Below are 72,089 nucleotides of genomic sequence, written 5' to 3'. Positions count from 1 at the left end.
CTGTTGATTTTTTTGCTCTTTTTCTACCCACATTGACTAGGCTTTAAAAATGTTTTTTCTCCTTAAAACTTGGGCTTTAACCATAAAACTTCTTAGCAACCAACCTCTGCTCCTTTATCTCGCAAAAGTGACATGTTTCTTCACATATTTGACTCATATTTATTATATACATAATTGGTCTAAATGTAATGATATTAAGGGTTAAAACTACAGTTTTGGGCTCTTATCAAAGCACCCCAAACAGCATTTTGCTTGCCCCAAGCAAATATGAGAAACTAAAATAAGTGACCAAAAATGAAGTTCTAACTAATCTCATTTCGCTGAGTGCAATTGCATTGATCATATGCAATAAGGTCTTAAACCCACTAGGAATTCCCTAGTGGACGAGTTATTGCCTCGTGAGAGTTCACTACAAAAAAAAAAGACTTAACGAGTCACTTTTAAAGTGTCTTAAAAAGTGATTTGTGTCACTTTTTTTATTAAGATAAAAGCGTCTTATCTGCCGGCGTCACTAAAAGTTCGCAAAAACGTCTCAAGAAATGTATTTGTTGTGTCAGTTTCTGTTTACAAAGTGACACAAAAAGTTGGTTAGTTGTGTCACTTTATATCAAAGAGCACCACTGAAATGGCTTTAAAGTGTCACAAGAAGAGAACTTTGTTGTGTCGCTTTTTAGTAGCAATGATTTAATAGGTGTTTTCGGGCCAAAAAGTGACACAATCTAGTCATTAGTTGTGACAATTTTCATAGTAGCGAGATAACATCAATTTTTTTTTAAACTAAAATTGTAATATATTTATTATTACTATTTATTAATAACCTGCTGCAATATGGATCAATATGGATCACTTGCAAACATAGTGAGCATAATCTACATAATATTATCACTAAATCTGCCTTACAAAAAATGCAAAACAATATTAGGTAGCAACAATAAAAAAAGTCTTTTCATTAATTGGAAATTCATCACCATTCACATCAAGCAATGCACTTTTGCTCGTTGACTGAAACAAACCATCTATACATATCATAGTCAATTTAAATTCATCCATAAACCTAGACACTGGTAACCTTCGTAACCAAAGTGTCACAACATAATCCGAAACCTTGACAAAGGCATCTAAAAAAAGACAAGTTACACCCAAAACAATTTCTGAAAATCAATAACAAACCAAAATCATCTTAACCTAAAGTAGATTCACCTAACAAAAGGCATTCCATCTCCGTTCAAGTTCTTCATACACCTACAAAATAATAACAATATGACTATGTATCAATAATATCAATAACCAATATTACTGGAAAAAAAAGTGCAACCATTAATCATCTTAGTACATAACCAAAACATGCGACATCTCAGGCACAAAAGCAAATTCCTAAACCAGAGAAGTGAAAACTTAAAATCTTAGTACTCTCGGAGGGGGAGTTTACCCAAATTAACACGAATTGTCTTTCTTGATATCTAGTTCTTTCACATGACAAAAGAAATAATAAAGTACCTGAGGCACAACTTATACAGTCCAAAATAACTGAATGCCCATAGTCTTATGCACTCTGCCTTCTTCAGCTTTGTCAGCTCTTGCCTAATTGCACCAGTCCTCTTGCCTAATTGCATGAGTCCTCTGCACATGAAAGACGAACTCATTAGCTAATGAAAGCTTCAGGAGAATACAATGTTGTATAATGTACTTCATTCCAATTACAGAAGTGTCACGCCCCAATTTTATAATGACTGAATATCAAAGACACGTGGCCTCTACAGTCATTTCAAAACTCAGGACGTGATACGGACCAACCAAGCAAAACCCAAACTATACAAAGACAGAAAATCCTACAAAAAATTTTGACAGGGCCTTCACTGTATTTTCAACATTTCATAAATTTGAATCCTGTCATAACCTGAAAATCATAATAATATAAATATCATTGCTTAACCCAGCTACTTAATCGTCTCGACGAATGCCAGAATAGTTAAGTAACCCTTACGCCTCGAGACAATTTAGTTCCTTCCCTCGGAAGGCATTAGTTTCTCTAGTACATCTAAAATCTACTAAAAATGTTGTATAATTTACATCAGGACTGCTAGTTCCTCTATACAGTGTGAGGCGTCCTTTTAGCAAAATTAACCAACAAATCAAATAAATTTACCTTGTGCAAAATTGTTATATGATAATCCACCCCTATAAGAAGGTTAGTATGTTTACCATCCTGCAAAGAATGTTTTAAGCAAGTAAAACTAGCTAGCATACATAATAATTCAAACTTACCTACATAGTCTAAAATCATTATAATATAACACACAAATATCCCTAGCCACGACCACAATAGTCACCTTTACACATTGACGACCACAATAGTCACCTTTACACATTGTTGTGACTGACACATATATCCATCTGTCTCCTCGCATAACCAATCTCTGCTCTCAGTAACAAGCAGTTGGGATATCGACTCAGGCCAACAGAACGCTGAGAAAGCTAGATTTATGCGTTTGCGTGCTGTATATCATATATCTCGCCACTCTTGAGGTCGAGGATTAAAACAGCGCCACTCTTTGGGCTAACATGGGCTATACTTATCCACCTCAATGATCAGCCAAGGAATTTTTCTAACACACTAAACTTAACAAGGAATTTTATCCAACATTTTCATTAATGCCAAACCCAAAATAAATATAAAATAACAAAACCAGGAGTGATGGAGGACAGCCGTGGAGGACTAGGGACAACACACAACATGTAAATTTATCTTATAAGGTATATAAAAGTTCACGAAAGAAAAGTCCACAATTTATAACATACCATTAAGCAATCTACCAATAATTAAAATTCTCAATGAACCAAATAATCATATCACAACAAAACAAAATGAAGCCAATATATATACCGATACCATTTCAAGCCTTTTCAGGGTATACTTACAATACCCATTTACCAATAAACAATCCAAGTTTCATCCATTTCAATTTTTATATCCTCTTCGGAACCCCTGAGTTCCCGTGGTAACACCACCAGCAAATAAATATTAAATTTGCACAAAATCCGAACATGATCATCAGCACATATAAATATATTACTACATGACCACCGTTTAGTTTAAACAGTTCAAAAGAATACAACAATAATATTTAACCCCTACATACATTAAGACGAGTAGTTCCTTATACTTTCTGGGACTCAGGCGATAGTTTCTCGTTTAAGTAGAGGCATATAGTTTCTTAACTCACATGTAAGACACAAATTTATACACATATATGACAACCATCACACATATATCAGTGTACAAACTAAAAATATAATATATATACTATAATGGTTGCACCTTCAACTAAGGTTGCCTATGTATCCAATCTTTCAAGATTATGATCAAGTTACGTAGCAGCTCTTACTATTAATTAGGGTGTTTCTATAGGAATGGAAAGTGTGTATAGTTGCTCCTCCATCAAAGAATGAACTTTGCACGCTTCCTTATCGTCACGTGTTCCCAAAGGAATATACCTAATGTCGAGTTCAGTAACGGAACGAAACGATGGCCGAACTTCTCACTGTCTCTGCCAAACTTTAAATATCTCTTCCAACTAAATGATCTTATTTCACAATTTCTTCCATAATATCATAAACTTCTACAACTAAAGAAAGTAAATGTGTATATCACCCAAAAAAAATCATTCATAATGAAACTCACATCAAAAGTTATCCACAAACAAAGTTTAGTTCATAAGAATAAGCAATTAAAATTACAAAATAAGTGTAGAAATAAATTTTCAACCTCAGCACAATGGCAATTGTTCTTGATAAAACTTAGATGTTAAAGAATTTTGCTCTGCCTAAACGCCTTAACTGGTTGAGATTTTCACTTTGTTCAATTGACCACAAGAGTGTTCACTTTCTCCCAATAAGTGAACACTTCATCATAACAGAAAACCAACATCACTAATAGTACCTCAACAACATATATTCCATCAAAATCTAACCATCCATCAATCTGAAAAAACAAGCTTAAACTAACAAAAAAATATAAGAAAATAGTAAAACAAAAGAAACCCATACGAATAGCAGCTCATTATTGCCTCAACCCTGAAACTTTTAGGTGGAGCACGAACTCTAGTAGCAACAGCAGCATTAAAAGCATCATCCATTGAAGAACACTAAGAAGTCTCTGAAGCAGCTCTATGATGACTTCCTCCAACCTGAACTCAAATCTTTTTAAGAGCTTCTCCATAGTTTCCACTTCTTATTCTTATTACCACTAACCTTCTCCTACCTAAAACACAATACCCAAACCTCAAAACTTAGTAAACAATAAAAAACAAGAAGAAATAAACCAAAAATTGAGTTTTTTTAAGCTTACTTGATCATATTGTTCTGGTTTTTTCATGCCAACTGCTGATTTTAGCCATTTCCCTGAAACACCCATTGTTAAAAATCAGATCTTTGAGCTGATTCGAGCTTCAAAACCCCAAAATACTCTCTTTCTTGGCCTACAAATAGTTTGAGAGAGAGTGTGTGTGTGCTGGAGAGATTGAGAGAGCATGGACTCTTTGAGAACTGTTTGTGCCCTAAGATTTTTGGGTTTCGATTTTTTCTTTTTTCTGGGGGCGCCAGACTCAAATTTTTTTCACTTCCAATTCGCGAGGCTTTTCTGGTGTCGGTTTTTTCCCAGTATACCGAAGGAAGAAGAATGATAAAAATTTCGTGTCACTTTTCATTTAGTGGAAAACCATACTCAACATTTAGGTCTCAATTAATTTATAACTGGCACATAAAGTTGCTATGCTAGTGTCAATTAAAGAATAACAGGACACATAAACTGATTTTATTGTATCACTTTTTAGAAAAGTGACACAGCATACCTCCTCCACTTCTAAAGTGACACATTAGGCCATATTGTGTCACTTTATCTAAAAAGCGACACAAAGTCTCAAATAAAAAGAGAGACTAAAAGTCTTTTTTTTTGTAGTAGTTTTCCAGCGAAAATACTCACAAACTTCATCTATACTACAACGACTAAGAAATAAAATTATTGTTTCCTACTTTATTCTCAGATATCTATACATCTCACTAACAATGAATACAAAATAATCAAGTCGAAATCTAAGCTAATACGTGCATAATAATCAATCATCTATGAATAAACATATATATAATGAACTATGCTATAAAATGCAATAACAGATCCGTTTCTGAAATCTTGGAATAGCGTCCTTAAGTAGATCCTCACATATATGTCAAGACAAAAACCACTATGATTTTTCCACTCAAGTTTCGCTCACTCTAGTGCGTAGTGGGTACACTTTACCTTACAATCTCAATGACACACAAAGAAGCTAAAGTCGATCAAACACATCTGCCACTTACTATCACACTAACATATTTCTAATTGAACTAGAGGTCTTTATTAGGTGTTGAGGGGATTAGGTGATGCTTTAAGAATGAAGAAAATTGATTTTCAAAAAGAACCAGTCTAAGATAATAGAGTCTTCATATTATATAACTAGAGAAAACCTTGTTCTTACTTTGCTTATACACTTTGTTTCTACACTTTATTTCCATCCTTAGCCATTTTTCTTTTCTTTTGGCTTTTGACTCCTTTGATTATGTTTTTGGAGTTCAAACTTTTACTTTATTTTATTTTTCTTTTCTTTGGATGGAAACTTTATTTTCTTATTTGAAGCGACTAACAAATTCTTGGTTTCGAAGGTCTTTCTCTTTCCTATTCTTCATTTCATCTCTATTCTCAGACTCATTCAAAAATGGTTAGGCTGATTTTTATTTTTATGTTGTTTTGTAAAAAGGTAAATGATTTGCGGTTTATGAAAGGCTAAAGAAAGGCTCAGAGGGGCGACTAGCAGAAATAATTTCATAAGGTTTGAATTTCTGGCTATATCGATCCAAAAATGGCCTAAATTCTCGCTTAGGATATGGTATAGTGATCAAACAAGTGGACGTGTGATTTCTCTATTCGGAATTTACTTCTCTCTTGTGTCATTTCTCAAATATTTCACTCATATAAGGCTTTAGGCTATATTCTCACAGGATTTGTAGAATAAGTACTCTAGCCTAAATTTCAGAAACTTACTGCCAAACAATCATAGATACTCATGCAATATATTTATAGAAAGATGTAATGATTATTACCTACATATTAACCTAAATTTCTAAAAACTATTCTAATATAAGAGCTAACGTGAAATATCTAGACTATTATCATCATAGAGAAAGAAACAATACAAATATTCCTAAGTGTATAGCATAAACTTTTTATTTATATTTATGAATTTTTTTAATTTTTTACTATAAAACAAGTACGTATTATACATGTATTAATCCTAATAGGTGCCTTAATTTACACGTGCTTCTATGTCACCCCCAAACAAGAACATGCTTTGTCCTCAAAGTATAAAAATAAGAAGGGTAAGAAATACCATGGAAATGCGTGAAAATTGAAGAACACCTACAAAACAAATTTAGAACATAGTAATATAGATAAATAAAAACAGATGCAACTCTATATGAGTTCCACCCATTATGGGGATAACAAGAATTAAATTGCTTGGGACATAAGCAAACACGAACAAAAATTAAAACTTACCTCATATCCAGCATTTAATTGTTTTCCTCCTCCTCAATAAAGAATTGAGATTCCTTTGCATCCTGCCATGCCATAATAATTTGCCAGTCCTCATGCCATTTATCATCTACAATTGCTAATCTGTTAAGCGCCACTTGGTCGGATGGGGTGTAAGGGGCAACCCAATTAGGTTGTAGTCTCCAGCCCGGCCAAGTCATTGCACGAAAAGAGTGAATAATGCAGTTAGTGGGTCTCATAATGTCAACCCCAACCTAATCCGTGAAACGGGCACAAAATGCAGGAAAGAAACATAGCATGATACGACAAACTAAGACAGGCGTAAGAAGATACTTATGCCTCATACTATATGCTCGGGATAAACTAGACACTAAGGTCTGGGGAAGGTCATAGAGCATACGACCCTCAGCTATAGCAAGGAAAACGTCACAAGTGGCGTCATTCGCAGAAGAAAAATGCCATTTCCCTAATATGTTTAGGATGATAAAAAAAATCACCATGCCCACGTTTAGGGACAAGCTACCAACGGCTATGTTATATTGCCCTTGGTTCTCTACATGGAAAATTCCTGCCCCATAGGTCTCATGTAAAAACTCATAGTTGTAGGCAGAAATTATCAACCAAATAGCCCCATGAGTCTTCAATTTCAGCAGGCATGGAAAACCCGATAGCAAACGCCAATAAGAACTTGGTTATATCTATTGTTTCATCCTCAATGGTGACGGAGAACACTTGTTCTCCATCCATGCGATAGAAAAACTTACAATGGTCATAGAAATACGAAGTAAGCGTAGGAGAATAAAGTTTATCAAGGCTTACCATTAGAGGCTGCCATCCCGCCTTTACAATCAAGTTGTGGAACCAAGACCCATAGGTGTCGCTCGCGAACAAATCTTCGAATGACATCTCCGGTATGATCTGAGGAGACTTCATATCATACAACACACTCTATTACTGCTGGAAACAACCTCGGAAGAACCTACAAAACATCAGAACTGGAAGTGGCTATGGAGGTGAAGGGCGCGGGCGTGGTCGCACTTTACTTTTCATGTGGGAGGGCACGGGCGTGCTCTTGCGTTGCTCGATGTCCAGTGATTTTAGGGCGCGCGCGCTTTGAGTATAGGCAAAACAGAGGGCGCGCGCCTCGGATATGATGAGTGCTATGAAGTGAAAATTTAAAGGCAAAGTGAGAGATGCAAAGTGAGAGGTGTGATGTGAAATTAAGAGTGCACCAAGGATTTATAGAGAACTAGTTTCTAAGTTCCACAAGCTTCCCAACTAGTTAAGGCAACATGATGGAAAAAGATATTTCTAAAACCAAAATAGAACTAGACAAGAGGCATGCTCCAAAACCAAACCAATAGCTTTTTGGCTGGAATTAAAATAGAAATCATCTAGTTATGACTCCTTGAGGTTGCACCAAACAACACTTGCTAATACTAGCGACACCAATTTAGCAACATTCTCACATAATCAATCATTATCAAGTAGACAATAATAATTTGACAAAAAAAATACGTGGATACGATTATAGGCATTTCTAAATAAATAATTCCACCCCCAAACAAGTTGAAAGGGTGGGATTCACGATACAAAACATAGCATATGCTGGAAACTAAAACAACTTCATTTTTTTAAAAAAAAAACAATTACATAATTCAAATATTAACTATTTAACTAAATAATTCGGAATCAAAATCTATGAAAAACAAGAAAACAAGTCTTAACACAACAATAAAACAAAATAAACTAGCCACGTTACAAGAATAGAAAGAATACAAAGTTCAAGAATGGAAAGACCAAATACCCCACCCCCAAACAAAATTTTGAAACCAGGGTTTAAATTTTTTTTTTTAAACGTGGGTCTTTTAAAGTCAGATTCCCAAGACTTAATGTGGGGTCGTTTTAAATCAGATTCCCCTAGAATGTGCACACCCCCAAACAAGTAAGAAACTGGGGTAGCACAAAATGGATGATGCGTGGTCAACTATAAACTAATAGTCGAAAGAGTTGGGGGTCTAGCCATAAAAACACAATACTAAATGCACCCCCAAACATAATGAAGTTGTATAATTGGAAACAATCATGTAGAAGAATGAAAGAAAACTTATACAACCCATCAAAAAATATACGCAAACCATCATGTTGTAGCTGTTTTAAAGAGTTAGAATGACCCAAAAGATGAATTAGTCATATTTTAGGTGAGAAAGGAATGAAGTATAGATCCTGATGTCTTTCATGAGGCTCAGATGAGGAAAAATAAGACAAACTAGGTTTCTCACTACACTCGGTTAAAGCTTGGCTCTCAACTACAAGAATGGTGTACTCATGGGATTGTGTGTTAGGCAAACACTCTTCATCGTGAGGGTTGAAAAAATTATAGAGGGTCTCTGAGGCAATTAGCTCAAGTGCAAATTCAAGGCTCCTTTGAAATGGTGGGTGAATGGATGATTTAGTTGTGGTAAATGGTTGAATTTTAGGAGGTGGTAACTCAGGTGGATGGTGGTCGATTGGTGGTTCATCAGTTGGTAGATCCTCACATACACTTGAGAACTCTACATCTGGCTCGGCTGAATCCACAAAATTGTGGTTCATTGCTTTATCTTTAAGAAATTCATCTATTTCTTCCATTGTTATTTCCTCAGCTGCCAAACTAAATTTAGATTCACATTGCGCTAAAGAAGTTACATCGTTTAAATCTTGCACATTACTTTGTTCATGCCTTAGATTAGAATTGTTAATCTCTATTTCCTCACCCTCTTCCTCTAAAACACTATAAGTATCCTCAATTGCATCATTCGAATGTGTCAAGGAATCATCTAGCCGAGTGTGGTTAGCAAACACAAAGGCCTGGACATGCTCAATAGGAGGGTCCATATTAAGAGAATGCCAATAGTTATCAAATTCTTCCTCTGTCACATCTTTATAAATATCTTCTAATGTGTCATCATTATATTCATCTTCAGATGGATCAGTGGGAGGTTCCTCGGAGGCATCTCCCAAATTTGAGTGGTCATCCAAAACAAATCCTAAAGAGTCGTCTTCAAGAATTTCCTTATCAAGGTAGGGTGTGGAGTCAACATAATGGTTAATAGGAGGGTCATGGGCAGGTAATGTTTCCTGACATTCAGGGTAGGTCTTAACTAGGTTGAATGGTGTGGTTATGGGAATAGATTGTTCTACTTGTTGGTCGATCTCTAGCAAGGTTGAAGTTTTGTGTTAGGTAAGGGGATCATGGAAATCATCTTTAGGTTATGGCTAGGTCTTGAAGTATTATTGGGTTAGGTGATAAAACACTCTTTATACAATGTTTATTTGTTTTCTTGATTAATTATTTTCTTAAGTCCGAGGTCCACAGTCCAAAGTCCGAAGTCCAAAGACCCAAGTCCAAAGTCCAAAGTCCAACGTCCGTATAGTCGTACGTTTTAGTCAAGTTACCTTACTCACGTGGGTTTGGTAGGATAGGTCGAGTAAGGGATCGTCCAAACCTTAGGGCTCGGAAAAGGTTCACAACTGGAATTACAACTTTTGGTGAGTAGGATTTTAGGTTTTTTAGTTGGTTTTAATTAAATTAACGGTAATGCAAATAATGTAAATTACTACGGTGATTATATGTAGGTAAACAAAAATAGAGAAACAGGGAGAGAGTTAAACATACTCATGCAAGAATCATTTTTTAATAGTTTATATTACCACATCACTACATCTCTAATTTGTCTCGTGTTCGGAGACGACGTCGAGTATTGATCCCTAGCGCATGCCCACATCTCTGAGCCGCATCATACTAGCATAAGGAGTTGAACTGATATTTCATCTCTAGAATATCATTTCAGCTCCTGGCTCGATTCCACATCAGCTGGACAAATTGGAGAGTCATGTCGACACCATAGAAGTCGCCAAGAAGACATTTTAGGTCGCTACTTGAGACTAATCTGGAGCATCAGCACTCCAAATTTGTACAGTCTCAGTCATTTTGGGACCGGATGTATAATCTATGCCTAATTCCTAAGTCGCGATTCTATAATATTAACGAGTCAATCTGGATTAACGAGCAACATAACCCTCCCCCTGAGGGGGGGGGGATTAGCTCATGGTCATTGAAGGAATAATAAAACTTGCTATAGACATTAAGTAAATAAATGCAGGACAAGAATTATACTAGAAAAGAAATGACTGTTATTAAGGGTAAAATGACTTACAGTATTTAAGCTGCTGGAATGAAAATGACGGAATGTAAGTGCTTAATTAAAACTAACTATTGCTAAGCAGAAGCTAGAGCATAAAATGTTAAAGGAAAATATATGAAGGCTACCCCCTCATATATATAGGCTGGAGACTGGAGAAGGATTTAATTGAGTTTTGGCCGTTTCTCCATTTGAGACATTCAAAACTTTGATATTCAAAGTTTTGTTTGCATAAGACTTCCTTTAAACCAAAGTTTTGTTTACGAAACAAAACTTCATTTAATGTTTCGTCCTTTTGTGCTTTGTATTTGTCCCTTTGCTCAATTTCATTTCCATCTTTGAACAGGTATGTGTCTTCTCTCATTGCAAGGTGGCATAATTTTGTGACCATCTCTTGCCACCCTATCTATGCTTTTTTTTTTTTTGACTTCGTCATGCCTTTTGGCCCCACCGAGTGGGTCCACTTAGTATGTCCAGTGGCGGCATCGATTTTGGCGTTTTTACAACTTCCTGCCTTTGCGTAGAGTTTGTCGCCCTGGTCGCTCTGGCAGCTCACTAGCCAACGTCGGCACCCAGATTTATTAGATTTGAGCTTCGGAAGTTTGCTGCTTCTTTATATGTGGACTCGTTCTGCACTGGTTTTGTTCTTTTGGAAACTTCGGCTCTAGTCAGGCTCTGTTGGGCTTCACTGGGGTTGAGTAGGAAACTTCAAATATTCTAGTATTCCCATACTTCGATGCATGTTTTATCATTATATTCATTTTAAATGCGGAAACCTGCAAAAGTACCAAAATATAATTATTACATGATTATTAAACATATAATCAACCAAAATGTTATGTCTCTCGGAGTTTAATATTACAGTTTTGGGTGCTTATCACACCACCCCCAAATAGCATTTTGCTTGTCCTCAAGCAAAGAAGAGACATCAAAATGATAAGTGGTCAAAAATGTGTTGTCCTAAGCTAAATCTCATTTCGCAGAGTGCGGTTGCATTGACCGTATGCAACAAGGCCTTGAACCACTAGGAATTCCCTAGTGGATGAAGTTATAACCTTGTGAGAGAGTTTCCGCAGAAGATACTCACAAACTTCATTTATACTACAACGACTTCAAGAACAAAGGCTTGTTTCCTTAATTAATCTCGTGTATCTAGACATCTCACTAGCAGGGGAAACAAGGATTTTATTCTTTCAAAATTCAAGTTAATATACATACAATAATCGAAACATCTACGTATGAGCATGCATGCAAAGTGATCTAATAATGAAATGTCTACGAAAGGGGCCGTTTCGGATCCCTTGATAGCGTCCTTAAGTAGGTTCTCACAGGTATGTGTCGAAACCCAATTTCTCTTTATTTTTCCACTCAAGTTATGCTATCTCCAAAGCAGCGGTGGGCACACGTTTCCTCACATACTCAATGACAAATGAGGAGGAGCGAGGTCGAGAAGTCACAACTACTACTTATTATCACACTATCTTATTCCTAATTGAGCTAGAAGTCTTTATTAGGTGTTATGGGGCTTAGGTGGTAGTGTAGAAGAAAATGGAATGGAAAATTCAAAAATGATAAGTATGAGAGAATAAGGTCTTCGAGATATTTATACTAGAGAATCCTTATTTTCTTTCCTGCTTCTAACATGGGTTTCCATACTTGGAATTTTCAAGCTTTTGTATTCCCTTTTGATTTTTTTTTTTTTGGGAATTCAAACCTTGATATTTCTTTTGATTTGGAACATATTTCTATTTTCTTCTTTTTCTTTTCTTCTAAAACAGGTAACTGATTTTGATTTGTGACAAGTTTTTTCTCTTTATTTTTCTGCACTTCATCCTATTTCTCATACTCATCATCTAGGTAGGCTTATTTATTTGTGGTTAATAGATGGGTAATGATTTTTTTGGTGAAGTAGAAAGGATTAATGAAAGGTTCAGTGGAGCGATTAGCGGTAATTTTTTTTACAAGTGTGAATTTTTGGTTTATATCGATCCAAAGAAGGCCTAAATTCTCGCCTAGGATTTGGGTAGTGATCAAGTAAGTAGACATGTGAACTTCACATTTCGGAAGAACTACTCCTCTGTGTCATTACTCATATATCACACATTTTGAGGCTTTTGGTTAGATTCTTACAGGATATGGAAACTAAGTTGTCTAACCGTGGGTCCCAGAAATTTACTGCTGTGTACATTTAATGATAGTCAGTGCATGAATGCTCATGAAAAGATGTAAAAACTATTGCATACGTATTAAATTAAGTTTCTAAGAACAAGTCCTAATTCTGATGCTAGGGTGAGATTTCTAAATATTTTTCATCATAGAAAGGGAAACGAGAATTTGTCACTAAATACGTATATTTAGACATTAAGTATATACAACTATGCATGCCTAATTTTTGCAAAAGGTTCTCACCACCCCTAAACAGTCGGACACTGTGTCCTCAAAGTGTTAAGAGGAATAAAGAGTATACCTGAGAGGCTTTGAGCAAAAATATAGCTGACATCTTCCACAGAATTTTATTGTAACACACTATATATTATACATCATAAAAGTAGAAACACACTGTTAGAGTAGCACACTATTAGGTTATTTATTTATTTCACATCAAAACGTAAAACAAATATGTACATGCATCAACTCACATTGCCCCAACCTTGAACTGGGGGATAGTCCATCCTTGCCTCGTCCCCTCAGAGAAATGTCATTCCCTTGCATCCCACCAATCTATCATAGCTTTCCGGACTTCACTCCATTTCCTCTTTTTGCATTGTCTAGATGAGCTATCATTTTATCATCATCGAGGAAAGAAACTAACTTTCTTTAGATACCTTGCGGTAGCCGCCATGTCCTAAATCGCAAAGAACGAATTATCTTGTTTGTTGGACACATAGAGTCGACCTTTACCCATTCTGAAAGGTGGCCGCAAACTATGGGAAGTACGTCCTCACTATCCCGCATCTTTATGAATGGCGGGGTGATATAGTCTTTGCCGAAAAAGACCGAGCCTTCTTAAGATTCTCAATTACTTGGTCTGTAATGTCAAAGGCGGTATGTTGTTGGACCAATGCATGGAATGTCTTACACGCTGACTTTGATGCAGTGGAAAAATGCCAATCCCCCATGATGTTCAGAAGAATAAATAACATGGCAGTTTCAACATTCATGGTCATATTGGCTAGTGGAATAGTGAAGTCTGGCCATCGGCCAGCTTCGGCACGTTCTCTGACGTGGGCAATGCCATCGCCATACTGGGCAGCAAAATCTTCCCTAGAATAGTCATTAAAGTCATTCTCTATCATGTATTGAATGGGGAGGTCTGGCTGAAGAGGAGGAAGGTCTAGGGCCATAGCACAGTTGGCTCGTAAAAAGAGTGTCGGGTGTACCAATACGGAGTGTAAAGCCATTCAAAGGGAAACCCTGGACAGCTGGTAGATCTTCCATCTGATCATAAAAATAAGTTGCCAAACCTAGGGAGTATGTCTGCTCCGGGGGTAGAATAAGAGAGTTCCAACCAACTTGAGTGATGTAGTCTCTGAAAAGATGTCCATATGTCGGAGACTTTAGCAACGAATGGAAAGATTGTTCTGGAATCATCTTTGGAGCTTCCATTGTGAAAAAAAATGTGACCTGTTTAGACAAGGATAAACAAATATTAGAGTATGATGAGAATAATTAAGGAAAAACAAATTACCATAGGAAAATTAAAAACTAAAAGGAAAATGACAAATAATATAAAATTGCAAAATTTAAATGGTTTCATTGGCCCAAGTAACAGCGAGGATCCTTTTGTGGGAGGGATCCATTTATAAGATTTTCTATGTCGTCAATCCGTGCAACAGCCCGTTGCAACATTTAAACTTCGTTTTGTAAATCTCGGGGGTTCTCCATTATGAGAATGTGATTTGCCAAGAACCGGGTGTGGGCCGCGGCAAGAATTGTGCTTGTTCCTCTTCGTTTATTGTCCGCAGGTCCTGAAATTCAAGAAGAATGTTGATGATAATGTTCTGACGTTTGAATAATGTCATCAGTTCTTTTTGCATTAAACGAAGCCCTTCCATGGGATTAAATACGTTGCATAATGCATTTTCAGTGAAGATGTTGTCAGTGGAACAATCTTCGTCGGTTTTTGCACCGACATGGTTCTTTGCAACGTCGGGGTTCCAGAATCCGTTCCTACATACTAAGTGAATGGTATGAGGAGAAGAGGTGTATGAGGAGAAGTACTAGAAAAACCCCAACGTATCATGATAAATGTCACAATGGTTGGTAAAGGAGCTGCCATTTTCCTGGCACGTGCGATCGCGTTCCAGAGAAATTTAATAATGCAAAAATCATTGCAGTTACTCTGTAAGACCCAGAGTAGATGGAGGAGGGGTTTGGTTATTTCGGAAGTCTTAGACGTGCCGAGCACATTATGAGCTACCCATTGGAACACAGATAATTAGTCCTTTTGCAAAGATCGTTGATAAACAATACGGTTTTTCCGGTTGTATTCGCCGTGAAGGATAGTTGCAAACATCAGATGCCTGATATTGTCGAAAGGTGAATCCTGAAGGTGTACTCCTTGGTTTGTAATAGGAATTTGAAGTACCTCAGAGATGATTTCCATAGTCAATTCACGCTCAGCTCGCATCCGTTAGCACGGACAAAAAATTGCCAGTTTTGGAAATAACCGCTTTTATAGAACAACAAGACCAATTCTCTGGAATAAAAAACTTGCTTATGATGTAAAAGAGGGTGCCATCCTCGAAGTGATATTTCTACGTCAAAAAAGGGATGAAAAAGACCATTTTGGAAATTTTCCATAAAATTTTGCTCGGGCACGAAACTTCGAGTGAGGGCCATTAATGATGGAGTGGTGAAGAAAAATATTTTTGGAAAAAGGAAAGTTAGATTTTTGAGGTGCCTATCCTTGTTATAAATAGGCACCAATCCGAAATTGTAAAAGATACGGATCGAGGTGTCACAGGGTAGTTAGACCACGTGTATCTTCTAAGATATGTGCAAAACTGGATGTAGTGTGGATGAGAAGAATGGGGCATGTTACAAGGAGTGCCTTTTTTTTTTTTTTTATAGCGTAAGTAGAAGGACAAGGAAAATGTAGATATACTATCACAATAAGATGTAAGAACGTACAACGGTATGGAAACACAACATAATGATACGGAAAATGAAATAAAAACCTAAATATTAGATAGAACTATATGCCACATTAACAACATTACTATAATAAAACAAACAAGCATGAAGACTTGATTAGCATATTCAATTTGCCGCTGCTCAAATTTTTCTAGTGCATTCATGAAGCTTGAAATTTGGAGCGGACTAAAAATGATTTTTTAGAATAAGAAGTGTAGAGGGAAAAATATGAAATGAGTGAATGTGGAGGAAGTATTGAACTTATTTATAGAAAAACTTTGCCATTTTCTGACCGTTTTTTGTGCATTTTCATGACCGTTTTCTGACCGTTTTTTATGCGTTTTCTTGACCGTTTAATAAAATGTTAGTTTACGGTAAATTTTGCTATTAAGTGTGACATCTAAAATATATATCTATATAAATTATTATTACTAATATTATTATATATGTTCCTACCTATATAATATTAGACATAACTAATATATCTAGGTAAAAAATTTTAGGAAATAACCTACTATTAAGTTGGAAATACAAACACATAAATCAAATATCTGACATAAATATTATACAAGACTGAAAAAATAAACTAGCTACTGATGATCCTCAGGGGCTGCAGCAGAATCCTCGGGGGCTGCAGAAGAAGAACCAGGAGTCCTGCGACGTCGTGCAGTACGAGCTCCCGTGGATGCTAACTGCTCCTGGATATCACCAAGAGTATCTATCACCGAGCCTGAAATCGATCTTTGGATCGCCATGACCATTCACTGAACCGGTTCCGGCGAAAAGCATATTGTCCCCGAAATGCAGTCATAGAAGCTCTCATTTCCTGCTGGAATTAAGCCCATCTTTGTTTGTCATCGACTCGTGGCGAAAGTGGTCATATCTTTCCTTAACTTCGCCCAAGGTACGCCTCATCGATACCGGGCGAAAGTGTACATGTCTCTCGACCAACCGCTCACAAAGACGTAAGGCCTCTATGGGGTAGGTGATCTTACTCATGGCAGTCTCATCAAAGTAGGGTGGGTGAGAGGAGCCTACGCTAGCGTGCTTGGCAGCCCTAGGTGCTGTGGGTTCCCAAGGGTCCTGTATGCATTTCTTGAAGACAAGCATATTCTCATATTGTGGTATAGGGAGTAGCAGGGTGGCGGACAGAAAACCCAAGGTAATCATAACTTGTGTTACCAGAACAGCAAGAGGGGCTGATCTAAGAGTGGCATGTGTAATAATATCAAAAAGAAAGGTAACGATGCAGATGTTACCCTTTCGCTCCTAGACGATCCAGAGAAGGTGGAGGAAGGTCTTGTTGCTGTCTGAGGGCTTCAAGGTGCCAATGATGTTCAGTCCCAGCCATTGAGTCACAACCAACTGGTTCCGTCGCACCGAACGCTGATACGCACATTTTCCATTTATGTTGTACTCTCCCTCGATTAGCATGTCGAGCATTAGGTTGTAAGTCCGTGGGTACACTGACTGCTGCTGAGTCAGCACGTGGTCGACCAGAGGAATGCCCGTGATCCCGGAGAGCAAAACAGGTGTGACTTCGTGGCACACACCCTCGACGATAACCCAAAAATGGTCGCCATTAAAGCTCCCATTGTCGTAGAATTTCATCACCAAATCCTTGGAATAAAGCCCTCCATTAGCATATAACAAGTACTCCCATCCTCTAGAGTGAATTTCATTATCAAAGAATGGAGCAAACATCCCATTTTCAAACAAATTTCCAAAATTTTTCTCCACACAAATACGCCTGTTACTGGCCATCACTGGTCTTAGGGAGAGGATGTATATTGATTAATGATGAGGGGGAGAAATAGGACTTGCTGACGGAAGGGAATTGTGGTTGGAGTTGTAAGAGTCGCGCGCGAGACCTGGATATAGTGTGGGCCTGTCTCGTGCGAGACTAAAGCGAGAGGGGGCAAGATCCGGTTTTTTGGGAAGAAGAAGGATGTAAGGGTGACGCGTGTTTTCGGGTTTTTTGTGTTTAAATGGACCGAGAATTCGATATTTTGGTTGGGCCAAAAATTTTCCCAAGCCCAAATCAAGCCTAAAGCCCGATTTAAACCTAAAAAATCTAAATGCTTACCCACGACTCGTTTGGACTTTGAATTGGACAAATGAGAAATCGAAATGATCGGCATGAAAAATGCTATCCAATTGTATGAGTCATTCTTGAAGGTCAAAAGAGTTTTTGAAAAGAAGGAGAGTGTTTTATTTATAAACAATATTTATATACAAGGGAGATATACGTGAAAAACACTAGATGTCCAGAAGAGTCACCATCTTAAATCATAGACAACTATCATGTCGGCTCTGGAGCAAACCCAATCCAGCCAGACTGTGGCTTTACCTCTATGTATTATGGGGTTAGGGGCAGGACGGTACCATCTTAGACCGTGCGCGCTACGGTCTAATAAAATTGCCCTTATTACATACGACTATCCTCAAACCGCCCCAAGGGAACTCAAAGTAACCAATTCTAGGGTTGGTCTGGTGGAATCCATTGCCCGTTTGTGTTCCAAGTATGCAACATCTGAGGTTGGACACGAATCTCATGTGCAAAACTTAATGCAAAGGGAAAAGGCAACAATATAAACATATCTACAAGGTGAGTCTTTTAACGTCAGATCCTCAAGACGAGTCGAGTCTTTTAATGTCAGATTCTCAAGACGAATCGGATCTTTTAATGTCAGATTCTCAAGACGAATCCCAACCTGTGGGAGAAACGGCGCGGCGACGAAGATTATCCTCCTGCGGTGGTGTCGGACAAAAAGTATACCTTAAACTGGCTAGTATCAGATAGGAAGTCAAGACCTAGACAGAAGGGTGTTTGACAATCCATACAGTAGCCCATCCTTCGCGCACGTCGTTTACGAGCAAAAGTACTACGACCATTCCTTTATTCGTGATGAGTGAGACTTACACCAAATGATTAGCTGCAGTTCGCGAGGTAGAGAGTAGAAAAGGGAAGAGAAGGAAGGAGGTGAAATTTTAAGTACCCATCGTTTACCGAAAGGCACATTTGCTCGTGTTGCAGAAGACATTTATACTCAGTTCTGAAATAGAGTTTTCCTGGACTAAAGTTCCGGCGCTTGCAACCACACACTTCAAAGAGAACTGGGGAGATCAAAAGATAAAATATGGCCGGGCTCCCAAAATGGCGCACCCTCTATAGAAACAAGATTGAGTACGCCAAACGAAATATCTAGTCTGTGTAGACCGGATCCTGAAGAAGAGTCTGTTCAACATCTGGTGAGCGTAATTCGTGGTAATGTTTTAGGCGTTGTCCATTAACTTGAAATTCGCTGTTATCTTGTAGATTAAGCAAAGATATTGCCTCATAATGTTTCACAGCTGACACAATGAAAGGACCAGACCATTGCGTTTTCAATTTACCAGGAAAAATGTGTAATCTAGAGTTGTACAGTAAAACTTTTTGGTCAATTTTAAAATCCTTACACAAAATGTGCTTGTCGTGCACTCTTTTCATGTTAGCTTTGTAGGATTTCGAGAGATCATAAGCATCACTCCGAATCTCCTCAAGCTCATTTAGTTGCAGTTTTTGCTTCTCGCCTGCCTCGATGATATTGTAATTGAGGCTTTTGATGGCCCAAAGGGCACGATGCTCAAGTTCAACTAGCAGATGACAAGGTTTTCCAAAAACAATGCGGTAAGGAGACATCCCTATAGGTGTCTTTAAATGTTTGACTCGGTATGCCCACAAGGCATTCGATAAAAGCGGAGAGACCGATCCTTTTCGTCTTTGGGTTAACAGTTTTCTCTATAATAGACTTTATCTCTCAGTTGGAGACTTCCACTTGGCCACTCGTTTGTGGGTGATATGGAGTAGCAACCTTGTGAGTAACTCCATATTTCTTCATTAAAAACAAAAAAAATTTATTACAAAAATGTGTACCCCCATCACTGATGATAGCTTTGGGGACACCAAAACGAGAGAAAATGTATTCTTTAACAAATTTCACGACAGTCTTATGGTCATTTGAGCGACATGCGAGTGCCTTAATCCATTTGGACAAATAGTCTACAACGACTAAAATGTATAGAAAACCTTGAGAAATAGGGAAAGGTCCCATAAAATCAATGCCCCAAACATCAAAAGTTTTCACAATCAAGATAGGATTTAGGGGCATCATATTTCGTTTGGTAATTCGACCTAGGTGTTGACAACGAATGCAAGCTAAGCAATGTTTGTGTGCATCGCAAAAAAGGGTAGGCCAGTAAAAACCACATTGTAATACCTTGGCCGCAGTTTTCTTTCCACTGAAATGACCTCCACAAAATTGTTCATGGCAAAAGGATAATAATCGGTGTGCTCCCAAATCGAGGGAATGCAAACCGCGAATGAGTTGGTCGAACAATACTTAAAGAGGTAGGGGTCATCCCAAAAATAATATTTTACAGTGGATAAGAACTTTTTATGATCAGGACGTGACCAAAAGGAAGGAACTTCCTCAGTAACTAGGTAGTTAACGATATCCACATACCATGGAGATGAGAAAATAGAGTACAAATATTCGTCTGGGAAGGAATCACAGTTGGCTTCATAATCACTATCAATGTCACCAACCAGCCTTGATAAATGGTCGGCCACTACATTTTCGGTTCCTTTCTTGTCTTTGATTTCCAAGGTGAATTCTTGCAAGAGAAGGATCCAGCGGAACAATCGTTGTTTTGCGTCCTTTTTCGCGAGTAAGTACCTAAGTGCGGCATGGTCAGTATATACGATAGTGGATGTTCCAACTAGGTAAGGGTGAAACTTATCCAAGGCATAGACAACGAGCTAGGAACTCTTTCTCAGTTGTGGTGTAATTACGTTGGGCGTCATTAAGAGTTTTACTAGCGTAGTAAATGACAATGGGTTTGCCATCACGTCGTTGGCCTAGTACGACGCCAATAGCAAAGTCGCTAGCGTCACACATTAGTTCGAATGGTTGAGACTAATCAGGGGGTTGAATGATAAGAGCGATGAGTCGAGGCGGTTTTAGAGTATCAAAAGCTTGTTTGCAATTGAAATTGAAGTCGAATCTTGCATCCTTAAAAGCGGGAGATTGGTTAAAGGTCGAGCAACTTTAGAAAAATCTGAATGAATCTCCAAAACCCAAAGTGGCCTAAAAGGCACGGATATCACGAACTGTGCGTGGGAAAGGTAGCGAAGAAATTTTAACAATTTTAGCTTTATCAACCTCTATCCCGTCTTTTCAAAACAATATGACCTAGAACAAGTCCTTTGGTAACCATGAAATGACACTTCTCCCAATTGAGTACTAGATTTTTCTTCGCAACGCGCTTAATACTTTAGAAAGGTTGGATAGGCAGTCGTCAAAGGAATTCCCCGATGGAAAAATCGTCCATGAAGACTTTACGTATAACGTTCCACCATATCACTGAAAAATGTGAAGCATGCATGCGCGTTGGAAGGTGCACCGGCATTACAAAGACCAAAAGGCATTCGTCTATATGCAAAGGTTCCAAAGGGACATGTGAAAGTTGTCTTTTCTTGATCGGCGGGATCAATGACAATTTGGAAGTATCTGGAATAGCCATCAAGAAAATAGTAGTAAGCATGACCGGCTAAACATTCTAGCATCTGGTCAATGAATGGGAGAGGGAAGTGATCTTTACGTGTTCTGGCATTAAGTTTACGATAGTCAATGCAAATTCTCTATTTTAATGGAATGCAAGTGGAGATGCACTCACAATTTTCATTTTGTACAACTTGAATGCCGGACTTTTTGGGAACAATGTGGACAGGACTAACCCAATCACTATCAGAGATAGGGTATATGATACCTGCATCAAGTAAATGTAAAACTTCCTCTCTCACCACCTCCTTCATGGCGGGATTAAGGCAGCGTTGTGGTTCTCGCGATGTCTTTGTGCCGTCATCGAGATGTATGCGATGCGTGCATATGCTAGGGTCTATTCCCTTGATATCATCTAAGGACCATCCGATAACGGAACGGTGTTCACGAATGACATAAATCAAACGTGCCTCTTCGTCGGTAGTCAAGTGAGCAAAAATTATTATAGGGTGACTACCATCGAGATCGAGATGCACGTACTTCAAATCAGAGGGTAGAGGTTTTAAATCCGGAGTTGGAGGATTGGGGATCAAGGATTCGTGAGGGATCATCTCTTCAATGGAAAAGAGCGAATCCGGTTCTTCTGAATCAGTTTGCAACGCAGTAGTAGGATCGAATAGTGGTACCGACTCTAATAATGTGTTGACATCCTTTATGTACAAGTCATCATCAAACTCAGGATTATCAAAAGAAAGAAATTGGTGTATCTCGTCTGGGGGAAAAGAGTTTGTGAAATATTCATGTTCTAGATTATCAACCAAACTAATCTCGCCCTCCATTATAGGATCGGGAAATTGTTTCATTAATTTGAATACTTTGAGTTCGACAGAAAGGTTCCCGAAAGACAATGTCATTGAACCGTCCCGACAATTGATGAGAGCATTAGCAGTTGCAAGAAAAGGACGTCCCAAGATGATAGGAATAGAGTCACAGGCCACTTCAGTATCTAAAATTACAAAATCAACTGGGTAGTAAAAATCTTAGACCTTGAATATGACGTTCTCTACTATGCCCTTTGCGTACTTGATGGAGCGATCCGCGAGTTGCAGAGTCATATTGGTAGGTTTTAATTCATGAAGACCTAACTGCTTAAATAAGTTGTAGGGAAGTAGGTTAACACTGGCACCTAGGTCTAAAAGTACGGTAGCGGTATACTTGTCGCCCAACGTGCATGGTATAGTTGGTCAACCTGGGTCCTTGTACTTTACCACACCATTGGTAGTGGTAATCGAGGGAAACTGCTTAGTGAGGAATGCTTGTTGAGGAACATTTGTACGTCATTTGGTGGTGCACATGTCCTTCAAAAACTTGGCATGCTTGGGTAAATGCTTAAGTGCATCTAGGAAAGGTAAGTTTATGGTCAAATTTTTGAAGGTTTCACGGATCTCATTGAAATTTTCGTCACGTTTGTTCTTTACCAAATGGGCAGGGAATGGAGCTTTTGGGCGGAATCACGCATAAGGATCAGTGGCATCTTTTCCTAGGGACGTGGGTGTAGAATTGGAAGGTACAACTTCGTCCGTTATAGGTTGCGAAGTAGGAGTTGGAAGGACGTCAGCCGTGGTTTCCGTCGATTCCTCGTCTGGCATACGTATTTTATTGTCGATGGTTTGGCCAGAACAAAGAGTGGTAATGGCATTTACCTCACCCTGGCTTGGATTACTAGATCCTGGTGCATTGTTGAGTTCAAAGGCAGTGTTTGTAGGCTTAGGGTTTGGAATCGCTTGGCGGGGAACACGCCGCTTTTAACTTTTATCCCGAAGCTAACAACCGTGAGAGAGGCTTAGATAGAAGCTAGGATTTGATTATGTTGATTCATGTATGTTAGAAAAGTTTCAGCTGTTTTATCGGCTGTGGATTGTACCAGCGGAACAGCAGGAACTAGTTCACGGTTATTATTTACGGGTTGATTTTGGTAGCCATATCCTTGATTAGCAGGAACAAGGTTGCCGTTGTTTTGGTACCCTATATTTGCATTGTTGGGAAAATTACTTTGCCCTTGCTGGAATTGCAGAGGATTTCCTTGACGATAGGAATTGTAGTTCGCGGGTGGTCGTACAGGAATGTTGTTGACACCCGGAGGAGCTTGTTGTTGAGCAGGGGGTGCCCAACCTAAATTCGGATGTTGTCGCCAAGGTGCATTAAGGATGTTGAAAGCACAAGCCTCTTCAGAAGGTTGGGGAGGGCACTCGTATACCAAAGGACAATAAGAATCGGCATGCTCCGGACTTAAGCAAAGAGGACATGGGGAAGCGTTGGCAGCCATGACCTGTTTGGGTTTTTGATCATTTACTTGTACCGAAAGAGCATCGACCTTTTTGTTTAGGGACTCGATCAGAGTTTTTAATTCCGGATCGGGTTTGACCTCAAACATAGACGTAACTTTGGTAGGAGTGTCTTTAGAAGATCTAGAAGAATCAGTGTTTCCCCAATAGGTGCTTCGTGAAATTTGTTTCTCAAGAAACGTGTATGCTTCAGTAGCGCCCTTGTCCATGAAACAACGTCCGTTCATGATATCTAAGGTTTCCTTTTGATGGTCAGAGAGACCATTGAAGAATGAACGGACTAATACAGCAGTGTCGAGTTAATGATGGGGACATTCGAAGCAGATCAGTAAATCTGCTCCATTCTTCCGAAAAGGATTCTTGGGGGTGCTGGCGAAAGAATTGAATCTTTTGAAGCACTTCTATAGGTTTCTTCTAAGTATAAAACTTTATCATGAATGCTTGTACGAGTTTGGCCCATGTGTCAATGGATTGCGGCGCTTCGCCTGTGAGCCAAACTGAAGCTTTATCAGCTAAGGTGAAGGGAAACAACCTAAGAAAGACTTGTTCATTGGTAACAGTTGGATGGCGAAAAGTGGTGATTACTTGTTGCATCCGACGAAGGTGATTGTACGGTTTTTCATGGTCTAGACCATGGTAAACAGGTAACAAACCGAAAATGTTTGGCGGAATTCTAAAATCACCTACAATAGCATCGAGTTTAATGCAAGAAGTAGGTCCTTCTTGTAAGGCAGTATAGAAATCCGAAAGGGGTTTCTCGATTGTGGGATTTTCCTTGGCCATAATTACGGGAGATGACGGCAACGGAGATGTTTGACGAGGTTGGTTTACGGATGAGGAACTATGTCTAGGAGATAGCATAAGCAGATGTTTATTGTATTTTCGATGACGATATGTAAGTTCTAATTCCTTATGTTTACCAGACCGTAGTCTCATACAAATATAAATTTTAATTTAAGGCTCATAAGGAACGAATTATGACTGGAGGTTTTAGAATTAAGGAAAGAGAGAGGTGAAGCACGTCTTCCTGAGCTGTTGCTAACTTGAGCAGGTAAGCTAGGATAACGTGTGAATATTCCAGCAGCCAGGTCACCTGAGAGAATTGAGGGAGGTTGTTCGTGCTAGCACATTCCTTAATTAGGCAACCTCAATTTTTTTCAAGTTTCCTAGGCACTGATGGAATAGGATGATGATTTATGATGGTGTATTATGAGGGGTGTTATTAAGATGATTTAGATGAATTTTTTTATTACTATGATTTTTTTTATTTTTTTTTTTTTTTTAGTTTACGTAATTAATGTATTATGGAGACGTGATTACGAAATATGCAATTAAAAACGATAGATGCCAAAATAGAAACTAACTAACATATACTAGTTTACGCAGAAAGTCTACACATGCAAATCTATATTACTTATACGTGCAACTATATGTAAGTTATATGTGAGCTAGGGGAATGTCGAGAACGAACTCATACAAATGAATACCGCGTACGTGAATTGATGTAACATACACATACAAAAATATTCTAAGCAGGTGGTTTGAAACTACACATACATCCAAATATATTCGAATCATATTGATCGTGTTAACGTGAATATATAATGACGAACCACATTTATATGCAAAGAGTTTTTATGCCACACACAAACATGCAAAGTAAAACAGATTATAGCAACAACAAAATAATATCCTCGACAAAGTTTGAGGAGTTTAAGGATTTGAAACTTGGTGTCCCGCGATTCCTCGTATACGGTCGAACTAACTCCCGAGCTTGTGAACTTACTTGCTAAATTGGACAAGAGAGTCCAAAAAAGTACTGAAAAGGAAAGTGGCCTATACATGAAAACCGGAGTGTTGATACTCCAGGTTAGTCTCTCGCGCTACTAATTTAGTCTCGTCCGAGACTCTTTTTGTCGATTCAAGATTTTCAAGTTCCTACGGAATACTTAAAACTGGTGCTAATAAAAATAAACAAAACTTGGTTCACGATATTTGTTAGCAGAAAAAAGTTAAGGCAAACGATTCACGTAACACGTTAGTATCGTAAAAGAAATGGAAATTTAAAAAATGAAGAGGTAGGGAAGGGGGTTTTACGTGATGTGTTCCAGTTATTACGTTAAGTCCAGAGTCCTTCGGCGTGCAGCGGTGCCATTTGATAAAATGCTATTTATACAACATTTATTTGTTTTCTTGATTAATTATTTTCTTAAGTCCAAGGTCCACAGTCCAAAGTCCGAAGTCCAAAGACCCAAGTCCAAAGTCCAAAGTCCAACGTCCGTATAGTCGTACGTTTTAGTCAAGTTACCTTACTCACATGGGTTTGGTAGGATAGGTCGAGTAAGGGATCGTCCAAACCTTAGGGCTCGGAAAAGGTTCACAACTGGAATTACAACTTTTGGTGAGTAGGATTTTAGGTTTTTTAGTTGGTTTTAATTAAATTAACGGTAATGCAAATAATGTAAATTACTACGGTGATTATATGTAGGTAAACAAAAATAGAGAAACAGGGAGAGAGTTAAACATACTCATGCAAGAATCATTTTTTAATAGTTTATATTACCACATCACTACATCTCTAATTTGTCTCGTGTTCGGAGACGACGTCAAGTATTGATCCCTAGCGCATGTCCACATCTCTGAGCCGCATCATACTAGCATAAGGAGTTGAACTGATATTTCATCTCTAGAATATCATTTCAGCTCCTAGCTCGATTCCACATCAGCTGGACAAATTGGAGAGCTGTCTGACACCATAGAGTCGCGCGCAAGACATTTTGGGTCGCGCCCGAGACTAATCTGGAGCATCAGCACTCCAAATTTGTACAGTCTCAGTCATTTTGGGACCGGATGTATAATCTATGCCTAATTCCTAAGTAGCGATTCTAGAATATTAACGAGTCAATCCAGATTCTTACACGAGCAGCATAACCCTCCCCGGGGGGATTAGCTCATGGTCATTGAAGGAATAATAAAACTTGCTATAGACATTAAGTAAATAAATGCAGGACAGGAATTATACTAGAAAAGAAATGACTGTTATTAAGGGTAAAATGACTTACAGTATTTAAGCTGCTGGAATGAAAATGACGGAATGTAAGTGCTTAATTAAAACTAACTACTGCTAAGCGGAAGCTAGAGCATAAAATGCTGAAGGAAAATATATATATTTTTTTGTTAAAGGTAATTGATTAATTATAAAGAATAAGGCTTACATGATATCAAAGGTAGCAGAATAGAGAAAAAAATAAAATATAAGCCTGCACTAGAAATGAAAAGCTGGTGAACAAAACGATAATAAGTCGTATGATGGTTCTCCAGATGAATCATGAATGAAGGTCGAGAAATCCACCATATACTGTCTCCCTGTGTTAACGCAGCCCCTTTTTTCTGCACCAGCTGTCCGCCTCCCAGTTAGTCTCTCTCCAAGATGGAGTGAGATTAATCCATGCCGCTTTTTCTTTCAAAGATTGCCAGATTTGTTTGACTCTCCAATGTGTTGTGTTGTTCTGGAAAGCCTGGACAACTGAATTAGAATCGCATTCTACCCAAATATAGTGCCAACCCAAATCAATCGCCTGTGTAATGGCCAGGATAATAGCCATTGTTTTTGCCATGTAGTTAGTGGATATACCCATCCCACCAGCAACCGCTCCAAAGAAATCTCCTCTGTAGTTTCTAAAGACATATCCCCACCCTGATCATGCCGGATTTCGTTTCGAACATCCGTCAGTGTTTATCTTGAGTATACCCGGAGGAGGAGGTAGCCAAAAGCACTCAAAGATTTTTGGGGACCTGCGAATTTGGAGCTGTGGCTGGAAATGCTTTAGAATCTTGAGGTCATGCATCGAGTTTTCCATAATCCCCGAGGACTTATGGTGCGTTTTGTAATCGCTCTCCTAACCAAGAAGCAAACTTGTGTGTAGCTTGGAACTTTGTCGTCATAGAGGGCTTTGTTCCTGGTTTTCCAATGACTGACCATGATCGTCAAGGAGCAAGCTTTCCACATATCCAAGATGAGTGAGCTGTAATGCTTGCTCTGCTGCCTCACATCAGAGAAGGACTCCAGTTCTCGCTGAATTTGAAAGATTTGCTGTGCAAACTTCCAAATCTTTCTAGCAAAGGCGCAATAGAATAGGACGTGCTCCAGAGTTTCCTCCTGATTTTGACAAATACAACATCTAGATGCAAGGTGAAACTTCCTTTTTTGTAGCTGATCATCCGTTCTAGCAGCACCTTGCGCTAGTTTCCAAGCAATACCCTGTGTTCTCGGCAGAATTTTGGTGCTCCAAATGAACTTACTCCATGCTGGTTTTGGAGCTTTTTTCTTAATACCTTCAAATGCCGCTGCCACTGTAAAGTGCCCATTTGTAGAAGCGATCCACACTCTTGAATCTTCTTTGGAACTGTCTGGTTAAGGTAGCTTATATATGTCGATGCCCAGCTGATGGAGTACTTGCGTCATCTCGTTGGAGAAGGACCATCTATCCTCGTGTATGTAATCACTGAGTCTAGCTTGGAATTTAACAATTTCTTTCCTTTCCTCCTGAAAAAAGTCGCATATGGGCCTCTGCAACAGCTAGTTCTCCCTCCAAATGTTAATCCCTCACTGATATTAGCTTTTTTTACTACGTTAGAGATTTGACTCTCTAATTTGATGCGAAAACGAACTCAAAGTTCCTTACTCACGATCTTCGTTTCGTAAAGTTGGAATAAGGATTCTAACCAACCTAAAGTCCAGGACAGCTACAAATTGGTTGTTACTCTTAGGGAACTAGTGAGAGTTTACTACTACTGCTAGATTTCTTTCCTATACAAACATTAAAGAAAAAACATTAAGATTTGAAATCATGCAATTAATACAAAATTCAATTTACTAAAGAAAAGGTGGAGAGCTAATCCTCCTCATGTGAAAATAACATTTAGTTGTTGATTTGAACAGGTTCATTTGATTCTTCCTAGACTTCGAGACAAGCCAAATGGAATGGAAAAAACTTGATCCCTAACATGTATGGCTCATTAAAGAGTTCATACATGCTAGCAAGTGGAACCAAGCAATGACTTATCTCTAAGCTCATTACTTTGATTCCTAACTAGACACTACACCAACTATCATTTTGGGATAGGATGTAGGTCTAGTTGTTCTTCCTAACAACCTACCAAGCCAACCACAAATATTCTCCCTCACATGAGATAGATTAACTCCCCAAAAGAGAAGTTAGCTCATGATCCTTGGGAGGATGAATTATAAGCTAGAAGAACAAAAGAAAGGGAAAAAAGAAGAAGAAAAACTAACTAAACTCACTTGCTTTTTATTTATTTCCTAGAAGAAAACCAAGGTTTCCTCCATTAAAACTATTACAAGCTTTCTTACAAAACAAAACTAAAAACTAAAAATGGCTAAGGAACTAAAATAATACAAGGTAAAGAAAATAAGTCAAGGGAGTAAATGGAGTGTCCCCCCCTTGTTTTGTTTTCTTCTCCATTTGAGAGACATCTCATTTCCTCCCATGTGAAACATCAAACCACATTTACTTCATTTTTATCCACCATATTAAAACAAAGTGACCCCTTGCCTTTTTTTCACTATTAATACCTAATCTAATTAATTACATGCAAGGTGTCAACTTTGCACCAATAATTTGTCATTTTTGTCTTGACATGCTCCATGATTGATGACTCATCTAATCTTGTGGGCCCGCATAGTGGGTCCTATGTGTAGTCCAGTGGCAGTCCGATCTTTGGGCAATTTTACAACTTCCCGCCTATGCGTAGAGTTCATCATACGATTGTCCCGAGCAGCTCACTTGTCGCATTCGGAGTCCTGGTTCAAGAGGTAGGAGCTTCGGAAGTTTGATGCTTCTGTGCGGATTTGGAAGAATTCATATATATGTCGTTCCTCGTGCTTTATTGCAGATTTAAACCATATTTCCATGTTTACTACGAATACCTACAAAAGTATGAAAACATATTTATTTCATGATTATTAAACACATAGTTAACCAAATTTATATGTCTCAACGGGGTTTCATAATACACTTTTGGGTGCTTATCACACTACCCCCAAACAGCACTTTGCTTGTCCTCAAGCAAAGAAGAGACATTAAAACAGATAAGTGGCCAAAAATGTGTAGTCCTAACTAATTCTCGTTTCGCAGAGTGCGGTTGCATTGACCATATGCAACAAGGCCTTAAACCACTAGGAATTCCCTAGTGGACGAGTTATAGCCTCGTGAGAGTTTTCTAGAGAAGATACTCTCAAACTTCATTTATACTACAACGATTCAGTGACAGAAACTCATTTCCTAATTTAATCTCAGATATCCATACCTCTCCTTAGCAGGGAACGAGGATTGATTTCTTTGAAACTCAAGTTAATATGTATTCAATAATTAAAACATCTACATATGATCATGCATGCAGTGAACTTTTCATTGAAATGTACTAGCAGGGTTGTTTCTGAATCCTTTAGAGAGTGTACCTAAATGGGTTCTCACAGGTATGTGTCAAAACACAATTTCACTCAAAAATTTTCCACTCAGGTTTTGTTAACTCCAGTCGTAGTAGTGGGCACAAGTTTCCTCACATCTCAATGACAGTCAGAGGAGCCGATGTTGATCAATCACGTCTACTACTTATTATCACACCACCCTACTCCTAATTGAGCTAGAGGTCTTTATTAGGTATTGTGGGGCTTAGGTGATAGTGTACAAGAAAATGGAAATGGATAATTAAAATTTATGAGTATGAGAGAATAGGGTCTTCATATATTTACACTAGAGAAATCTTTGTTTTCTTTCCTTCTTCTAACTGAGTTTTTCCAACCTTGTTCTTAAGCCTCTAATGATTTTTTTTTTTTTTTAACTGTCTCAAGAACATGATTCTATTTTTCTTTCCTAAAGCAAGTAACTGACTTTTATTTGGGACAAGTCTTTCTCTTTATTCTTTCCACATTTCATCCTATTTCTCATACTCATCACTTAGGTAGGTTCTTTTATTTGGTTTAATAGATGGGTAAGGATTTTTTTTTTTTTTTTTTTTTGAAAGTGAAAGGTTTGATGAAAGGTTCAGTGGAGTGACTAGCGGTAAAATTTGTAACAGGTAAGAATATTTAGCTATGTCGATCCAAAGATGGCCTAAATTCTCGCTTAGGGTTCGGGTGGTGATCAAGTAAGTAGATGCGTGATTTTCTCTAATCGGGAAAACTACTCCTCTGTGTCATCACACACAAATCACTCATGTCAAGGTTTTTGGTTAGATTCTCACAGGATTTATAGTTTAAGTAACTAACCGTTGGTTCCGAGAACTTACTATGTACAATCAATGATACTCAGTACATGAATGTTCATGAAAAGATGTATAAACTATTGCATACATATTATCCTAAGTTTCTTAAAAAACAAATCCTAATTCAGATACTAATGTGAAATTTCTAGACAATTTTCATCATTGAAAAGGAAACAAGACTTTGTCACTAAGTACAATTATTAATCAAGAAATAAAAACTATATACAAGTTACAATTTGCCTAATATTTGCTACAGGGTTAAAGCACCCCTAATTGAATGATGCTTAGTCCTCGAAGTATCAATAATTAAAGAGAGAAAGTACCTGAGAACCGTGAGCAAAATTAGGGCTAGATTGCTGGAACAGAAAGGTTGGAGAACATAATATATTATTGAGAAAGAACAAGAAAATGTTCAATAGCACACTAAACATAGCACACGAAAATAAAAAACAATAGCATACGAAACATGAAAAACAATAGCACACCAAACATAAGGTTTAGCTAGATATATGTACAATGGTAAACTTAAGTTTACCATCCAGCAGGATGTGAAGTTCTAGCGTCCTCTTGAAGGAAATGCATTTCCTTAGCATCGCTACCAAAAGATAATAGTCTGCCAAAAATTCTGCCCATTCTTTGTTTCCGGCTTTCCTCAAATGTGTCTTCATAGTTTCATCCTTCCGGGTAACAACGAACATGCCTCAGTGCCCGGCGGGGCGCTTCCATTGCCTAAACCTCAATGAACGAATGATTCTGTTTCTTTGGGCACATAGAATCTACCTTGACCCAGTCATAAAAAGTAGCTGCAAACTGTGGGAAATGTGTCTTCATGATTCGGCAAGCGGTGACCGGTAAGAGTATATACTGATCCTGAAAAGTGCAAGCTCATTTTAGGTTGGAGATAACACAACCTATGATGTTAAATAATGTATGACCTTGAGTTAGGGCACCGAATACAACGCAAGCAGCCTCATTGGCAGTAGAAAAATGCCAATCTCCCATAATGTTCAGGAGTACAAATAACGTCACAGTCCCCATGTTCATGGTCATGTTTGCCGAGGGAATGGTGACATCACGCCATGCCACATGGCCATTTCCTTCTCGTTTAATCTCAAGACCATCACCGTAAGAGTCACGAAACGCTTGCCACTGAAAGGAACGGTAAGAATTATGATAGATGTAATGCCATGATGCAACAAGTTCGTGAAATGGAAGATCCAAAGTTAGTGCAAGTTGTTGTTCAGAAAAGATATGAGGTGTGTCACCAACTTGGATTGTGAATTCGTCTAAGTAGAAACCATGTGCATGGTTGAAAGCTGGTGTGTCTTCCATATTAGCATAAAAGTATGCAGCCAAACTCGGAGAATAAGTTTGGTCAGGTTGAAGAATTAGGGAAGACCATCCGATGTTTCTAATGTAGTCACGGAAGAGATGGCCATAGGTATTGGAATCCATCATAGACTGAAAGGATTGCTCAGGAATGAGTTTGGGAGGTACCATGTTTGATGAAGATGCAATTGATGAAGATGTCATAGCGGATGAAGTAAAGAAATAGGTAACGACAAAGGCAAACTGGATGGATAAATGAGTATGTAAGAGAATAGACCCTCTTGTAAGCACATGTTAAATTATATTAGTCACACCGCAAATGATGACAATCCTATTAAGCATTTCATACAAAAGAAGACACAAAAGTAAGACAAAATTCATAATACAACGAAAAATGTAATAACATATACGAGTATTTATTTATTGATTTAGTAATATTATAAAATTATGGATTGTTATGTTGATCTTGGAGACGCATATCGTGCACCAGACTGTTTAGTTCTTCCATTTGTTGGCCCAGTTGCATTTGAATGTCCCCTTGGCTGGCAGAGAGTACAGTTTGATTTTCCATTAGGAGGCGTGATTTTGCAAGGGATCGAGAATGAATTTCCAAGATCTCCTCCTGTTCAACATCATGCGTTGCTTGACGATCTTGGAAATCCTAAAGAGTTGTGATGATGATATTCTGACGAGCGTTTAGTTCCCTCAAACCCTGATGAAGAAGTTTAATGCCTTCCATGGGATTAATAATGTTCAGCATGGCATTTTCATCAAATAAATGATCAGAATTTGAGCTTGGGTCGTTCTGTTCCTCTATCAGAGTATCAGGAGTCCAAAAACCAACGAAATAATCTGTTTGGAGTACTTTTATTTGTGCTCTTTGAAGGGGTGTCTCTGGAGAAATTACTGGATAACCCCAACGCATCATAATCTGCGTTACTAAAGTGGGTAGGGGTGCTGACCTTCTTGTTTTCTTGGTGATTACGTTCGAGAGGTGTTGGATTAGACAAAAGTCATCTCTTTGAGTCTGCAAAATCCAAAGTAGGTGAAGTTGAGGCTTTGTGACTTCTGATTGGTGTGATGTACCTACCACATTGTGTCCCAACCAGTGGAGCACAACACGTTAATTCTGTTTCAAAGAGCGTTGAAGAACAATGTGATGTGTATTTCCGACTTCCTCATGAGGTGTGCTCGTAGTAAAGTTTTGGCGGAATCAAATGATGACTCTTGAAAAAGGGACCCCTGGGTATTCACTGGGATTTGAAGTATGTCGGAGATCATTTCCTTAGTCAATTTCGAACGTTGTCCATAGGCATTGAAGTAGAATTTTCCATTTTCAGATCCGCTAAATTGGTAGAACATCAAAACCAATTCTTGGGAATAACGAGCTGCTGAATGATATAGAAGAGGCGTCCATCCGTGACGTATGATTTCGGTGTCAAAATAAGGAGAAAATCGGCCATCTTCGAAAGTTTTCAGGTAGTCTTTCTCTGCCGTTATTTTTTGTGGTTGATCCATTTGTAGTATTACTGAGGGAAGGATAGGGAAAATTGTTTGAATAAGAATGGCTGAAAAAGAAGAGATTTATAGCCAATCTATAAGTCTGTACCAATCTGGAGTCCAAGTGTAGTTAATGACCCATGTGATTATGAACAACATCATAGGGGATCCACAGTAAGTCTTTGTCATGTCAGATATCCAAATACAATTAATGAGATGGTTTAATGTTAGAAAATACGGAGGAAAGTTTCACAGGGTAGGTAGACTTACACGTAATTTCAGAAATGATGATCATAACTCAGTAATAGAATATGGATAGAATAATCGAAATGCATGTGTGACAAGTGTTATCGTTATGCCTTTGTAGCGTCTTGCGATTTTCAAACACCATGTGTATCCATTAATTATTTTGGTGAGTTTTGGATGGCCTGTCTTTGTTATGGTTTGTTTATTTATTTACTTATTATTATTTTTATTATTATTTTTATTATTTATTTATTTATTATTTTTTTAGAGAGGAAAAGACAACTAATATACACAAATATTTAATACGGAACTTCTCCATTTAATACGTAACCCGTACAAATGTGTGAGAATTATTTAAGACACCATACTAATATACAAAATGAAAATCAGAAAAAGAGACGGTTACATAGATCTAGATGTTCTGGATCATGTTATGCATGAGTGACAAGAGAATAATGATAAACACTCTTATCACGAATACTGTAATAGCCCATTCGCGTTGCTCCTTTTCCCATCGCTCTATTTGATTCATTATGTTTAAGAAATTGAGAATTTGTGAAAAAGAATTTGTGAAGAGGGAGAGAAGGGAATGAGTGAAAGTGGAAAAGGAGAGTTGTATTTATAACTTGATTTCTGACCGTTGGAATCAGTCCGTTTGGTTCTGACCGTTGGGCTTTGAGAGTAGGCCCAATGCATCAAGGGACAACTAATATAGTAGGAATCCATTATTTTGGGTTAGGTCCAATATTTTTGCCCAAGCCCAAATGATTTCCAGAAATTCCCCTTATGTCCCGAATTGTTCCGAAATTTCAAACTTGGAATTTCGATTCGGTTTAACTCCAAATTGAACCAATGAGATATCAAAACGATCGGCATTAACAATTCCATCCACTGGAATATGACATAATCACATTCAAACTCATTTTTTTTAAATTTAATTTAATTTTATTTATTTACACTTTTATATACAAATGTACAAGACGAAAGGAACGTGTCAACAACACCGAAATCCAAATAAAATAACACATCACAACAAACTTAACTTTCGAGGCAACTTTCATGTCGGCTCTGGGGCAAACCCAATCCTGCCATACTGTGGCTTAACCTTTATGTTATAGGGGCCTAGGGTTCAGGACGGTACCATCCCTAACCAATGTGCAATGGTCTAGTAATAATATTACCCTTAGTACATATGGTATAGCCTCAAACCGCCCTTTGATACAGTCACATAGAAAATCGATCAGGGTTGGCCTGGTGGAATCCATTGCCCGCACGAACTAGGAAATGTCCGATGTTGCATATCAGGACTTTCTTTGGGCACCATGCTTGATGCTAAGGGAAAAATGAGTATATACATGTTGAGTCTTTTAACGTCAGATCCTCAAGACGAATAGGAGTCGTTTAACGTCAGATCCTCAAGACGAATCCCAACTTGTGGGAACAACGGGACGACAACGAAGTTTATCCTGCTGAGCTGGTGTCAGACAATAATATACCTTATACCGGCTCATCTCGGATAGAAGATCAAGACCGGACAAAAGGAGTTTGATACCATTCATACACCACCCCATCCTTTTAAGCCCGTAAACTTTCGAGCAAAAGTACTACGACCATTACCTATTTGAGATGGGTAAGATTTGGACCAAATGATGAGTTGGAGTTCGCGAGGAAGAGAATAGAAAAGGGAGGAGAAAGAAGGAGTTGAAATTTTTGGTACCCATTGTTTTCCAGGAGGCACGTTTGCTCGATTATCATAAGACATTTATACTCAGTTCTGAAATAGAGTTTTTGTGGACTATGGTTCCGGCGCTTGCAACCACACACTCTAGGGATTTGTAGAAAAGAAAATAGAAGAGGGCCCGGCTACCCAAATGGCATACTTTCTCTGTTTAAACACATGGAAAGAAGTACACCATCAAATCTATTAGTCTATGTAGAGTGGGTCATTGAGAAGAGTCTCTTCGACATCTGGAGAGCGCCATTTACTTGAAATTCTCTATCATCATTTACGTTTTTCAAAGAAATAGCCCCATAAGGGGTGACAACAGAGACTATGAAAGGACCAGACCATCGAGTCTTTAATTTTCTTGGAAATATGTGTAATCTTGAATTGTACAACAAAACTTTTTGACCCACTTTGAATTATTTTCTCAATATGTGCTTGTCATGCACTCTTTTCATGTTGGCTTTATAGGATTTCGAGAGATCATAGGCATCACTCCGAATTTCCTCAAGCTCATTTAACTGCAATTTTCTCTTCGCGCCTGCCGTGTTAGTATAATAATTGAGGCTTTTGATGGCCCATAGAGTACCGTGCTCAAGTTCAACCGGCAGATGACAAGGTTTTCCAAAAACGAGGCGATAAGGAGACATCCCTATAGGTGTCTTAAAAGCTGTTCTGTATGCCCACAAGGCATCAGATAATCGTAGAGACCAGTCTTTTCTAGATGGATTGACAGTTTTTTCCAAAATAGATTTGATCTCTCTATTAGAGACTTCTACTTGACCACTGGTTTGAGGATGATACGGAGTTGCCACTTTGTGCGTGACTCCATATTTCTTTACAAATGATTCAAAAATTTTATTGCATAAATGTTTTCCCCCATCACTAATTATAGCTTTTGGAACACCAAATCGAGAGAAAATATTTTCTTTTACGAACAAAACGACCGTTTTATGATCGTTAGCACGACATGCCAATGCCTCAATCCATTTTGACACGTAGTCAACTGCTACTAGTATGTATAGGAAGCCATGTGAATTTGGAAATGGACCCATGAAGTCGATGCCCCATACATCAAAGATTTCCACAATTAAAATGGGATTTAAGGGCATCATATTGCGTTGAGTAATGCGTCCTAGCTGCTGGCAGCGATTGCATGCTTTGCAATGTTCATGTGCATCTTTAAACAGTGTTGGCCAATAGAATCCACATTGTAGGACCTTGGCCGCAGTTTTCTTACCACTAAAATGACCAGCACAAGATTGTTCATGACAGAAGGATAACATATCATTGTGTTCCCAATCGGGGATGCAACGACGGATTAGTTGGTCGGAACAATACTTGAAGAGGTAGGGATCATCCCAGAAATAAAATTTCACATTGGATAAGAACTTTTTCCGGTCAGTACGAGACTAAGATGAAGGGACTTCTTCGGTAACTAAGTAATTTACTATGTCGGTACATACCAAAGAGATCTAAAAATAGAGTACAAGTGTTCATCTAGAAAAGAATCACGATAGGTTACGTATCGATATCAACATCAATCGACAAGTCGCGGATAAATGGTCCGCAACCACATTTTGCAACCTTTTTATTTTTAATTTCTAGAGTAAACTCTTGCAAAAGGAGAATCCATCAGATCAACCTTTGTTTTGCATCTTTTTTCACTAATAGATAACGAGGTGCCGCATGGTCGGTGTAGACAATAATAGTTGGAGAACCCACCGTAAGGACTAAACTTATCCAAAGCATATACAACGGCGAAAACTCTTTCTCGGTGGTGGTATAGTTACGTTGAGCTTCATTAAGGGTTTTACTCGCATAGTAAAAATGACAACCGGCTTATCTTCTCAAGGTTGCCCTAGTACAGCTCAATAGCATAGTCGCCGCGGTCACACATTAATTCAAAAGGTTTAGACCAATCAGGTGGTTGAATTATGGGAGCGGTAGTTAACGCATTTTTTAAAATTTCAAAGGCTTGTTTGCAATTGAAACTGAAATAAAAAATGGCATCTTTAAGCAGGAGATTGGTTAAAGGTTGACCAACCTTTGAGAAATCTTGAATAAATCTCCTATAGAAACCTGCGTGTCCTAAAAATACGCGAATGTCTTGAACTGATTTTGGTATAGGAAGTGAAGCAATTTTTTCTATCTTAGCTTTGTCGACTTCGATTCCGTCCTTTGAAACGATATGTCCCAAAACTATTCCTTTTGTCACCATGAAATAACATTTTTCCCAATTAAGAACAAAGTTTTTCTCTTCACAACGTGTAAAGACTTTTTCAAGATTTGATAGACAACTATCGAAAGAATCTCCATATATGGAGAAGTCGTCCATGAACACTTCCATAAAACGTTCAACCATATCACTGAAAATGTGAAGCATGCAGTGTTGGAAAGTACCAGGTGCATTACAAAGGCCGAAAGGCATTCGTTTATATGCAAATGTACCAAATGGACAGGTGAACGTGGTCTTGTCTTGATCAGCAGGTCTATGACTATCTGAAAATAACCTGAATAACCATCAAGAAAACAGTAATATGCTTAACCAGCTAAACGTTCGAGCATCTGATTGATGAATGGGAGTGGAAAGTGATCCTTACGAGTGACGACATTAAGTTTGCGGTAATCAATGCATATTCGCCATTTTACGGATAAGAGCGGAAATACATTCATCTTTATCATTTCTCACAACTGTAATGCCAGATTTCTTGGGAACAACGTGTATTGGACTTACCCAAACACTATCAGAGATAGGGTAAATAATACCCGCATCGAGTAATTTTAAAACTTCCTATCGTACCACATCTTTCATGGTAGGGTTTAGTTGACGCTGCGGTTCACGCGACGTCTTAACATTTTCTTCAAGGTGTATGCGATGGGTGCACACAGTAGGTGCAATAATGCCTTTAATGTCATCGAGGGACCATCCAATAGCAGAATGATGTTGTTGAATGACATTAATTAAACGAGCTTCCTGATCATCAGTTAATTGTGAAGAAATGATAACTGGGTGATGACTATTTGGATCAAGCTGTACGTATTTTAATTCCGTAGGAAGAGGTTTTAAATCAGGGGTGGGCGGAATGTTTATTAAAGATTCTTGAGGAAAGTCATCATCCATGAAGTTAACAGATTGATGTTCATCCAAGCTACTGGACATTACAGTCGTAGGGTCAAATAATGGTATTGACTCTAATAACTCATTTACTTCTTGTGTATAATCATCGCCCCTCAAACTTCGGATTAAGCTAAAGGAAAGAAATTGGTGCACTTCATCCTCCTCGAAATGAGTTTGTTAAATACTCTTATGGAATGTTTGTCAACCCTGTTCACCTCACCATCAATGTCAGGCTCTGGAATTTGTTTCATCAATTTGAACACATTTACCTCTACCGATAGATTTCTGAAGGACATGGTCATTGAACCATCCCTACAGTTAATAAGAGCATTAGCAGTTGCTAGGAATGGACATCCTAAGATGATAGGAATGGAATCACATGCCACTTCTGTATCCAAAATAACAAAGTCTACAGGATAGAAGAAGTCTTGGACTTTTATGAGGATGTTTTCCTCAAAGACCTAGTTGGTAGGTTTTACGAGGATGTTTTCCGAGGACTTTTACGGCTAACTGTAGAGTCATGGTGGTAGGTTTGAGCTTATGAAGACCTAGTTGTTTAAATAAGTAATATGGAAGTAAGTTCACACCAGCCCCTAGGTCTAGTAGCGCAGTAGCCGTATATTTGTCACCTAAGGTGCATAGAACCGTTGGTCTACCAGGGTCTTTGTATTTGACTATACCATTGTGTTCTGTGATGGATGGAAACTGTTCGGTGAGGAATGCTTGTTGAGGAACATTAGTTCTCCTTTTTGTGGTGCACATATCCTTCAGAAATTTTGCATGTTTTGGTAATAGTTTTAAGGCATCGAGAAAAGGCAAGTTGATCGTCAAATTTTTAAAAGTCTCTCGAATTTCTGCAAAATTCTCATCAGGTTTATTCTTTGCCAAGTGTGCAGGAAACGGTGCCTTGGGACGGAATTTGGAAAAGGGGTCTTCTTGCTTATTTCCTAAAGTCTGAGATGTTGACTTTATTTGATCTGGTGAATCGTCCGTAGGTTCATTATTAGAAATAGGTTCATTGAACCTTCGATTCCTTTGGTTGATCATCCCGGCATCGTGATTTGATTGTCTACCATTTTTCCAGATCGTAGAGTAGTGATTGCATGCACCTCACCTTGATTGGAGGTGCTTGTACCAAGTGCATTAGTAAGTTCAAAGGCTGTGTTTGCTGGTTTAGGGTTTGGAACTGCTTGTCCAGGAAACACGCCTTTCTAACTCTTTTCTTGCGCCAATTGTTGAAGTGATTGTTGGATAGACATTAAAATTTGAGATTGTTGGTTCATGCAACAGGTAGTAGTTCACGATTATTGCTGAGAAGTTGTTGATTATAGTTGGGATCCGGATTAGCTGGAACAAGGCTGCGGTTGGTTTAATAGTTAGCATTGGAATTATTTTGAAATTGAACTTGTTGGTATTGTTGATTATTTCCTTGGCGGTATGGAATAAAATTGTTGGTAGGTCGAACAGGTGGAATAGCAAAACCTGGAGGAGCCCCCATTTGTTGGTTATTTTGGCTAAAGCGAAATTAAATTGATGTTGTCTCCACGGTGCATTGGGAATGTTGAATGCACATGCCTCCTCCGATTGTTGAGTAGGGGAAGCATATAACAAGGGACAATATGCATCAAGATGGTCGAAACTAAGACAAAGGACACATAGGCGGTGTCAACGCTCATGACCGGTTTTGGTAGTTGATCGTTTACTTGAACCGCAAGGGCATCTACTTTTTAGTTAGGGATTCTATCAAATTTTTATTTCGATCGGGTTTTACCTCAAAGATAGATGTGGCCTTTGTAATATTGTCCTTTGATGACCTAGACGACTTCGGTGTTACCCCAAAGGTGTACCTTTTTTCGCTTGTTTTTCAAGAAAAGTATAAGCTTCGGTAGCTCCTTTGTCCATGAAGCAACCGCCGCTCATTATATCAAGAGTTTCTTTTGATGATCGAAAGACCATTAAAGAATGAACGAACAAGGACAGCTTTGTCCAGGTTGATGATGAGGACATTCTAACGAAGATCATAAAAGCGACTCCATGCTTCTGTAAAGGATTCATGAGGATTTTGACGAAAGAATTGAATTTTCTGAAGCATTTCAGTTGTTTTTTTCTGAGTGTAAAGTTGAAGCATGAAAGCTTGAACTAGTCTATTCCATGTATTTATGGACTGTGGTTGTTGTCCTGCTAGCCAGATTGACGCTTTTTCAGCTAAAGTGAATGGAAACAGTCGAAGCAAGAGTTGTTCCTTAGAGACTGCTGGATGGTGAAATGTTGTTGCCACTTGTTGAAGCCTATGAAGATGATTGTAAGGTTTTTCGTGCTCCAAACCATGATATATAGGTAACAAACTGAAAACGTTTGGTGGGATACGAAAATTACCGACAATGTCCTCAAGTTTGATGCAGGAAGAAGGTCCTTCCTGTAATGCAGTATAGAAGTCCGAGAGGGGCTTCTTTGCTGGTGGAGGATTGTCAACCATAATGACAGAAGTTGATGGCGACGAAGGATTGTGATGAAGGTAATTAGCAGAAGAAGAACAATTTTTAGGTGAGAACTTACGCAATTGCTTATCGTATTTTTTTCGACGATAGGTATGTTCAATTTCTTTAGTGGAACCAGATCTTAATCTCATGCAAGCATAAAATTAGATCTAACTGACAGAAGGAATTTAGTAGGACTCGAATTTTATTATTATCTTAAGCATTAAAGTTGAAGAACATATGCCTAAACTGCTGCTAACGTAGCAGTGAAGCTAGGAATACGTGTGCATAAATCAACAACCAGGTCACAAGAGAGATATGAGGGAGGCTTTCCATGCAAGCACGGTTCTAATTAAGTAACCTCAATCTTTCAAGTTTCCTAGACACCATTAGAATATGATTAAGATTTATGGAATTAAAATTTATGCAAAGGCGGTATTAATTTTTATTTTTTTTTTATTTTTTTTAATTTTTTTAATTTTTTTTAAAGATTTATGCAAGGGTTAAAATACAAACATGCAAATACAATCTACTCATACAATACTAGGTGCAGTAGCATGTGAAAATACTCTACTCATACGTATAGCTATACAAATAGGCAAGCTTGTGTCATCGATAAATACTTCCATACGTACAGGCAAATATACATCAGTAATATGTATATGTACGCTAATTTGTAAATCGATATTACATAAACGTATATCAACAGTAACAGGCAAATTTAAATCACTCATACGTATCTAAATACATTAGCAAGCGTCGAATATAGTATACATACGCAAAATAATAACGACAAAACTAAACATGCAAAGTATTATACATAAACTAAAATACGACTCTTGTATTGCATAATAATTCGATTTCGACAATACTCATTGAGATTGCGAGTGTCATATAGAGAGCAGCTTTACCCCGTAGGGTTTAGAAACAACTTACCCAACTCAGATTTTAACCCTCGTTAGAATGTTCTCCTCTTTTTTGACAAAATCGATTTATTAAACAACACCATTTTCTAAAATGATGATTTTGGAGGGGAAAACAGTTGATTTTGACCTCGAAAATGACCTCCACCAAGCAAAGCTTGTAGAGACAGCATGCGCGCCATCGAGATCTTTCCGAATTGAGCTCACACGCGTGATTCAGAGAACCGTAGCCAAAGTTATGGCCAAAATACCAAAACACATCCTAATTACTATCTATAACTCCTAAGTTATAGATGCTAACATGCAAATAATCACTCATTCAGGAATATATATGCTAAACATGTGACTTATATATATATATATATATATATATATATATATATATATATATATATATAACCATGCAAAACAGTCCTATTTGTATGTATATATACATTAATATGTAATTCATGACCAGTTAACTGCATATATATATTCACAGGCGTATCCACATTATTCATGCATATTACTAACCTAATACGCAAAATATAGTCCATTAACTACAACATAATAACTACATACATGTGAAGCATGCAAAAATATTTAAAATTTGAACCCGCAAGCTTCCCCGCAAAGTCCACCAAATAAAAGAAACGCGTGCATAATAGACCAAATGTTTCACAAGAAGCTTAGTGATTGTTGTAGCCTAGTTTCCAGTCCTAGCATTTGGAACCCAATTCGGTTCAACCAAAACCGAATGTTTATCAAGAGAAAAAATGGGAAATTTAAAAAAAAAAAAAAAAAAAAACATAAGAAAAAGAAATATATGAAAGGATGAGCGTGGGGGGTTTCCCCTTGGAGCAATTCCAGTTTGCAAGCACAGGTCCTTGGGTCTTTAGAATGGCAGCGGCGCCATTTTGATATTTGCTTTTTTTTTACTACGTTAGAGATTTGACTCCCTAATTTGATGTGAAAGCGAACTCAAAGTTCCTTACTCACGATCTTCGTTTCGTAAAGTTGGAATAAGGATTTGAACAAACCTAAAGTCCAGGATAGCTACAAATTGGTTGTTACTCTTAGGGAACTAGTGAGTAAGTTTACTACTACTGCTAGGTTTCTTTCCTATACAAACATTAAAGAAAAAACATTAAGATTTGAAATGATGCAATTAATACAAAATTCAATTTACTAAAGAAAAGGTGGAGAGCTAATCCTCCTTATGTGAAAATAACATTTAGTTGTTGATTTGAACAGGTTCATTTGATTCTTCCTAGACTCATAGACAAGTCCTAATGGAAGAAAACTTGATCCCTAACATGTATGGCTCATTAAAGAGTTCATACATGCTAGCAAGTGGAACAAAGCAATGACTTATCTCTAAGCTCATTACTTTGATTCCTAACTAGACACTACACCAACTATCATTTTGGGATAGGATGTAGGTCTAGTTGTTCTTCCTAACAACCTACCAAGCCAACCACAAATATTCTCCCTCACATGAGATGGATTAACTCCCTAAAAGAGAAGTTAGCTCATGATCCTTGGGAGGATGAATTACAAGCTAGAAGAACAAAAGAGAGAGAAAGAAGAAGAAGAAAAACTAACTAAACTCATTTGTTTTTTATTTATTTCCTAGAAGAAAACCAAGGTTTCCTCCATTAAAACTATTACAAGGTTTCTTACAAAACAAAACTAAAAACTAAAAATGGTTAAGGAACTAAAATCATACAAGGTAAGGAAAATAAGTCAAGGGAGTAAATGGAGTATCCCCCCCTTGTTTTGTTTTCTTCTCCATTTGAGAGACATCTCATTTCCTCCCATGTGAAACATCAAACCACATTTACTTCATTTTTATCCACCACATTAAAACAAAGTGACACCTTGCCTTTTTTTCACTATTAACACCTAATCTAATTAATTACATGCAAGGTGTCAACTTTGCACCAATAATTTGTCATTTTTGTCTTGACATGCTCCATGATTGATGACTCATCCAATCTTGTGGGCCCGCATAGTGTGTCCTATGTGTAGTCCAGTGGCGGTCCGGTCTTTGGGCAATTTTACAACTTCCCACCTATGCGTTGAGTTCATCGCCCTGATTGTCTGAGCAGCTCACTTGTCGTATTCGGAGTCCTGGTTCAAGAGGTAGGAGCTTCGGAAGTTTGATGCTTCTGTGCGGGTTTGGAAGAATTCATATATATGTCGTTCCTCGTGCTTTATTGCAGGTTTAAACCATATTTCCATGTTTACTGCGAATACCTGCAAAAGTATGAAAATATATTTATTTCATGATTATTAAACACATAGTTAACCAAATTTATATGTCTCAACGGGTTCATAATACACTTTTGGGTGCTTATCACTCACCATTACCGACGTTCCAACCATGTAGAGATGCCATTTCATTGAGAGCCCATTTGATGCCAGGCCAAACTATTGAGGTTTTGTAGTTTGACCATCCACCAACTCTGTTGATATATTTCCCCTTCATGAAATCTACCCAGTCTCCATCTCCGGACAGCAGCGTCCAAGCTTGTTTCATTAACATCGCAAGATTAATATCTTTGAGCCTCCTTATTCCTAACCCTCCCTCCTCTTTTGGTTTGCATGATTTCTCCCAAGAAACCATTATAGCTTTCCTTTCCGCTGGGTTGCCACTCCAGATAAAGTTCTTGATGATGTTTTCACATTCCTTTATCACCGATTTTGGCCATTTGTTGATAGCCATATTGTGAACCGGGATACTATTGAGGACATGCTTTGCTAGCACCACCCTTCCTTGGAAGGATAGCATTTTGCCCGCCCAACCTGCCGCTCTCTTTCTGATCTTATCCACTAAAGGAGCAAGAGCCGCTTTGGTAACTTTTCCCATGATAAGAGGAACACCCAGGTAGTTCTCCAGTAGAAGACCCTCATTGATGTTCAGCACCCCCTGTATACGGGCCTTTCTTCTATTGGGCATAGGGCTAAGAAATATCTTGCATTTTTCCTTATTGATAATCTGCCCTGAGGAGTCCTGGTATCGATTAAGAAGTTTCACCAGATTCTTGATACCTTTCATACTAGCATTGCTGAATATAAACACATCATCGGCAAACATCAAGTGTGAGGGGCTACAGTACTTTGTATTGACCACCATATGTGAGAGCTCTTTATTCTGAATCAGTTTGCTGATGGACCTGCTTAAACAATCCTCCGTCGGGGCAAAAAGCATGGGAGAGAGGGTCGCCCTGTTTAAGACCTCTTTCTGTAGTAAAGTGACCTTGTGGACCCCCATTGAGCAAAATAGATAACGTATTGCTTGCGAATGCTCCCTTCAACCATTGAATCCATTTTTCACCGAATCCCACTTGTTGTAGCACCGCCCAAAGAAAGTTCCAATCCATAGTGTCGAAAGCCTGCGAGATATCTATCTTTATGGCGATGTTACCTCCATATCTAGGAGTTTGAAGCTTATTAATCAATTCGGAAGCTAGTCCAATGGCCTGCTGAGAATTCCTGTTTGGGATGAACCCATATTGCTCCTTGCTGATGATCCTTTCTGCAAACGGAGATAATCTCATGGCAAGAATCTTAGTGATCACTTTAAAAAGATAGGTCTGAATTTGTTCACCTGGTTTGCATTTTTCTCTTTTGGGATTAGCACTATGAAGTTAGCGTTAAAACCCATGGGCAGTCGCGCTTTGATGAAGAAGTATTGTATAGCTCTGACAAGGTCATGTTGCACAATGTCCCAACAGTGATGGTAGAAGCACCCACCGAAACCATCAGGTCCTGGAGAGCTATCTGCCTTCAGTTGGAAAACAACGGATTTTACTTCTTTTGCTGAAGGTTGGGTGGAGAGAGAAGCGTTGTCAGCCTCCGTGATAATCTGAGGCATGGAGCCAATAAGATCCCAATCTATATCATGCTCCACCTTTTTAAATTTCTCTGAGTAATGTGCCACTAGGAAAGAACCAATTTCTTCATGAGAGTCCATAGCGACCCCCGCATAATTCTTCATATCAGTGATCGTAGTTCTGCATCTATTCAGATTTACTTGGGCATGAAAGAATTTGGTGCTTCTGTCGTTGTCATTATCCCATTTTGCTTGAGCTTTCTGTCTCCAAAATTTTTGTTCTTGTTCCAATAACATCTCCACCTTATTTTCTTGGTCCACCATGAGAGCAGTGAGTCCCTCCGACATGTTTCCTTGGTCAAACTGCTCCTGCATCTGTTCAAGGATTTTGGTTTCTTCCTCAACCTTCACCTTAATATTGCCAAAGACTTCCCTGTTCCATGTTTTCAGAGCCCTTTTCAATCTCTTCAACTTTTGAGTAAGAATATATATCGAGTGTCCCATGATAGGAGTTTCCCAGCTTTGTTGCACCAGTTCTCTGAAGGAGGGATGATCACACCACATATTAAAGAACTTGAAAGGGATATTCTTCGGTTTGGGGATGTCTATACTTCTCCCTACTAGAGGAGAATGGTCGGAACATAGTCGGAACTTTGGATTCTATTTATGTTTTGGTAGTTTCAGAGTGGAACGATTCCGTACTCTATATATTGCATGAATATACATGTGAGAGTAGGAAATAAATAATTGATAACATAAGAATAAAGTCAGAGGAATCTAGTTGAGTTTTTACGTTTTATCAGTTAGCCCAAGACAAAACCCAAAAAGGTGTGTTCCCAGGACAGGCTGTACCAAACCTTAAACCAACAAGCACAACCTTTGAAGCAACAAGTGATGTGAACGAAGATGGAGAACTAAAGATTCTTTCATGATCATCCTATGTACGAGGATTAAATCCTCTTTTCCTCGTTATTTTCCTTTTCTTTCCCGTTCCATTCCATCTTTTCTTAAAAGGAATATATCAATAAGGTAATCGGACCCTCCATTTGGAGTGTGTGGTTGTAAGGGTTAGAGCCTTAGTCCACTTTGATAAACGTAAAATGAACAAATCTACCTACAAATAAGCGATGAACTTAAATGCAACTAAAACTAAAACTGAACTCGTACTTGTTTATCAAAGGTTTATACTCTCGAATCTATCGAAATAGAGTGGAGTAAAAGATTTGTTCCACTCCTAGTTCTTTAGCATTCAATGTTTTCTAATATTATCAGTCTTAGCCAAAGTTAATGAGAGTATTACGAAGGGAATTTATACTATGATGTGAATTCAACTAACAAGATACAAATAACGAAATGACGGAAAATACTAAGGTTTGAATCTAGATAAAGCATTAAGGGGGAATGAATCTACCTTGAATCTAACTTAATAAACTAGCATAGATTATTGTAATCTAATTCTTACATTCTTATGATAAGAATTGGTTGTTCTAATCCCTAATCATTCATGGCAATCTCTACCAACTAATGACTAGCATGTGAGAAAGTTCTACCCATTCTCATGGCGAATCAACTACCTTCTAGAGTGGAATAGCCTCTTACAACGATTCTACACTACATAATCAAGTTTTCATCAAGGCTTTATCAAACCCCTCTAATGGAGGTTTAACCTTGATCCATCAAACTATCATTTCCATATGAATTTAAACTAGACATCATATAAAGATTCTAACTTTACTAATATAAACTTTCAATTCAATAATTCAAAACTAAACTAATAACTATAAAATGATTAACAACTAAAATCAAAATTAATTCTAATGAATTTAATAATTAAACTAGATTATGATTAACTAATTATGAAATAAAGACAACTAATTTATGAATTTAACAATACTAAAACTGAACAAGAATTTAATTGATAAACTAAATTAAGATGAAAATGAATAATTTATTATGAAACTAAATATGATTCTCAAATTAATAATCTACTTGTTCTAACACTAATTAATTGAAAGGTAAACTAGATCTAAAACAATAATTGAAAACTAATTAATGGAACAAAAACTCAAAACTAGATCTAGATTATCCTCTAATGGCTACCTTCTACCTTAGCTAATTGATGCTTCCAGAGTTAAGTCTTGTGTGTGGAAATTGAGGAGACCAGATCCACATTTTGTTGCATGGGCTGAGGAACCATGTTTTGGATCGGAAAATCGAGCCCAAAGCCTAATTTCTTCAGTCCACAGAGCCCTTTTCAGTTGGATTTGACTTCCAAAGACATTTTGTCCACTTTTACTCTTATGATTGAGTTAAGTCTTATACCATTGGAAATCTGATTCCAAGCCGGTCGTTTTGGCATAAGATAGGCCCAATTCTGACGTCTGAGTCCAAAGATATGGTCTTCGGAACTTCTGTTGACTTTTGTGTGTTGTTTCTGCACGCGTTGACTTTGACTTTTTAGCTTTGACCGGGCTTTGCAAAGGCTTTTTCTCCTTGAATCTTGGCCTTTAATCACAGAACTTCTTAGCAACCAACCCTTGCTCCTTTATCTCGCCAAAGTGACACATTTCTGCACATACTTGACTTCAATGCCTGAAATACATAAAAGCACGTAATCAGCATTAACTTTTATTTATTACTCACATAATTGGTCTAAAAATATTATTGTTAAGGGGTTAAAACTACATTTTTGGGCTCTTATCAAACCACCCCCAAACAGCATTATGTTTGTCTTCAAGCAAATATGAGAAATTAGAATAAGTGACCAAAAATTGAGCGCTAACTACTCTCATTTCGCCGAGTACAATTGCATTGACCGTATGCAACAAGGCCTTAAACCACTAGGAATTCACTAGTGGATGAGTTATAGCCTCGTGAGAGTTTTCCAGTGAAATTATTAACAAACTTCATCTATACTACAACAACTAAGAAATAAAACTATTGTTTCCTTATTTATGTCTCAATTATCTATACATCTCACTAGTAATGAATACTGAATAATCAAGTTGAAACCTAAACTAATATATGCGTAATAATCAATCCTCTATGAATAAACATATATACAATGAGTAATACTATGAAATGCACTAGCAGGTCCATTTCTGAAAACCGGAATATCGTCCTTAAGTAGGTCCTCACATAAATGTCAAGGCAAAAACCACTCTGATTTTTTCGCTCAAGTTTTGTTGCTCTAGTGCACAGTGGGCACACTTTACCTTACAATCTCAATGACACACAAGGAAACCGGAGTTGATCAAACATATCTGCCACTTACTATCACACTAACCTATTCCTAATTGAGCTAGAGGCCTTTATTAGGTGTTGCGGGGATTAAGAGATGGTTTAAGAAGAAAGGAAATGGATATTAAAAAAGGACAAGTCTGAGATAATAGCGTCTTCATATTACATAACTAAAGAAACCCTTGTTTTTGTGCTTCTACACTTTGTTTCCATCCTTAGCCTTTTTATTTTGGCTTTTTGACTCATTTTATTCTATTTTTGGAGTTTTTATTTTGTTTCTATTTCTATTTTCTTTTCTTTTCTTTGGATTGAAACTTCTTTTCTTTTTATTTTCTGAATCAACTAACTAATTTTTGTTTACACAGGCTTTTCCTTTCTCTTTTCTTCACTCATCCTATTCTCAGATTCATTCTATAGTGGGTAGGTTGATTTTTTTTTTTTTTTATTTTGTTTTGTTTTTGTAATAGGGTAAAGGATTTGCGATTTATGAAAGGCTAAAGAAAGGCTCAGAGGGGCGACTAGCGGAAAATAATTAATATGTTTGAATTTTTGGCTATATCGATCCAAAGAGGGCCTAAATTCTCGCTTATGATATGATATAGTGATCAAGCAAGTGGACGTGTGATTTCTCTATCCGGATTTTACTTCTCCCTTATGTCATTTCTCAAATGTTTCACTCATATAAGACTTTAGGCTATATTCTCACAGGATTTGTAGAATAAGTACTCTAGCCTAGATTTCAGAAACTTACTGCCAAACAATCATAGATACTCATGTAATATATTTATAGATAGATGCAAAGATTATTACCTACATATTAACCTAACTTTCTAAAGACTATTCTAATGCAAAAGCTACGCGAGACTTCTAGATTATTAAGAGCATAGAGAAAGAAAACAATACCAATATTCCTAAGTGTATATCATAACTTTTTATTTATATTTTTGAAATTTTTTAATTTTTACTAGAAAATAAGTGCATATTATACATATCTATATCCTAACAGATGCCTTAATTACATGTGTTTTATCCCCCCAAACAAGAGCATGCTTTGTCCTCAAAGTATTTAAATAAAAAGGGTAGAGAAATACCATTGAAACACGTGAAATTCTGGAACATCAGCAATACAAAGTTAAACATACTAATATAGAAAATAAAACTTATGCAACTCTATAGGAGTTCCACCCGTTATGGGGTTAAAAAGAATTAAATTGTTTGGGACATAAATAGACACTAACTGAAACTAAAACTTATCTCCTCTCCTGCGTTTAAACATTGTCCTCCTCATCATCCTCTTTAAAGAGATGAGGTTCCTTCACGTCCTACCATGCCATGATTACTTGCCAAGCCCGTCGCCGGGTGTCATCAATTGTAGCTCACCAAACTACTCTCCAAAACAGCTGCAAACGAGCCTGGAACAACCCACAAAAAAATCGGAATTTTTCGTGCCTAAGGAGGTCAGGGTGCGGGGTGCACTCTGACTATGCCTTGTATGGGCGCGGGGTGCGCTCTGGGTATGGTCGTTCCAGGCACTTAGGCACAGGGCGCTTACTTTTTGCCTGGGATGAATGAACAGGTTTGAATGGAGTTACAGTGTTTTGGGCGCGGGGCACGCTCCGATTTGGTCTGGGTAGGGCGCGGGTCGCCGTGAATTTTCGAAGTTACAGTGGTTCAAAGTAGTGGCGCCAACCGAGGCGCAGCAGCGCCCGTCCGCGTTTTAAGTCTTTGAAGTGAAAAATAAAAGAGGGAAATTTGGGAGTGAAAGGTCATAGATGAAAGTGAGATGTAGTGTGGGTTGTGAGTGTAGAATGAAGGAAGCTTATATAGGTTTTGAGTTTCCAAAACGAATTGGCAAGTTGCCAAAAAGAGTTAAGGCAATTACCAGAAACAAAATATTTCCAAAACCGAAAACGGGAACAACCCATATTCTCTATTCCAAAACAAACCTAATATCTTTTAGGTTGAATTTAGGATAGTTAACTGCCTAAGTCATTGAGATTTCATCCTAAGACAATATATACTCATAGCCATGCCAATATCGGCAACATTCCCAACAATCATCGCAACTTACATAATACATTTTGGATCATATAAAAACCATGTTAAAAGAAATAATACCACCCCCAAACAATTCGGGAAGGTAGGATTAACAATAAAATCGACACACAATTTGAAAAGAACCAAATTATATTAAAATTCAAATTCAAATATAATTAACTATAGAATTCAAACAACTAATTGAAAATGGAGACCGTTTTAAGGGAGAGCGGTAGTAACATAACTTAGGATGCAGTTGTGATCGGGTGCCTGCTTTTTTTGCCTAAAGTAGAAAAAAAACATAAATCTCTTGAGGCTGTTTTGTTGTTGTTCTCTTAGTTCTTTCCCACTTATAGTAAAATCCCCCTCTGTCGACAGAGAGTGGTTCTTAGTGGTCGGTTATAGTAACGTCCCTCTTCTTCCTCCTATCTGCTGGTAAAATCCTCATCTAAGTATAGATTGAGTTCGCAGAGGTTCAAAGGAGTAGTTGGGGATTGTTTGGTTTATGCTGGTAGTTTTCACTGGTTGGAACTAGAGTATGGCTTCTCCTAGTAACCCAAACAGGGATGGGAATACTCGTAGTACCTCTTGGAGCTCGTTGTTTGGTCGAGCTGGATCTGCAGAGTCAAATATGGCTTTTAAGTCGTTTTCTCCTATTTTTGTTGATGGAGTTGCTTAGTTCCCAACAGATTTACTGGAACAAGGCATAAAGGAATGGGATGATTATCTAGTGGGGTATTTTCTGGATAAGAGAATGTCCTTTTTGACTGTGAAGGAAATACTGGAGAAAAAGTGGAAATTGAAAGGGTCTTTTGATATTACCACAGACAAAGAACTCTTTTATATGAGTTTTACGAGCTCGGAAGATCGTCAAATGGTGTTGGATGAAGGACCGATTTTTATTGCGGGTAGAGTGCTTGTAGTTAAGCCATGGACAGTTGAGGTCGATAACTACAAAAACAAGGTAGCGTCCATTCCTCTGTGGGTTAAGCTGATGGATGTCCCAAAAGAAAAGTGGACATTTGATGGACTATCATACCTAGCGAGTTTAGTGGGAGGCACGCCAATGTTTATGGATGACGCAACAGCGAAAAGGAAAAGATTATCCTTTCTTGCGATTCAGATCGAAGTTCCCAAAGCTGAACTATGAATACAAAGATGTAATAACTGTTAAGGCTGGGAACCGGGAGGTAGAGATACCATTGGAATACCCATGGAAGCCGAAGTCTTGCACAAACTGTAATAAGTTTGGACATGCGGCAGAGCAGTGTAATGTAAGAACGACTAGGGTATGGCATAAAAGGGCAATGCAGCGAAATGGGGCTGAAACAATAACAACAGACAGCATAGGGGGAGGAAATGTGAGCCAAACGGGGAATGAATATGAAAATGTACAAGGTGATGATAGTGAAGGAACAGAGGAGCGAGCAGTTGTGAGTATAGATACAGAACAAGGGGTGGGGACTGGGAATGTTGATAGTGGTGAGATAACACTATGTAGCATGGAGGACACTGGCCAGCAGGCCCAAAATCAGATTGTATCACTCAGTACCATAAATGTAGTGACTCCAGGATGCGTTGAGAGAGCTGTTTGGAGACCAATCAATCTTCGAGGCTCGAGCGAGGAGCTATACACACGCCTTATACATCACATGAGAGGCATACACCCGAAGTTAACGTGATTCGCGCAGAGAAAATATTTTCGAGGAACCGCGCACTGAAGACGATGATATATCCGATGCGAGCCGAGTTGTTCGGGGACAAGGTGGTACCGACTAGACCAGAAATAGAAGAAGTGGAGAGGACTGCGGTGGCAAACAAGAGCTCGAAGCAAAGAGAAGAGCGTAAAAACAGCCCGAAATGGGGGAAGAGAGGAAGGGGGAAGAACAAAGGGAGTGGTAAAAAAAAAAGGCCGTAAATGATTAGACTTTGTAGCTGGAATGTTAGGGGAATAAACGACTGCACGAAAGCGAAACAGTTGAGGAAGTTTATAAAAGAGAATAAAATAAGTTGTATGGGAGTGTTGGAAACCAAGGTTCAAATGGAGAAATTGGCGAGAATTAAAAGTGTAGTGTGTCCGCAATGGCAGTTGGAACATAACTATACAAGTGACGAATATGGGCGCATCTGGATCTGTTGGGACCCAAGTGTATTGACTGTTCAAAAGGAGGTGGAAGGGGGTCAATTTGTGCACTGTAAGGTTACAATTTTGCAGCAAGGCTTCAGCTTTTTGGTAACTTTCGTGTATGCGAGTAATAAGCAGAAAGATAGGCTTATTTTGTGGGAGGAGATAAAGGCCTTAAGTGTAGGTATTCATGGGCCTTGGTGTGTCATGGGACAGTTCAATAATGTGTTATTCTCCCAAGAAAGAATCGGGGATAGAGCTATACATCCGAGGGAAACGCAGCCGTTCGCAAGTTGTTTGAATGTAGCAGGGCTATTTGAGCATAATGTGTCAGGGTGTTTCTACACTTGGAATAGTGGAGGTGCGAGCATGAGAAAATGGTCAAAGCTGGATAGATGTGTAGTCAATGCTGCCTGGGCAGCTCAGACCGTGGCCACAAGAGTGGAAATTTTAACCCAGGGGTTATCGATCATCACCCGTTAGTTATGTCGTTCTACAGCCCAGAAAGAAATCATCCCCTATTCAGGTTTTGCAATTTTTGGCTGCTACACAATGATTTCCAGGCGTCGCTAAAGGAGTGTTGGGAAATACCAAATCATGGTAGCCCACCTTTCATGTTGACTAGTAAATTGAAATGCTTAAAGGCTAGTTTGAAAGGGTGGGCAAGATCCTTAAGCAGTGATATTCAAAGGAGGGTCGAAGAAGCAAGACTTGCTACATAAGAATCCGGTGGACTGTGCCCTGAGTGCTCATGAGTACGAGCCAAGAGATAAGCTATGTAGCTTAATAAAAATGGAGGAAGCGGATATATTTCACAAAACGGATATTGACTGGTTGTGCTTCGGGGACAGGTGCAGTGCATACTTTTTCAATGCGATAAAGGAAAAAAAAAACCCGAAATTCAGTGGGGGTAATTATAGATGCACAAGGTATAAAAAGAGAAGGGGGGAACCATGTAGCAAAGGCGTTTCTACAATACTATTTGGATCTGCTGGGAGTGCCCTCGAAAGCTTACTGTGACCCTAGGTTTCTTAATACCCTCACAGTAAAAGAGATCGATCAGGCCACAAGTGATTTTCTTATTGGCCCTATTTTGGTAGACGAAATAAAGGAAGCTTTGTTTGGTATGGAGGACAATAAATCCCCAGGACCGACGGATTTAATGCCCGCTTCTTCAAAAGAGCCGGATGTGATTGGAGCAGAGTTTATCGATCTATCCAATATATATTCAAACACAGAAAATTCCCCGAGGCATTAATGCCACCTTTCCGCCCTCATACCGAAGATGAAATATGCAGACTCGCTGGCTCGCTTCATCCCAATAGCTTGCTGTAACACGTTGTATAAATGTGTGTCGAAAGTCATAACCAATAGGATGAAGAAGTGTATATCGGGGATTATCTCTAATTCCCAATCAGCCTTCATACCGGGGAGGTCGATACAAGACAATCTTCTACTAGCTCATGAGTTGCTAAGGGGATATTCGAGAAAACAGGGGCAGAAGAGGTGTGCAATCAAACTTGATATCAAAAAGGCGTATGACTCTATCTCATGGCAGGCCCTTGAAGCCATCTTGGGATGATTGAAGTTTCCTGGGTTGTTCATAGAATGGGCTAAAATATGCTATACCACCCCTACATTTTCAGTTATGGTGAATGGGATGCCGGAAGGTTATTTTGAAGGAAGAAGAGGTTTGCGGCAGGGTGACCCAGTCTCGCCATATTTGTTTGTATTGGTTATGGAAATTCTGAGTACTCTTGTTCAACAAGACTTGCAGATGAATAGACTCAGTGCTCATTCGAAGTGTAGGAAGCTAAAAATATCACACCTCTGTTTTGCGGACGACGTTCTAATATTCTGCAAAGGTAACATTGAATCTCTGAAGGCAATAATCGATACTCTGAAAATCTTTTCTGATGCAACAGGGCTCCATTTCAGCAAAGATAAGACTACACTACTCCCACGTAGCATGAATGAAGTAGAAGGGCTTGAGTTGGCAGCAGTTCTGCACAACTCAGTGGTTGCACCACCTGTTACCTACCTAGGCCTCCCCCTCACCGCTACGAAACTCGGTGTAAGAGAATTCTTGCCGCTAATAGAGAAGATTACGGCTAGAATATCAAACTGGAAGAATAAGGAACTCAACCGAGCGGGACGAGTGCAATTGGTGAAATCAGTGCTAGCCTCCTTTCAAACCTATTGGGCTCAAATTTTTATGCTTCCGAAGACGGTGATAGAAAAGGTGGCAAAGATATGTAACAGTTTATATGGGTCGGGCCAAGCATGGAAAGAAGATGCATCACGAAAGTAGTGCGACTCTCGACTAGATAAAGAACAAGGAGGGATAGGCCCGGTTGACCCTAGATCGTGGAATAAAGCCGATAATCGTGGTTTGGTTTTAAAACCGCACGTAAATCGGATTGTCTATGGGTAAAATGGTCTTGGCAACACCACATCAAGCGAGATATTTCTGGACCATGAAAGCACCGGTGGATCGTTCATGGGTGTGGAGGGCATAATGAAACATAGAGAGATCTCATGGAAGTACATCGATACTGATTGCGAATGGTAAGAGTACCGTGTTCGCATGACCCATGGTGTTCGTGCCCACTGTTCCTAAATAGTCGCCCAAAGCATTGCTAGCAAATGAAATCCCGTAAGACGAATGGTGTCGTTGATAGCTGATGGTGGTTGGACGAGAGTAATCACTGATCTACAGGAGTGCGAAATTAAGAAATTGATCATGGATATGGAGATTAACTCCTACATCATGGAGGACCAGGTCATACGGACGCCTAACAGCTCAGGAGTATTTTCAATGAAGATCAGCATTTCGATTACTAAAGAATGTGAGGAGTAAAGTCAAATGGTTCAAGATAGTCTGGGGGAAGTACTCAGTACCAAAGCATTCCTTCACTGTTTGGCAACTGTTCTCCGGAACTCTCCCAACACAGAATCGACTGGTGGCAAAGAAGGTAATAAGAAATACAAAATGCTGTTTGTGTGGTAACCAGGGAGAGAGTTCAGCTCATCTTTTTTTTGATTGCTCATATTCGAAGATAGTCTGGGAAAAGTTCAAGAAGGCGATGGGTCTACCAGGGGCAGTAAGAGCATCACATGAAGAATGGTACTACCTAATGAGACTAAGTAGGAAGAATAACATGGTGTCGGAAGTGATTTGAGCCTTTACTTGTGCAGTAGTGCAAGCTACATGGACTGAGCGAAATTGGAGGCTAAAGAGGAATCGATCCAAGGTAGCTGATGAGGTAAGCCAAAAGGTCATAAATAGCATGAAGATATACATGGGGAAGATGCTAGAAGCTATACAGGAGGACGTGGGAGCTAAAGTGATGTTGGAGAGGTTGGGTATTAGGGTCCAAGTAACACAAAAGGAGGAAAGATGGGTCAAATGGGAGAAACCAGGGAGTGAGACAGTGGCTCTAAACACAGATGGGTCGATACAAGAGGGGATGGCAGGTTATGGAGGTGTATTGAGGGATAGAGATGGGGAAGTGCTACAGGCGTACAGCGGCAGTTCAAAGAAGAAATCGATGATTTATCATGAACTGCTAGCTGTTCTAAAGGGGCTGGAATGTGCAGAGCAGCTGAGGATAACACAAATTAAAGTGCAATCAGACTCTATGCAGGGGGTACAGATTTTAACAAAGCAAGGTAAGCCACCGCGGTAATCAGAGGAACCCTGGTAGTACGATTCAAACAAATGAGCTCAAAGTTTGACATAGTATCCTTTGTCCATGTCTTCAGGGAAGGTAACCAAGTAGCTGACTACTTATCGAAATTAAATAGAGACGAGTGTAATGGATTGGTGCTCTTTATTCCCCCGATGGATCAAAAAATGCATGTACTGATCACGAGGGATAAGGAAGGCACTATGTACTTGAGAAATTGTAGTTAATAAAGTTTCGGGGCTGACCCCTAGTTATTTAAAAAAAAAAAAAAAACTATAGAATTCAACTTTAACTACGGAATTCAAAACTAACATCCGAACTAATAAAAACAATAATGCAATACATGCATAATTCATACCATAGAGAAACATGACTCAAAACTGAGAAAACATGCAAGAGTGGAAAACGTGAAATATGTTAACCGTGGACTTAGGATCCGGTACTTACAACCACACACTCCCTAGGGAGGGCCCGGTTACCTGAATGGTGCACTTATCAATATATGGAAGTGAAAGGAAGTACACCGAAGAATAAAATGAGTCTTTTATAGTCAGATACTCAAGACTTTATCTAACACATATGTATATAATGAACATGTAGTTTACCATATATCAATAACCTAAAGAGTTATTGGTCTTTCCATAAATAAATAGCATGGAATGCACCCCCAAACAGAATCAAGCACCAAGATTTTCCACGAAGCAACTTAGTGAAATGAAAGCGAAGTCTGATAGATCTTGAAGGTAACTGAGCATGCACCTTCTTTTTCCTCAAACGAAAAGGTGGCCAAGTGAATGAGTGTGAAAAAATGGATGGTTGTGGAAGATATGGTGGATATGGATGAATTTTAGAAGTAAGGAATTGAAAAAATGAGAATGTGGGTTTAGCATAAAACTTATTTGTGGCATGGGTTGGTATTATGATGCAACTGAAAATGAAAGTGTTAGGTGGCTCTTTAGGTAGTATTTTCCTAACAGGAGAGTTTAGAAAATCGTGAAGTATAGGAGAAAAAAGAGAATCAAGTGCAAACTCTAGGTTCCTTTGAAAGGGTGGAAGGAGGGGAATCATGGCGGATGGTGCGCAAGGTAGTTCTTGATCGGGTGATTCATCACCTTCTCTAAGAAACTCGTCAAATTCCTCATCAAGCTTGGTCTCATCCACATTACTATGGTATTCCTTTGTATCCTTGAGAAAGTCATCAATCTCTTCCTCATTCATAAGATGGGTATCGACTAGTGTAGGGACAAAAACGTTGGAGTCTGAACTTCCAAAGGAAAGAAATTTGGGCATCAGATTATCAGAAAACGTGTTGCCGAAATAATCTCGAGCGAAGCTCTCGATCATGCTAACCTCTCCATCGACAGTCGTATATGGGTACTATTGAATCGTCTTAAAAACATTTACCTCAATAGAAAGATGGCCAAAGGATAAGGACATCGAACCATCGCGGCAGTTTATGAGCGCGTTGGCAGTAGCCAAGAAGGGACGCCCTAAAATGATAGGAACAGAGTCGTTAGCAACTTCTGTGTCGAGGATAACGAAGTCGGCTGGGTAATAAAAATTTTGAACTTTAACTAGCATCTTTTCAACCACACCCTTAGGATACTTAATAGAACGATCCGCTAATTGCAACGTCATTTTCGTTGGTTGCATCTCTTGTAGACCGATTTGTTTATATAAATAATAAGGGAGTAAGTTAACACTCGCCCCCAGGTCTAATAGAGCAGTTGTCATGTGATTATCCCCCAAGGTGCATTATACAGTAGGACGACCAGGGTCCTTGTACTTAACGATTAAATTATTTTCCGATAGAGTTGGGAACTGTTCAGTTAAAAAGGTGTCTTTAGGAATATTTGTCTTGCGCCTAGTAGTGCATAACTCTTTAAGAAACTTAGCATGGTGAGGTAACTTTTTTATCGCTTCAAGAAAAGGAAGGTTTATCGTTAGATTTTTGAAAACTTCCCTAATCTCATCGAAATTCATATCCTTGGTTAGCATTGTTAATCTCTGGGGAAATGGTGGTTTCTCTCTATATTTAGCATAAGGGTCAACATAATATTTAACCTTGACTTTTTGTTTCTTAGGGTGTTGTTTAACTAGTACCTCTACCTCAATTTCCAGTTCGGTATCTAGTAGAATATCAGGTGTAGGGACCACTGGTGGGGTAACCATAGGCATACTTACGGCGTTATCAACCACTTTGCCAGAATGGAGAGTGGTGATAGCATTTAACTCACCTACGTTTCTATTTTCATTACTAGTATTACCGATTATCTCAAAGGCTGTGTTTGGTGTTTTAGGATTAGGTAACGCTTGACCTAGAAACACACCTTTTGGTTGGGCTTTCTCTTGGGCTAACTGTTGGGTTAAATGATTAATGGATTGTAAAACCTATTGGTTAGATTGAGCCATGGATTGGAAAAGTTGTTGGCTAACCTGTATGAAGGTGTCAAGATGATCCGATTGTGTAGGTGTAGTGGTAACAGGTGGTGTGACTGGAACTATCTCACGTTGATTATTAATAGGTGGGTTCTGATAGTTATTATTAACCGGAACGTTAACTCTATTAGCATTATAATTATTATTGTTATAATTATTATAATTACCTTGTCCTTGTCCTTGTCCTTGTCTCTGGGGAGCTTCGTTGTAATTGGGTGCTGGCCTAACATTTTGATTATTATACCCTAGAGGTGTAACTTGTTGATTATTTCTCCAACCGAAATTGGGGTTTTGTCTCCAAAGTGTGTTAGGTTCGCTATTAATGGAATAAACACTGTTCGGCTGTGCGGATGGATGTTCATAGACTAGAGGACAATAGGAGTTGGGATGCCCAAGACTCAAACAGAAATTACAGGGAATAGAGTTGACATTCATGACAGGGGTAGGCTTTTGTTGAACAATAATAGCCTCTACTTTTTTAGTGAGAGATTTGATTAAGTTTTTAAGCTCAGGATCTGGTTTCATCTCAAACATCTCGGCGGCCTTAACTGTTGAAGAAGAACTAGCAGAATGGGGGATATTGTCATTACCCCCCCCCCCCAGTTATTATTATGCTTTGTTTGATCTTCTAGAAATTTATAAGTCTTTGAGGCTCCTTTACTGAGGAAACTACCCCCGTTCATTATGTCAAGCACCGCTTTGTGGTGGTGTAACAATCCCTTGAAAAAGACACGAAATAACGTGTCTTTCGCGAGGTTATGTTGTTGACACTCTATAAGAAGATCGGTGAAATGATTCCAAGCCTCTGAAAATGATTCATAAGGATTCTGTCGAAAGAAATGAATCCTGGAAAGCATTTCATCGGTCTTCAGTGTAAAAATATTCCATAAATAGTTGAACAAGTTTGGCGCACGAGTCCACAGAATTAGGCGCTTGGGCAGTTAACCAAGACGACGCCTTATCGGCTAAAGTGAATGGAAACACCCTTAGTTTAATTTGTTCAGCACCAACTATAGGATGGTGGAATGTAGTAAGGACTTGGTCAATCCTGCGCATGTGCTGATAAGGTTTTTCATGATCTAACCCATGAAAAACGGGTAACAAATTAAATATATTTGGGGGGATTCAAAAATCCCCCACTGGGTCTGATAGAACGATGCAAGATTTTGGGCTATCGTTCAAGGCTTTGTAAAAGTCAGAGAAAGGAGACTCTCTTTCTTCAGCCATTATTTCAGGTGGTTATGTGGTATGTTAGCTAGAGGCGTAGCGAGTGGTATACTAGAAAGGCGTGTTTGTTGACGTTGCCGGTTGATTACGTTAGGCATTTTTCTTCGACCTGACCTTAATCTCATGCAAGGCTAAGACCAATCTTAACTAAACACGACAACACTCCAAACAATCCTGATATGCTAGTATGAACCTCTAACAGGAGATGCGAGATGTTTGAAGAAAGAAGTACCTGAATACTTCTTTTCTTCGCTTATGAAAAGCGTCTTGTATACGCGTGCTCAGTGTATATAACAAGTTAGAACACTGAAAACCTTGAAGAAATGGAAGTTTGAAACAAACCTGTGGAAATCGGGCGGTTCATTTGAGGCGTGGGTCGCGCGAGAATAATAGCCTAGGTAGGCTGGTCGCTGTTCAAAGTTAAGCTGAGTTCCGTGCTTTTGGGTGCGGGGCACTCGAACTTAGCCTTGGTAGGGCACGGGTCGTGCTCAGGGAAAAACTCGAGGTCCAGGCGTTTGGGCTCAGGTGGTGCTCCAATTTAGGCTGCCTAGGGCACAGGTGTGTAATTCTGCGAGAAAATTTCAATGTTGAAACAAACAACCACAGTTAGAATCAAACAAGGGTGAGTGGGTTTTGGAACTTTGGAAGACTAACAATTCTAAAGAAAACAATACTAAAGGGAACTAAGATGGCAACGACGCCATTTGATAAACGTAAAATGAATAGTTCTATCTACGAATAAGCGATGAACTTAATTGCAAGTAAAACTAAAACTGAACACGTACTTGTTTATTAAAGGTTTTTACTCTCAAATCTATCGAAATAGAGTGGAGTAAAAGATTTGTTCCACTCCTAGTTCTTTAGCATTCAATGTTTTCTAATATTATCAATCCTAGCCAAAGTTAATGAGAGTATTACGAAGGGAATTTATACCCAACTAACAAGATACGTATAACGAAATGACGGAAAATATTAAGTGTTTAAATCTAGATAAAGCATTAGGGGGGATTGAATCCACCTTGAATCCAACTTAATAAACTAGCATAGATTGTTGTAATCTAATTCTTACGTTCTTACGATAAGAATTGGTTGTTCTAATCCCTAATCATTTATGGCAATCTCTACCAACTAATGACTAGCATGTGAGGAAGTTCCCATTCTCATGGCGAATCAACTACCTTCTAGAGTGGAATAGACTCTTACAATGATTCTACACTACACAATCAAGTTTTCATCAAGGCTTCATCAAACCCCTCTAATAGAGTTTTAGTCTTGATTCATCAAACTATCATTTCCATATGAATTTAAACTAGACATCATATAAAGATTCTAACTTTACTAATATAAACTTTCAATTCAATAATTCAAAACTAAACTAATAACTATAAAATGATTAACAACTAAAATCAAAATTAATTCTAATGAATTTAATAATTATACTAGATTATGATTAATTAATTATGAAATAAAGACAACTAATTTATGAATTTAACAATACTAAAACTAAACAAGAATTTAATTGATAAACTAAATTAAGATGAAAATGAATACTTTATTATGAAACTAAATATGATTTTCAAATTAATAATCTACTTGTTCTAACACTAATTAATTGAAAGGTAAACTAGATCTAAAACAATAATTGAAAGCTAATTAATGGAAAAAAAAACTCAAAACTAGATCTAGATTATCCTCTAATGGCTACCTTCTACCTTAGCTAATTTATGCTTCCAGAGTTAAGTCTTGTGTATGGAAATGGAGGAGACCAAATCCACATTTTCGTGCATGGGCTGAGAAGCCATATTTTGGACCGGAAAATCGAACCCAACGCCCAATTACTTCAGTCCACAGACACTTTTTCAGCCAGATTTGACTTCAGCAGACTTTTCATCCACTTTTTCCCCTCTGATTGGGTCAAGGCTTCGACCATTGGAAAACTCTTTCTGATCTAGTAGTTTTGACATAAGGTAGACCCAATTCCGAGGTCTGAGTTTCAAGATATGGCCTTCGGAAGTTCTGCTGACTTTTGTGCGTTGTTTCTACCCGCATTGACTTTGACTTTTCAGCTTTGACCGGGCTTTTTCTCCTTGAATCTTGGCCTTTAATCACAGAACTTCTTAGCAACCAACCCTTACTCCTTTATCTCACCAAAGTGACACATTTCTACACATAATTGACTTCAATGCCTGAAATACATAAAAGCACGTAATCAACATTAACTCTTATTTATTACTCGCATAATTGGTCTAAAAGTATTATTGTTAAGGAGTTAAAACTATAGTTTTGGGCTCTTATCACACTTATATCTCGCATATTCTTTATAAAACATTTTTTACTCGTCGTTTGAGTAAGTGTGAACTTGTGGAGCATGTATACACTTTTCCTTTTCTTTATTTTACACTTCTTTTTCAAAACAAAAAAGTTGTTTTCTCCACTCTATCAATGCAAGATTCTTGAAATTTAATATAGTTGTGTGGTCATTTTTCAAAACGGGCAACGGATTTTACATATACCAACCTCTAGAAAAATGCAATCTAGGGGCAATTTGGTATCAGTTTTGCTTACTAAGGGTCGCCTATATCACCGAACTATTTGCACGGGTCAGGACATTCCATGTCTTGCGCAGTAAATCCCCCAACTCGCGTAGCTGAAGCTCTATCTGTCTGGATTCCATGTTTTGCGATAATAGTTCAAGTATCACAGCTTTTTGAGTATGAGTATCTAAAAACACCTCTCCATAGTTTTCAAAACTAGAGCATATAAACATGAAACTTATACGCCAGAGTAACCAAAATGATACAGGATTCATGTATAAGTTTATCTTCTTATCAAAACCTCTATATGGTTAGAGATTCTTCTGCATGAGAAAACCAACTTTCAAAAAAAAAAAAAAAAAAAAAAAAAGACGAGGCGTCTCCAAATGAGAATTAAACAAATAGAGTAACCCAAAGTGATACTATTCTCTATTTAATTCTATCTTATTGCCTCCACCTCTCTATTTGTCTCGAGAATTTGACGTTAAAAGACTCAAAAAACTTATACAAATTTTCAAATTTTTTTTCTTCTGTTTCTCTCAAATTCTTTCCCCTTCTCAATCTCTCTTTCTAAAAACTTTCAAAATGTTTCTCAAAATGTTTGCCGTTAAGAACAAAAACCCTCCACCTAGCAAGACAATTTCAATGACCATGTGCAAGCACTTCCTAGAGAACTGCAGCTGAAGATATGGATACTTATACCAAAAACCATTCTTGGTTTGTGTAAGAGTTCATACGCACGTAATAATAATTCTCGATGTTGCTTGAATTATCAAACAACAACTTGCCCTGGTCTTCAACCTCATAACAATTCTGTTTTTAAATTCTACATGTGTCTTCATCTAGCGCATCACACTCAGGCTCATCGAGTTATTCAACCTTCAGGTTGGGATTAACTCTGATCTTCAAAAGTCATGGGAATCTGACTTAAAATGACCCACCTTTTAATTTTAGTTAAAAATTATCCAAAACCCAAAAAAATTAATTAAATTTTTTTGTCCATTGTTTGTATATATTTTCCTTCAGTTTGTCACATTTCTTTTCTTTATCTGTTTTTCATCTGATGTTGGATATGAGTGTACCTTATATCATTGTGTAGCATTTTCGATGTTGATCGTTTTGGTACCTCATGGGTCGAGATCGGACGAGTAACGAAGCGGGGATCCACTTTTGAAGTGGCGAAACACTGAGGACAAGATAGGAATTACCTAATTTTATTTGGGCTTGGGCCAAAAAAATTTTCAACTTAAAACGACATGTGCCTCACACGTGTCCTCATCTCATATACATAACTCGCGACCACCCGACAGACTTCGTCATCTCGAAAAATCCCAAACCCGCCGCACCTACTCGCGCGCATGCCTGCCCTCTTTTAACGCGAGACCGCCCATTGACCTAAAACACCACCACTCCAAATTTTCACAGAAAGCTCCATTTGCAACCCCTATTCCAACTAAAAACCCCAATTTCATCAATTCCTACTCTAAATGGCTCGAGCTCTAAAAATTGTGCCGAAACAAAAATTTTAAACCCTCTTCAATTCTGATCTATTTGAAGTGCACTTCAAGGCTGAGATTAAAAGAAGAGGATGGGAATTGTTGGTGTTGTTGGAAGGTGCAAGTTATTCTCCCTCTTTCACTCTTTCGTTTTATAATCATATGCAGCGAGGGGAGGATGACCGCATCCTGGTTGTCTGGGATGGATGGGTTCTTGAGCTCACCAAGGAGTTGGTGAGTGAGGCTTTTGTGATTCCTCTGAAGGTCTATGCTCAGACGGAATAGTCCCCAGACGATAGGACCATCGACGTGATGCTGGTCGAAATGCTTCTCGAGGGGGTGACAAACCCCAAGTCACACCGTGTGTTTCAAAACTCTTTGCAAAGAAATCAGTTGACGATTTCTTAATGGATAGCCTACAACTTGTTAGGCTCAATAAAGCCATCTGATTTCAGCAAGGCGATGCTCCACATTTTATGGATTCTTCAAGAGTAGAAGAACAACTTCTGCATTGTCACCTTTATATGGGAGCAACTCTGCAAACCCAGGAGGTCCATCGCCCTCTACCGATCTTTGGTCACCAAGATCATGCAAAGACTGGGGTTCAAAGTCTTGACGCCAGAATGAAGGTAAGGGACGCTAGTAAAGGTCCTATCTATGCACACTGCATCCAGCAATTTTGGTACCCACCTGGCGCCAGAGCCGCTGAGCAAGCACGCCCTACCGAGAGAGTGGACTACTTCGCTGAAGGTGCCACTCAACAGTTCACTCAGCCCATGGACAAAATTCATTTTCTCCATGGAGGCCAGAGGATTCTGCACCAGCATGTTCAGCAGCTCAGGCAAACACAACAAGTTATCATGACAGCTCAACAGAACCTCAGAGAATAGCAACAATCCTTCCAACAGGAGCAAAGATGCTTTCATCACAGTGTCACTAGAACACTACACATTATTAGAGATGTGCACCCACATAGTGATAAACACTCTAGGAACCGACGTCAGTGAGGAGAAGGATCTTCTCGACGTCAGGACGAGTCACGAACTGATTCTGACTAGGAAGTTCCCTAGTGTCCGTATAGTTGGACATTTTTCTTTGTATTTTTATTTTTCTTTGTATAACGTTAGTATAATGTTAATATATGCATGATATACTATGTTTTTGTTTTGGAATTTGGTATATGAGTAAAAGGTTGTATGAACACTAAATCTCACCCTCTCCCACAATCTTCTAGCTCTCTTTTCTTTTCTCTCTTTCTCTTCTCCCTTTCTCTCTTTTCTTTCTAGCGGCCTCCCTTTTCTCTCCTCATCATCTCATTTTTATATCCTTTTTCCTCTCATATGGTCCGTCCACCTGTCTTGTCATCCTACGACCTCTTGCTGACCGTACACCTGACACCCCGTGGACTAGGGTTCCGCGGTCTTGATTCGCTGCTCCTCCTTGTTCTTGCTTATGTTGCATCCTATCCTATATATCGCGGACTTAGTCCCATCTTTGCACATCAGGCTACTACAAATGCCCCTTCTCGACTCCGCGGTCTCGTTAAGAGATCCGGGGTCGAGAACCCTCACCGTCATATTCTTTCTGCCGCCCATACCCTGTTTTCTTGGTTTGCGTGTGAACCTTACTGCAATCATCATGCGTGTTTTTAGCCATCCCTTATTCTTTGCGCTTCCACATGTCCAGCGCTGGCTGGGCTACTCAATTGACTCCTCGAGCTCCACAACCCATGAAGTTACATTTTTGCCCTTTCCCTATTTAAACACCTTTCCCTCTCCCTCTTCCTCATTTCACTTTCACTCTCCCTTGGTTTTCCACTGCTCTCTCCTTCACTCCATTCCGATCAACCTCCGATTTGCGTGTACTCTGCTGGTTTCTTGGCTGTTCTTTCATCCTTTTGGACCTCAGCTCAGGCGTAACCACTCTCCTTGCTCCCTTTGGTACATTTTCTAAGCTTGCTTTACCTTTGATCAAACTAAATAGTGAGTTCTTTCAATATTCTGCGCCTGTTTCTCCGTTTTTCTAATGTCGGGCTCTAACTCCGGCGACTCTTCCACTTCCCGTTCACCCCCAATAGCGTCCCCACCTCTTCTTGCCCCTACAGAGGCCCCATCCACCTCCAGGCACCCAGTTTCTTTGCTACCTCCACCCTCATGATGCCGCCGTCCTAATAACACTAGAACACGTGCCATCCATCACCCACTACCCTCACCTGGTTCCCCGTCGTCCCGGGCACCTTGTGATTACTGTGGGACAAATTATTACTGGTCTGCGGTTGCCCCTCACTCTCTTGGATGTCGAGGTGTGCAACCACTTCAACATCCCCCCCAGCCAAGGTATAGGAAACTTCTGGAGAACTATGTATGCTGCAAACACTTACAATAGAACCGGCGAGCCCAAAATCACTAGCCGCGATATCTTCTCCCACTACTTCCTTAAGAAAAGCACCAAAGATGTCGGTGTGGGTTACCAGTCATTCTGTGTACGTCCTCAGAAGCTACCCCTCTTGCTCCATACTACCTCCTCAGACAAAGTATGGCACCATTACCCTTTATATGTATCAGGACAATTTCTGTCCACGGACATTCTTTTAGACTTAACTCTTAACCACCTCGCCTTCATTACCCGTGGTGAGTGTCTTCATACTTCCCTTCTTTCTTACTGTATTGTTACCGTCATGATCTAACTTGTTGTTCCTCTTTGTTCTGTAGGTTGGCAGCCAGACTCTAAATCCCAACTCTATTCCGGTGTATCTTGTCCTATTTTTCAAAGACTTCGCGAGCTCGGACACAATCAAGCCAGTTACTTAGGCATTAATCCTTCAACAGCTATCCCCCTGCTACAAGTCCCCAGTATGCACATTTTCCATGGCTTCTCAGCTCCCTTCTACTGTCCTCCTCCTCCCAAAGAGCGGAAACCCAGAGCGTCTCCCCCTACCCGGAAAAGATCCCGCGTCTCGTCCTCCCACCGCCGTCATCCTCGCACCTCCTCTCAGCCCCTTAGATTTGATGACTCTCCTGCCACCTCCGCGCCCGAAGACATCCCCTCCTATCGCTCCATTTCTAACTGGGATGACCAGTATACCTCCCCCCCTTCCCCTACCGACGACATGGATGTTCGTAAGCAAAAAGTTTTTGATAGTGACTCCAAGGAAGATGAAGTGACTGAAGTTTCCCCGACCGCGATGAGGGCTCCTGCTGAAATGCCCTCGTCAAAGAGGCAGCGGACCTCAACCTCTGAAGAGTCCGTCCCTATCATTTCACGGACCTCTGTATCTGAAGCACCTACCCCCTCAACTCTTCGCTCCCCTCTGCAGTCTCTTCCCTAAGCGCTTGCCGGCCTGGCAAGGAACCGATTCCACTGGCCGCCCCTGTGTCTGACTTGGCCCCTGCAGAAGATTTTTGCCCAATCTTCAACGTGCGTAACAGCTGAGTATCCACCGCTGACTCCGCCCTCGACAATGTGGTGGTAGTCTCTTCCCTGTTCTATAACTCCCACCTGCCCAGGGACATTGCCTATGCCGATGGGGGTTCATTTGATACCCACCGCACTTCCTTTTATACTAACTGGGAACGGGTACGCTCCAATCTCTCATCACTTTCATTTTTCATTTTTTTTTTACTCTCTCTATTTCTGTCTCCAGGTGAGCTTAGACATTTCTTTCATGATCCGCGGTCTTCTCAGTACCAAGAACAAATTGGCTGCCTTGGAGAAAGAGGTCAACGGCCCTGGTGGACTAAAAGCCGCCCATGCAGGGCTTCAATCCAAATTAGCCGCTACACATGGATAAACTCAAGGCCCAGGATGAGCTGCATTCCACTGAGTCATCTTATCATGCCTATATGGATTTGGTGAATGACCGCCTTAGTAGTCAGCGGGAAATGCTCCTTGAACATCATCAACTCAATCTATCTGAATTAGCCCGACAACACCAAGCTGTTGTCGACTCCTTCCATCAAGAATAGGAAGCTGCTACAGCCGCTCTACTTCAGCAACACCAAGACGACATGGCTACTCTGCGCGAACGCTTCAAGACTCTTGTTGACAAACGAGTAACCAAGAAGATCTAGGAGGAGCATGCCCGACTCACCCAGGAAGGACGGCTTCTACTTGAGAAGCCTTACACCACAGCTGCAGCCCCCTCTGGAGACGCCCATGCAGAAGTAACCGCCACCGAGACAATTCCCCACTCCCCGGTGCATGAAGAGAACTCCCTCCCTGTCATGGCTACCGAAGAGACCCACCCTGGAACCCCAGAGAATGTTACTGCATCCCTCACCACCACACCCCCTGAAGATGATTCTAATGTCCCTCTTGCCACTAACTCCCCATCTGAGAAGCAATAGAACTACTCTTTGTATTTTGTACTTCATTGTAATAAGTCCCTTTGTCCCATCTGAGCCACTTATTACACTTGTTTTCTTACTTTTGTTGATGTTTGAATGTTAACGGATGTTCCCATCCGTTTGTATATTTAGGTTTATGTTTGAATATTAATCTCTTTTCTATGAATTCTGATTTTGTTCAGCATGTTTGTCATCTCTTCCTCTCTTGATTTTGCTATTTGCCTGCGAAGGACTCCAACTTCTCGTTATTTCTCTCTATGTTTGGCCTCATGCCCCACATGGTGTTAGTCTCTATAATCCGCAAAGGGCTCCTCCCGCTCCACAGACTTTATAACCTCGGTGAGTCAAATGGGGCAACTCCTCTTGCCTTCAACTCCCTCTAGCCTCTTGTCAGCGAAGGGCTCTTCCCCTCCGCTGTCTCCTTCCACACTGGGGTTTCATGCCCCGTGTGCGATTTGCTCCCCCACGAAAGGCTCATCCCACTCCGCGGGTTCTGTATTCTCAGCACGTCCCTTGGGGCCTCTTGCCCCCGGCTCCTCTCCAGCCTTGTATCAGCGACGGGCTCATCCCCTCCACTGTCTCTCTCCACCTTCAGGCTCTATGCCCCCTGTATTACTCGCGCCTCTTGCCCCGCTCCACGGGATTCATAGCTTCCGAAAGCCATTGGGGTCTCGCCTTGCCCCAGGTCCAAATTTGAACTTGTGTCAGCGAAGGGCTCATCCCTCCGCGGTCTCGTTGGCATTTCACGTCTCATAGTTATTTTGGACTCCTACCTCTATAAACAATGATTTCTTCTCAAAAGTGTTGTTGCATTATATATTTAGATACATTCCCAGATTCAGGCAATAGATTTCCATTACATTCAAGTGTGAATTTTTTTTAACATTCTCACATTCCACGCCTTCTCTATCAATTTGCCGTCCTATGTCCGCAATTTGTAGGTGCCCGCCCCTCCGATATCCACCACCGTATAAGGTCCCTCCCAATTTGGACCTAGCTTTCCATCTTTCTCTTTCCTGGTACTAGGTGTCACTCGGCGGAGCACCAGGTCACCTATTTGGAACTGCCTTGGCTTGACCCTCCTGTTGTACTGTCTTTGCAACCTCCGGTGGTACTCCTCCAGCCTTATATAGGCCATGTCTCTTCTTTCCTCTGCTAGATTCATATCTGCTGCTAAGATTCTCCAGTTTGAACCCTCCTCCATGACCTTTGTTCGTATTGTAGTTGCCACCATCTCCGACGGGATCACGACCTCTACCCCATAAGCCAAGAAAAATAGAGTCTCTTAGGTGGCCGACCGAGGTGTGGTCCGGTAGGCCCACAATACATGATTAAGCTCGTCGGCCCATGCCCCCTTCTTATCCTCTAACTTCCTCTTTAGGTTGTTCATGATGGTCTTGTTGGAGGACTCTGCCTGTTCGTTGCCCTCGGGGTTGTAAGGGTCCGAGGACCCCTATCTTACGTTGTAGGCTTGCAAGAATCTGGTCACCATTGGTCCTATAAACTGAGTTCCATTGTCTACTATGATGGCGTATAGCAACCCAAACCTGCAGATGATATTCTCACATAAAAACTTGATGACTTGTGCTTCCTTCACCTGCTACAGGAGCACGACTTCAATCCATTTTGTGAAATAATCTGTGGCCGCGAGCATGAACCTCCTTTTACCACTGGCCATGGGCAGCGGTCCCACTATATCCATTGCCCACATAGCGAAAGGCCACGGACTTGGTACATTGTGATGGGGTTCAACAGGGGCGAATATCAACTGTGCAAATCTCTGACATTTGTCACACCTCTTAGCAAATTCCACAGCATCCCTTTTCATGTGGGGCCAGAAATACCCTTGTGTCAGTAGTCGGTGTGACGTTGTCTTCCTCGCCGAATGACTCCCGCAATCTCCCTCGTGTAATTCTGCCAACACCTCCTGGGATAGTCGCGGACCCAGACATTTTAGAAGTGGTCCACTGAAATTTTTCCGATATAACTCTCCTTCCAGTAAAACGTATCTCCGAGAAGTCTGCTCCCATCTCATTCTTTCCCTTTTATCTGTGACTTGCTTTCTCGCCAGAAAGTCCTTAATAGGCTCCATCCAACCTTCCTTCTTTTCTGCGACATGACAAATTTCCATCTTATCCTCGGTACTCGGTTTCTCCAACCTTCCCACATGTATTATTCTCTCCTCCGATCCGGGAATTGCAGCTGCTACATATGCTAGGGCATTGGCGTGTCTGTTCTCTCCCCTGCCCAAGTGAAGGAAACAGATTTTCGTGAATTTCTCAACTATCTTGCCATTTTAGGACATCGAGCGGCGAACCCTCCATTCACTTGACAGACCACTAAGTTTGAATCAGAATAGACTGTCAGCTCCTTCACTCCCAAATCCTCGGCCATTCTCAATCCAGCGATCACCACTTCATACTCCGCCTTATTGCTAGACGCTGCGAACACGAGTTTCATGGTTTGCTATATTCTGCTATTATCAGGTGTAACTAACACGACTCTTATGCCGCTGCATGCATCGGTAGCCGATCCATCCGTGAACACCCTCCACCCATTCCTCTTATCCCATGGGTCTAGAAGGTCTGGCTCGCTCTCCCGCTCCGGCTCCATAATCATCTCCTCTCCCCACGTGGGATCCTCTGCGGGAAACTCTGCCAGAAATTCAACCACTGCATGCGCCTTCTCCGCGGTTTTTATCTGATACTGTATCTTATAGGAACTCACCATCACTGCCCA

General features: G+C 39.3%; 1 protein-coding gene across 1 annotated transcript; it reads right to left on the bottom strand.

Annotated features, from left to right (window-relative positions):
* Positions 1–45,531: 45,531 nt before the first annotated feature.
* On the bottom strand, positions 45,532–46,781 carry LOC147475555 (uncharacterized). Its single transcript, XM_086585451.1, has 2 exons — positions 46,139–46,781; positions 45,532–45,920 (listed from the first exon to the last, which is right to left on the bottom strand). The coding sequence occupies exons 1-2, from the start codon at positions 46,779–46,781 to the stop codon at positions 45,532–45,534; spliced, it is 1,032 nt and encodes a 343-aa protein (XP_086441577.1).
* Between the last annotated feature and the right edge of the window lie 25,308 nt (positions 46,782–72,089).

The sequence above is a fragment of the Coptis chinensis genome, chromosome 9 (genome assembly GCF_015680905.1).
Source record: "Coptis chinensis isolate HL-2020 chromosome 9, ASM1568090v1, whole genome shotgun sequence".
NCBI lineage: Eukaryota > Viridiplantae > Streptophyta > Magnoliopsida > Ranunculales > Ranunculaceae > Coptis > Coptis chinensis.
The sequence above is the reverse complement of the archived record's forward strand: the minus strand, read 5'-3'. Positions and strand labels throughout refer to the sequence as shown.

Bases quoted from the DNA above. Each gene is read 5' to 3' on its own strand.
- LOC147475555 (XM_086585451.1), bottom strand. From the start codon at position 46,781: ATGTGGTGTGATCATCCCTCCTTCAGAGAACTGGTGCAACAAAGCTGG. The intron at 45,921-46,138 runs GTGGGTGCTTCT...CTCCGTTTGCAG, and splicing joins TCCAGGACCTGATGGTTTCG to AAAGGATCATCAGCAAGGAG.